This window comes from Kryptolebias marmoratus, linkage group LG6 (assembly GCF_001649575.2).
Source record: "Kryptolebias marmoratus isolate JLee-2015 linkage group LG6, ASM164957v2, whole genome shotgun sequence".
Taxonomy (NCBI): domain Eukaryota; kingdom Metazoa; phylum Chordata; class Actinopteri; order Cyprinodontiformes; family Rivulidae; genus Kryptolebias; species Kryptolebias marmoratus.
In genome coordinates this window covers 30,354,973-30,415,398 of record NC_051435.1, presented here as the reverse complement: position 1 = coordinate 30,415,398, position 60,426 = coordinate 30,354,973, and the positions used below count along the sequence as shown (strand labels likewise).

Here is a 60,426-nt window from a genome sequence, read left to right as displayed (position 1 = left end):
CCACAAGATTCCCCGAAGGACACGGTCGAACGCCTTCTCCAAGTCCACAAAACACATGTAGACTGGTTGGGCGAACTCCCATGCACCCTCAAGGACCCTGCTAAGGGTATAGAGCTGGTCCAGTGTTCCACGACCAGGACGAAAACCACAGTGTGGAATCATTCATGACAATAGTAAATATTTAGTTTAAATATTGCTGATAGCAGCCAAAAAGACAAAAACAAAGAACTGGGGGAAAGTGGAAACACCATTGAGGAGCCAGTGGACTGCAATAGTGGAAGACATATTTGTAATGGTTTGTAATGTAACAGGTTGAAACTACAAGAAGCACAAATGGACAAAAAATGCACAACCTATATGGAAACATAATAGATGTAAAAGGTTTTGTTCCCAGGCAATGTGTTAAATATGTTATGTGTTCTGTATTAAAGTAAACAATGAAAACTTAAAACAGAATAAGTAACAAAAAAAAATTGACAATAGAAAAACATATTACATCATGTAAGTTTACTTATATGATTTCACAAACCGCATGCTATGTGAGATGTCATGTCATCTTCTAGGCGTCCTCTGGGTTGCTTCAGGGTCGTAATATGTTCACACCAGATGGCGGTTGCATTTAAATTATATTGTTAATGACCAGGCAAAAGGATCAAATCTCAAATCAAAGATCGAAATTAAGCATTAAGACCTGCAGTGTGAACTAAGCCTTTCTGTCTTCTCTACAACTACAGTTACCTTCGGTTAAATAGCTTCTTGAGTTCATGTTAACAACATTTAGCTTGCTTTAGCATGTTTTGAACATTGTTTCATTATTTCTCATGATAGTAACTCAGTATAAAAGACTCAAGTACATAAAACTGTACCAAAAAACCCACATAACTAAACACTTGTACAGCCACAGGGTAGATGTAATCTTACCTTTGAAAAAATAAAACGTTTGCTACAAAGACAAGTGTACTTCAAATGCTGTCTTTGTAAGCTCTCCCCAGGTAGGGAAGCAGACTCTTCCATTGGATTTCCAGACAGATTTGTCCCTCTAGGGAACATGTCTCCACTGCCTCTAGAGTCCAGTGGCATCATGCTTTACACCACTGCATCCGATGCATTGCATTGCACTTGGTGATGTATGGCTTGGATACAGCTGCTCAGCCATGGAAACCCATTCCATGAAGTTCTCTATGCATTGTTCTTGAGCTAATCTGATTTTTTGAGCTAATCTGGTTTTACATGGCCTACCACTTCAAGGTTGAGTTGTTATCATTCCCAATCCACTGTTATAATACCACTAACAGTTGACTGTAAAATATTTAGTAGCGAGGAATTTTCATGACTGGACTTATTGCACAGGTTGCATTCTATCACAGTACCATGCTGGAATTCACTGAGCTCCTGAGAGGACCCATTCTTTCACTCAAGGATATGCACAGATAGACACTAGGTGGTGCTGCCCTTTTCCCTCTGAACCAAAAAAGTATCCTGAAACTTACTGTATACTTTTCTAACTCTCACTGCCAATTTACATGCACACACAAGAAAAATACCTTTGTCTTTGAAGTTATCTTTCAGTCAATACAAAAAACTGATTATTCAATTAAAACAGATGAGAACAGTTTAATGAATTTGAAACAGAAAAGCAGAAGCATATGTATAAATACTTTTTGACTACATCATAACTTCCTACATTTGCTGATGCCAAAGAAGGACACCTATATGTGTTAGTGGGTCCTGTCCTGTGGGAGACAGGGACATGAGCACCCAGGAGAAAAAGCAACAACAACTTAATACAAGGATGAATTTTTGGTGGATTTTATGAAAACTAATAAAACAAGAAAATGATTATAGATTGATTAAAAGCTGTAACACTGACTCAAAACCAGCCTTTGAGCTGAACTTTGAGTCCAATTTGAAACTTATTTGTCTTTACTTTTACAGTGTTCACTGTGTATTTGTCTTCACTGGCTTCACTCCTATCTGCAAACACGCACACACACACACACACACACACACAACACACACATTACACCATCTTCTCACTGTCTCTACACACAAATACACACACATACGCACACTTTCCACTGTTTCTGTCATCTCTCTCACTCCCCCCCTCCTCCTTCCCTCTTTCTCTATCTTAGTTAGTAGTTCTTACATCGGCCGTTTTAGCGGGCCTCTGGTACTATTTAGAAATTGGGTACTGTTTAGTTTAGCTTTATCTTCCTGTACACTTAGTTTAGTTATGTATATTTAGATTAGACATGATTGATGTTTTTTTTCTTTTTTTGTGTTTCATTGTGTTTATATTCCATTTAGATTATACATGATTCTTTTAGAATATACATGATTGATGTGTTTTCCTGTATTTAATGTTTAGATATGTTTAGTTTATCTGATTTAGATTATTTAACTATCTCAGCTCATGCTTAGATATGTCTGTTTTCGTGATTTTGTTTAGATTACCCTATTCTTCTTTTGTGTTTCATTCTGTATTGGACTCTGTTGTTGTTTCTGTTGTAAAGCGCTTTGGATCGCCTTGTTGCTGAAAAGTGCTATATAAATAAATCTCACTTCACTTCACTTCACTACATCATTCTTTACTTTGATCACAAAATAACATCTGCACCATATAACTGTTGTATATGTTGTAACTAACCTATCCTGACAAATCTACAAGATGTCACATTAAATGAGTCATCTTCAGAAACCTTAGTAACCAGTGACTGTTCTATAGTTTAAATTAACTATAACCAGAAAAAGTCTGATAAATGGTGATGGCGATATAAAACATAGCAGGAATATTTTTATATGAGATCGATATCAATTGACTGGCTCTGTTTAGACAAGGCAAGTGAAGTTTTAACTTTTGCTTCTGAGGTTTATGAGATAAAACCAAGGTTTTTTTTTGTTACCTGGATGGTTAGCCTGCCACAGGTCATAAGGGCAGCGCAGAGGAGGGAAGAGAAGTTGCACCATCGAGCACGCCTCTGAGGCCCGGTGTTCTGACGATCTGTGCTTCCTCGTCAGATTTTCCTACCGTAGCACGACTAAACAGCTATGTCAAACGGTCGGTGCTACCCGTCAAAAACTGCTACCGTCATGTTTACAAACCGAAAACTATAGCGGTCTGTGTTAATGTTAAATATCATCATCGGATAACATTCTTTGAAGTGGAAACTTAAAAGTTAGGCTTAGCATAGCATTGGAACAATTTATATCCACGATGAAAACCTTTCTAAAACCACAAAAATCACTTCCTTCATCTGAATATCCTACCCGTTTAAAATGAAAAGCTATCGCAGATGTATGCACTAATCCTTTTATTAGAATATCCTACCTTTATAAAATTTAGCAGTATTGTTCATGTTGTACTTAAATCCTTAATCGGCATATCCCACTTGTAAGCAGGGTAGCGCATTCCGTTGCATCAAAACCCTTCATTTTAATAATCTACCTTTATAAAATATAGCGGTAACATTTGTTGATGCACTTAATCCTTTCATCAGAATACCCAGCTTTAATAAAATACTTAGGTAGCACATCTTGTTGTACCAAATCCCTTTATTTGAGTTTCCTACCTTTTATGAAATGCAGCGGTAGCACATGTTGGTGTCCTAAAACCCTTCATCAGAATATCCTACCTGTTAAATATAAGTCTGTAGCACAAATAGATGCAAAACCGTTTATTAAAATATCCTGCCATTATGAAATTCAGAAGTAGAACACATAGATGCACCTAATCTCTTCATAACAATGCCCTACCTTAAAAACACAATAAGGTAGGGTATTCTGTTGCACCAAGTGTCTTCATTTGAGTATTCTACCTTCATAAAATATAGTGGTAGCACACGTCAGTGTCCTAAAACCCTTTATAAGAATATCTAACTTGAAGAAAGACAGAATGATACAGTATCAGACAAGCTTTTATTATACATACATGAAAATAGACATCTATAAATACAAGTTACTGCTTTGCACATGAATAATTAGTTTGGGACTCTTTTTGATATTTTCTTATTGTTGGCTTTGTTTTTAACCAGCTTATAAAGCACTTTGGTTAACCTTGTTGTTTTTAAATGTGCTATAGAAATAAAATTGATACTGACATTGACTTCACCAATATTCACTCAATTCTACCTGCCCACTTTGAAATTAGACCTTTATGCTGCTGCTTGATTGTAATTCTTCAGTATCACCGCCACATAATTAATTTACTTGATTCATAAACTTGAACAGTGGTTCGCAGGCAGCGCTGTTGTTAGCTGCTGGTTCCTTGCTGCTTATATTAAAGCTTACCTACTTTTCTCATCATCTGCACCTTTTTTATTCAACTAAACCAGTGGTGTCCAATCCTGGTCCTGAAAGGGCCACTATCCTGCATGTTTTAGATGTTTCTCAGCTGTGACACACCTGATGTGAAAGAATGAGTGAATTACAGGCTTCTGCAGAACTTTAAGACCTGCTGAAGAGCAGGGAAGCATCTAAAACATGCAGGATAGAATCGCTCTTCAAGACCAAGAAGGGAGACAAGGGCAACCCGTGGAAGAATCTCTGCCGTTTTCTGATCTAAGTAAATACTGGCAAGGTACTGAGGGCACACATCAACATAACCCTGCAGCAAGTTTATTAGTTTTTGCATGCATGCAACATTCTTGCAATTGTTTGCATTTTTTGCTTCAGTTATCTGTAACCAACTGGTTCTCTTCCCTCCATTTTAATTGTCAAAAAATCTTTCAAAAAGATGTTGGTTTTTGTTTGTTTTTCCAAACCTCTTCTTCTTTTTGAACCAGTTAGCTACCTCATTGTCAGTAGATTTATCTCTGAAGTTTTTACTGTCTCCTGCTTGTTCTAATTTTTCACATACCTGACTTCGATGGTAACTGCTCTTCTATCTTATCAGCATTTGTTCTGTTTTGGTAAAAAATGTCACAAAACCCTCTAATTACAATACTTTAATGGTTTCACTACATAAAAGTAAAGCTACTAAGGGTAAAGTAGAAATAATTTAATTAGCCAAATATCACAACTATTACATGATGCAAGGAGATAATTAGCAATATTGAATTCTTAAACATTAACAATTACAGCTTATTCTTCAAATGTCACTAAACATTAAAATATATTAGGATTTTCAAAGACCTTCTGCGATTAGAGAATTTGAATGATTTTCCTAAACCAGATGGCATGTTGGGCACTCAATTTTTGTTTTGCAAAACTTGTGGTGACCTCAGTAAGTTCAACTGACTACCAACTATAGTGTTCAAACCCAGACATACATTAATCTGCACCATCCAAACTCAGAAATGCAGTCAACTATAACACCCAGAACCATCCAAACCTAGACATTCTGCCAAAGATATAGCCTTATTCCAGGCAGACGGACACTATACTGTCCAAACCCAGACATGAAGACAACTATACCACTGAAACACGGACATTCAGCAAACTATACTCTCAAATCCATGCAGACAGCCAACTAGAATGGCAAAACCCAGTCATGCAGCAAACTGTACCGCTGAAAATAGACATACAACTACACTAGTTAAAACCAGGGTGACAAAAACTATATTGCCAAAATCGCAGCAAGCCAGCTATTCCATCCAACTACAAACATACAGTCAACTCTACTATCTAAATTCAGACATAGAGCTGACTGAAGCGTGCAAACCTATACATACAGCCAACTATGGTATACTGTCCAAACCCAGACAGACAGCCAATTATACCTTCTAAACCCAGATATATGGTCAATGGTTGGGAATGGTGTAGAAACAATTGTTGAATCAGAGATCAAGTGCAACAGAAAGGTGGTTCTTCCTGCTTTTAATTCTGATAACCAATTGGCAAATGCGTTCAACATGTTTTATCTTAGGTTTGACACTTGTGATTTTAGCAAGGAGATTTTAACTCTGAAAAACAAACTTCTCTGCTCTGGTTATATCCCCTTTGATGTTCTCTCTGTGGCTGAATCTTTTAAACATTCTAATGTTGGAAATAGCCTGGGTCCAGATAATATAAGTGGTCACCTGCTCTCCTCTTGTGCCTATCTTCTATCACATCTTCCAGATGCCATTAAACCAACAGAAGGTGCCAAGTGCTGGAAGCAGTCCATAGTGTTACCTGTGGCTAAGATTAGCCACCCTAAAGTTCTTAAAGATTTTAGACCTGTTGCACTGACTTCCCTTGTCATGAAATCTATTGAAAAATTGATAAAGAGAGATCTTCTTACTAAGACTGAACACCTACTTGACCCTTTACAGTTTGCCTAAAGGGCCAGTCGTGGAGTTGAGGATGCCACTGCCATGTTATTAAACTGCAGTTTTAAACACCTTGAAGGTAATAAAACCATGCTAAGCTAAATTAACCCCCTTTCCAAACAGTGGCAGCTCTCAATGAACAAACTGGCCATCATCTCCCATTGGACTAAACCTATTCATTTTGTGGTTTTTGGGAATCATTGTGAAGTGGATGAGTGTTTATTTCATCTCTCCAGCCTTCATTGATTCCTAGGTTTCTCTGGTTAGAAAGACACAACACTATGATAAACTAGTCAGAAAAATCAATATCAAGTAGGAGTACTTATAGCATAGCACTTTTAGTTTATCTAATTCTTTACATTCAGCTTAAAATCCTCCTACTCCATATATTCCTGACACATCAGTGTCAATGAGGGGTTCAGTTTTCTCAATCCTTTCCTCAAGACTTTAGCAGAGGGGCTACCAACATCAATATAAATGGCTCAAATTTTTACAGGAAGCTTGTAGAGATGTAGAAATCAGTTAAATGCATCTCTTCTTTGTCTTACTGCTGTTTTCCAATGCTTTGTTTAAAGGTACACTTGTGTTGATAACAAGACAGTCATTAGTCAAATGAAGGTAACATGCAAAGCATCAGAGGGTGGTATTACTGCTGTGCTCCTTGACAGAACAATCTACAAGCTACTGTTCGCAGGAACACTGAGATCCTCAGCAGGTCAGTATCACACAGCATCTGAAATATACATAAGCTAGACTATTGTTTTAATATTGTATTTGCTAAAACTATCAAACCAGCTGTACAAATTTTAACATGCTGACTCCAATCAGTTATTTTATTACATCTTTATTGTCTGCTCAAGAAAATGGCAGAACAATAATATTTTTGCACATCTGTAGACAGGTGCACGTGTTCATTTTGTTTATACCATTAGCAAAACATCTCCTGAATCCCTTTATGGGTTTAATGATACCAAGTAACCATCGGGTTGACATCTAAAACTAATTAACTTTTGAAGTCAACTCAATTCAAGATGTCATTGCACCAAAATAAAATCAGATTTGTCAAGTTCAGACTGTCAGATTTGGGACACTTTTGCCTTCAGTATGAATGTAGCCATACTATAAAATTCTAGCATGGAAGGTGGTGGGCAATATGCATACCTTAAATAAATGCTTGGCCTTTAATTACATTTAAGTCATTTAATTGCATTCAACATTTATATATTGTTTCAATCTTTTCAAGCAATTTCTACACCTATAAAATAAACTGATGACTTTGTAAAAACATGACAACAGAAAATCTGATAAATGTCTTGTGTGTTTATAAGGTGTTTTTTCTGTTTTCAGGACTTTTAGGTTGATGATCCTCAAAAAGATGAAAAACATATCCAGCAGTACCTCAGAATATGATTCATTTACATTTTACATGGTCACTGGTTTAGTGGATCAAACAGCTGGGTTTCCACTCAACTGCTGGACACTGTGGCTGATAGTCTCTGGGAAGTAGCATCTAATGGAAACAGAAGTTTTAACTCTGAACCTGGTGACGATGGAAAATCTGTGTGCCTTGGGCTTTTTTCTTTATCTGCTTCAGCATTTTGAGTTTTTGACATTTTTTCATCATGTGGTGCCTTTCTACCAAGCTGTGGCTGTGATGGGAAGAGTCTTGTTCCAGTGTCATGTGTGTGTGGATCGCTACCTAGCAGTGGTTCATCCACTGGTGTTCATCAGGTAACAGAAACATGAAACCAGGACAAACAGAATGAGAACATCAGCTCAAAGCTCAGGATTCTCTTCAGGGTGACAAATACATTACTGGTAAAAGTAAATAGATTTTTCAAGTCAAGACATGATAAGATTCAAGGCCTAGCATTCCTTGAAAGAATGCATATGCTGAAAATGCTCGGCCATATCTCAGCCTTCTCTTTGGGACCACCAACAGAAACTGATCTGCTGACCTGAGGGGAGGTGAGGGAATGTAGGGCTGGAGCAGGTCGGACAGATGCTGTGGGGCGACTGCATCATCCTGCAGACTGTCAGGATGTACAATAATTTGTCAAGGAAGTGAGCAGTTCAGCGACAGACAGACCCAGGAGACGACGATAACGGTAAGTGACTTTATTTACAGTGACAGGAGAGACAGGTGGGAACAGGGACCCAGATCTGGAAGAAAGGACGGCAGGCAAGTTTCGAAAAGACGCAGGTGTTGGTGCAGGCAGTTTGCTGGCTAGGTATTCTGAGGGAGATTTGGCTTACTGAGTGGAGGTGGAGGTTCAGCATGGAAGGAGATCGGTATATACAGGCGGAGGAGGTCCAGGTGGATGGGTTCCAGAAGGTAGAGGTGAGTGAGATTTTTCCACAGGCGCAGGGACAGCAAACAGACTGGTGACGCAGGATTCAGATCTGACTGGATACCAGGAAAAAGAGGTAACTCTGAAGAGGCACAAAAACAACAGCACATTAACAAAAGCTTTGAGACTAGGAGTCAAAACAGAGGCAGGGGCTGAGCAAACTTTACCACAGGGCAAATAATGCTCCAGCGCTGGTCTGATCTTCACCAAGGCCTTATGTACCAGTCTGGCTGATTAAGCAGATCCCCTGCAGGTGTGGAGGGAGTGACTCCGCCCACCAGGAAGTAAACTTTGCAGATCACCACACAGACATTGAAAAACAAATAAAAGAACTTAATTTTAAAGTTCTTTTATTTGTTTTTGAATGTCTGCATGGTCTGGTGATGGACAGACTAACAGATGAGGTCAGGCAGGAATCCCTGTGGACTATGATGTTTGCAGAGGACATTCTGATCTGTGGTGAGAACAGGGAACAGGTGGAAGAGAACTTGGAGAGGTGGAGGTATGCACTTGAAGACAGAATGAAAGCCAGCCTTAGTAAGACAGAGTACCTGTGTGTGAATGAGAGGGAGGCAGGTGGAACAATGAGGCTACAAGGAGGTCAGAGGACACAAAGGTTCAGGACTTCAAGTACTTAGGGTCAACTGTCCAGGAAAACAGGGAGTGTGGTAAAGAGGTGAAGAAGAGAGTCCAGGCTGGAAGGAGTGGATGGAGAAAAGTTTCAGGAGTGATTTGTAACAAAAAGGTGGCAGCAAAGGTCAAAGGAAAGGTTTACAAGACTGGTGAGAGCAGCTATGTTGTATGGTTTGGAGACAGTGGCACTGACAAAAAGACAGGAGACAGAACAGGAAGTGTCAGAGCTGAAGATGTTGAGGTTCTCCTTGGCAGTGACAAGGATGGACAGGATTAGGAATGAGGTCATCAGAGGAACAGCACAGGTTGAACGACTGAGAGATAATGTTAGAGAGGCAGCTGCCAAGAAAAAGACAAAGAGGAGATATATGGATGCAGTTAAAGAGGACATGGAGGTAACTGGAGTGAGGACAGAGGATACAGAAGACAGAGTTAGATGGAAGAAGATGACTTGTGGTGATCCCTGAAAGGGAACAGCCAAAAGAAAAAGAAAAAGAAGAAGAAGAAGAACATCAATCCAGAAACAAACTGGAAGCCAATGTAGCTAAAACAGGAGTGACGTGTTCTTGTTTTTTGATACCAGTTAAAAAATGGGCAGCAGCATTCTAAACCAGCTGGAACCAAGCAAGTGACAACTGGCTCAGCTCGACATAAAGTGCATTGCAGTAATGTAAATGAGTTGACATAAAAGCATAGACTTAAACTCTCAAAGTGATGCTGTGATAAAAAAACTGATTTGACCTGAGTGTCGAGCTTAAGGTCACTGTCCAGCTTCACACCCAGAATTGTCGCTGTGTGAGTTAGGTGTTGTGTTAAAAAACCCAGATCAGCACAGATTTTGGAAGCATCACTGGGCCCAAACAATACGACCTCAGTCTTTTGTTCAATGAGATGTAAAAAGTTTACTGACATCCATGCCATGATTTCTCCAATGCAGTACAGTAGTTGGTTCACAGAGTCGTGATTATCTTCTTTTAGCAGCATATAAATTTAGCTGTCATCGGCATAAAAGTGGATGGCAATATCATAAGGCTCAGCTGCTATCAAACCATATTTTAATTCAGTATCCAAATAATTGACTGAGTTAAAGCTATTTCTGTGTAGGCTTAGGTTGATAAGTTCTGGCAGCCATCTGGAATCTGCCTATTTTAAAAAGGTAATGAGTTGTAGCTCTCCAGCCAATAATTACTTCCTGAAAGTTTCTGAAAATTTGTCCAGTGATTTATAAGATATTTTACTAACAGACAAACAGAGTACTCTGTGTACGCCGGTTTCCTCCCACAGACCAAAAACATGCATGTTAGGTTAATTGGTAACTCTAAAATTGACCCTAGCTGTGAGTGAGAGTGTGAATGGTTTGTCTGTATGTGGCCCTGTGATGGACTTGCAACCTGTCCAGGGTGTCCCCCGCCTCTCGCACAGTGACTGCTGGAGATAGACTCCAGCTCCCTATGACCCGGAATGGAGAAGCGGGTAAAGAAAATGAATGGATGGATGGACAAACAGAGTATAATCCATCTTCTACCGCTTATCTGTGGTCAGGTCATAGAGGCAACAGGTACAGGAGAGATATCTAGACATCCCTTTCCCCAGCAACACTCTACAACTTGTCCTGGGGGATTTCAAAGTGTCCCCAGGCCATAGAGTATACATAATCCCTCCAGCAAGTTCTGAGTCTGGCCTGAGGTCTCTTCCCAGTGGGACATGCCCAGAAAACCTCCAAAGGGAGGCATTCTAATCAGATGCCCGAACCACCTCAACAGACTCCTTTTGATGTAAAGGTGAAGCGGCTCTAATCCAAGCTCCCCCCAAATGACGGAAATCCTTACCTTATCTCTACGGCTACGAAGGAAGCTCATTTCAGCCGCTTGTATCTGGGATCTCATTCTGTTGGTCATGATCAAAACCTTATGGCCATAGGTGAGGGTTGAAATGTAGATGGACCAGTGAATTGAGAGTTTTGCCTTTCAACTCATCTCTTTCTTTCCCACAACTGATTAAAGTAACACTGTTATTACTGCAGAAGAGGCCCTGATCTGTCAATCTATCTCCCAATCCATCCTACCATCACTTGTAAACAAGACTCCCAAATACTTGAACTCTTCCATGAGAGGCAGAGACTCATTCCTGACTCGAAAAGAGTATTCCACTCGTTTCCGGTTGAGAACCATAGCCTTGGGTTTATAGGAGCTGACTCTCATCCCAATCGCTTTGCAATCAGCTGAGAACCATCCCAGTGCCTCGGTCATGGCCTGAAGATGCCAGAAGAACCACATCACCTGGACTGCTGCTATCCCTGCAAATGTTGAAGCTGTGTATTTTCAGCTTCCCTATCTTATTTGGCCAAGACTTAAAATACCAACAGAGTTATGATTTCTTTACAGTAACAACCCTCCTCTCTGTGTACAGACTGTATATATTACGATCCTCAGTACAGCAGAGCAGATGGACTAGCTCTCCCATCTGTGTCTCTAATTGGCTCCTTGTGCTTAACTTTTAACCAATCGTTCTTCATAAGTCATGTGTCACCTGTTTCCCTATAATTGACCCATTCAGAAGCAGTGTAGAGGGAAGCATGACTTCCTGTTTATAACTGATGTCCTGTGGCTAATTTAGTGTATAAAATCTGTCTGTAGCTTCCAATTAGTGACACTGAGACTTGAGTACTGGCAGATTAATGAGAAGTGGCACAAAAGGGACAGTACACTAAGGATGAAAATTTAGAAGTACCGGTACTGAGAACCATGAGTACTGGCCCACTTCAAGCACTGTCCCACATGGCTCATATTCTAATTATTATTGCCACTAATTTTTCTGACTGTATTGTTTTCTTCTGATTGCGTAGGTGTTGGACTGACCAACTGCTTCAGACCAATGCACATTATCTTAGTTTACATCTGTGTGTTTGTTCTGCTCTTTCCCTCGCGGCTCACTGAACTCTTCTGCAGTGTGTCCATTCTAAGGATCCTTCAAAAGCCTGGTCCTAGAGACAAAGATGCTCAGCAGAGAAGGGAAGGAAACCAGCAGAAGAAGAGAGCTGCTAAGATCATTTGGATGATGTTGTTCATGCTAGTTCTAAATGCTCTTCCATTCATTGTTCTACCTTTGCTTAAAGAAGGCAGTAATCTACTTCTCTATGATGTAGCATTAACATTTTCCACCCTTGGGAGTTCTGTGCAGGCCATTTTTTTCCTCAGCAGGTTTGGAAGGTTGCCATGTAAGCTCTAACCCTGAGACGTATCTATAATGGTACCAGAAACTGGCTGTGTTGGAGAGAAGGTTTCAGACCCATCTCACTGTTTTCTGTATAACTTTACTTCCAGTCAAACAGCTGACAAGAAGGCATTATTTATATCAGTACAATATGCTTCTCTTTCTTTAGTTATAAATACACAGATCAGCCGTTCAGCCACAACATTAAGTTCACCCGACTAATATTGAACAAAACTGCCCTGACTTCACTAGATCTCTGAGAATCTGCTGTGGTATCAGGCTCCAAGTCATCTGTAGCAGATTACATGCTGAAAGTTAAGGGAGGAGGGCTTGGGGGGGACATAGGTAGTGAGTATTTTCTGGCTCCTAAGGCCCCAACTACAGTGGCCAACAAGTGCAAACGCACAGCTAACAGCTAAACGCACTCCAAACAGATGAATGATGCAAACTACAAAAAAAAAAAAAAAAAATGCTACAAAAACACCAAGTAAGAAAAGCTGCAAACTCCACAAAACAGAGGTGCACTAGATCATTAGGGGGACTCAAGGTTGAATGTTATATGTGGATTCAGCTTTGTCTTCCTGCTGTTTGACTCAGTACTGGTAGTGAAATGTCAATCAGCTCACCTCCGTTTGCTCCCTTCTCCTAAACACAGTGGTTTACTTGGGGACCATCAACAAATTAAAGACCCAATGACACTTGAAAAACAAAAATTAAATAGTACCCATGTCATGTAAACTTGTGGCCAAGAGTTAACATCGAACTGTTTCAATAGAGTGCAGAAAAAGGACACACCTAATTGTATCTGATTTCCCTTACAAAAAAATCCCACGAAATTCACATGTGATCACATGTGATTCCCATTTTCCACATGTGGTTCACATAATCCACAAAAAAATCACATATTTCCACATGTGATTCCCATTTTCCACATGTGGTTCACATAATCCACAAAAAAATCACATATTTCCACATGTGATTCCCATTTTCCACATGTGGAAATGTGGGAATCACATGTGATTTGCATGTGATTCTCATGTGATCACATGTGAAAGTCACGTGATTTTCATTGGATTTTTTTGTAAGGGTTTAAAGCAGTTTTATATATTTTTTATTAACATTTTTATGAAAAAAAAGTTTTTATCTACATAGCTTCCATGTCTTGAGAGCAGGTGATGAAAAATTTATGAATTGTTTCATTTGGTGGGTGTGTCTTATTACTCTAATCTAATAAAACAACTCAACAATAACTTTTCATCACCTGGTCTCAAGACATGGAAGGTATTGAGAAAAAATACATTTTTGCATTTGTTTTTTTTGTAGTTTGTATTTTTCAAGTGTTTGCAGCGCATTTTGCTATTTCGGGCATGTTTTACTGTGCGTGTACAGCTGTGGGCCTCCGTACCCAAAACTAACGTGGCAGCTCATGAAGCAGACATTTCAAACCAGTGTGTTGAGGTGTGGTTAGCTCACATGATCATTAATATTCAAAAGTCTTGAGTCATGTTTGAAGCAGTGCTTTGGCCCTTACACAAACCACCTGACTGGTTTGGTTTGTCATGTTAATAATTTTGCAGGAATGAACAAGTTTGTCACAAATTAGGTTATCCCCACTAAACTAGAGAAATTTCAATGGTTATTCCTATTTAGAGGCATTCGTTTCAATGTTTTCTTGCAGATTATGTTGGTTTAGTTGCTGTTAGTAGTCTTTAGATTGTGTACTTTGTACAAAATAAAATAAATAAAACAGTGTACATAGATCAATATGTATATAGATAGATAGATAGATAGATAGATAGATAGATAGATAGATAGATAGATAGATAGATAGATAGATAGATAGATAGATAGATAGATAGATAGATAGATAGAGTTGATGAAGGACAAACCTCTTTCAATTGCACTTCATCTTATTGACCAATAGGTGTCCTACTTGAGCATCATGTCATGGAAGCTTCCAGTAGTGAAGCACTGAAGCTTCAACAAAGACTTGATCAGTTATCGCTAGGTATAGGTTTGACACACTTGTTTTTTACATCCCTCCAACACTCACCAGGTTTAAGACCATTTCCCTGAAGTTTAAAAATCAGGCTACTTTTTAGCACTATATGGTCCCACTTCATTTCAGGCTACATCAGTTTTTCCATCGGTTTAGATATTCACTCCTCACCTGCATCAATGATCCTTGGTTACCCATGACCCTGTACCTAGTTTTTCTTTCTTAAATCAGTTTTAGTAATTCCTGAAGACAGAAAAGTTTGCTAAATACTTGGATTTAATACTGTAAATATAAATCAACATTTTAAATTTACATTGTTACTGATAATACAATACACTGACTTACTGTACATTAAAAAATGCCAATTAGTAAAAAGTCTTCTATCTAATAAAAACCCAGCAGATTGCATTGAATCTTCACTTTGATCCATTCCCCATTATGATCAAACACTGAGACGACAGTGGAAATGAACAACTCTCTTTTAACAGACAAAAAAAAAACCTCTAACAAAAACCAGAACCAGGCTAAAAGTGAACTTTCATCTGTTTCAACCAGCTGGGGTTTGAGAGGACGGGAAAGACACACAAACAAGCACAAAATGATTGTTTCAAGTGCAGTTTCTATGGGAAGAAAAACAAAGAAAAACACAGCTTAATGACAGCAATATTTGCATGTATAAATTTAGATAACAGAGCAAGTAAATACAGCAGCAGAGTGAGGAAAAAGTGGTCAGTTTTTCCTCCAGCAGTCTAAGTCTAAAGCAGCACAACTAAGGGATAGCTCAGGAAACCCAAGCCAACCATGACTATAGGATTTATCAAAAAAAGAAAAAAACTCTTAAACAGTCCTAAAAAGCACACATAGTGTCAGCCTCACTAACAGAAACTGGAAGTTGGTTCTACAAGAAAGAAGACTGATAATTATCATTGTCAGTAACTTGTGTTTTTATGTTTTTCTTCCCATAGAAACTACACTTGGATCAGTCCTTCTGTGTTTGTCTGTGTCCCTTTTCTGTCCTCTTAAACTCCAGCCAGGACCAGCAGCCATCTGCCACTAGTGCTGAGCCTGGTTCTGGTTCTGCTGGAGGTTTCTTCTTGTTAAAAGGGAGTTATTTCTTTCCAACCTCACCAACATGCTGCTAGAGGTTGTGACAAAGTAAAAATTTGACACAATTTGCTAGATACTTAGATACACAACATTTTACTAACTGACATTTTGTAATATACTGATTCTGACTGTATTGTATTATTATTGGACTGAACTGACTGTTTGTAATTTATGTTTTCTGTTTTAAAATAAAGAGACTCAAACCTTTTTTTAGGGGCAAGATTCTCTAAGTATGTTATTTACAAATTTGATTTATAAGAGAATGTTTTATTTTGAACTGAAAAATAAAATAATGAAACCAGTAATGTAAAAACAAATAGAAGAAAAATACAAAAAAACCCCGAAAAACAAATGTACTTATGAACAAAGTCCAAGATAGACGCAAAAAGCCTAAATAAGGGAGTTGCAGCTTATAAACGCTTATAAATAAGCTTATAACCTTTTTTCACAAATCATCCTTACTTTTTATAAACAAAAGAAATTTACAAAAATCAAAATGATCAGAGAATCAGAGAGAGAGGAGGAGGAGAAAGATGTGGCTTGTTTGAATGAGACATGCCTACAGAACAGAGTTGCACCTGTTGAGCAGGTTGGATTGGATCCATTTACCAGTTAAAGAGTAAGAAGGGAGTGGTCAAGAACAGATTGAACAAAGGAGCAAAGAATGCAGCAGCTGACGTTCAGACTGGTAAATTGGCTAATCTGAAGAGAGACAGAAAGGACACTAGGTAGTTTTAACATTTTGGACATATACTTCACATTTTTCCTGACAAAGACTGAAATAATCTGCGTTTCCTAACCTTTGGAGTCGTCGGAAAAAGGTAAGGACAGAAAGGCAATGGGATTATCTCAGTCAGTGAGTTGAATATATATATATATATATATATATGTGTGTGTGTGTGTGTGTGTGTGTGTGTGTGTGAGAGTCAACATCATCTCTTCCTCATATGGTCCACAGACTGCATGAGTTCAAACAAATGATAGTCTTAGATGTCTATAAATAATTGCTAAGTGCTGGAGAAATGATGGTCCTTTCTTGGTTCAGGTTTAGTCTAACTGCTAACATAATGGGAAGTTAGTTTAAAGGAGAGCAGCAGCTTTTTCATGTTTGTTCAAACAGGTTTAACCACACAGAATGCAACTCAAAACAAGGGATGTTGAACAGTGTTGTGTAATCCAGGGTTAGCTGGCGTGCAAAGTATGATACCAGCAGTTGTCATGATAGAAATCTGGAAAAAAAGCTTGAGACACAAACCAAATGGAAGTTATGTTTTTTTTTATTAGATTAATTTGAAGAAAATCTGACTAGTAACTGTAAAAGATAATCCTCACAGTAATGTATTTTAGTTAAGTAAAGAATTATTTCTTACATTTACTGTGGGAAACATCACTTTAACACTTGGAACAATCAAGTTAGAATACTATAGTAAAAACAAAGGGATAATCAGCCATGCAAAGTAGTCTCAACACAGGAAAACTGGACTTTCTTGATTCTTGAAGATGTCCCACCTCCTGAAGGTTTACCTCAGTTCAAACACACTGATAGGTGTTTGCATCTGTACACACTTGTAATTCACCTGATGGGAAAGTTTTACTTCTTTTTTATCTGATCAGGAGGAGGTCAATATGTTAGCTTTATAAGAATTTGGTGCCAACAGGTAACATTACACAGTAACCAAACAAAAGTTTATTTTGGTCTGTCCTGCTTCACTGACAGTCTTATTGCAGTCAGTCTCAATGATAAACATTTGTTCCAGTAAACTGGAATAAATGTTCGCACTATGCCACTCTCAAAGATTTTTTTTTGCTTTTAAGTTCAGCAATATTATATTTTCTTACTTACTATTTTATTGTTACACACACACACACACACACACACACACACACACACACACACACACAGATAGATAGATTTATCCTCCACAAAATAAGGTGATAGGAATATATTAAAAGAAGTGTAAAGGGATGCTCATCAGGACGCGTTCTTTCAAATTCTCTTAACAAATTTCTTTTTGTCTTCACTATTCTTTAAGTATAGAGCTATTCAACCATACCTGGATCTCCATTTAAGCAGCTCGAACCATCCAATGTTGTAGGGAACAAATCAACCTGTCTGTAAGTGGTGAATGAAGACATTTGACTGACCTGTAAAAAGACTTGTAATTCTGGGAAACCAAAAAGTCAAACCACCAGAACTCACCGTTTAACTTTTTTCAGTTCTGCTGGATAACAGTTCTTAGGTAGGAATATAACGCTCAGATTGCATCTGGTCCCTCAGGTTTGAGCCCAGTCCTCAGGTTAGATCACAACCTTCAGGTTGGATTCCAGTCCTTAGATTGGGTCCCAGCCCTCAGAGTGGATCCCATTTCATAGGATGAATCCTAGCCATCAGGTTGGATCCCTGTCTTCATGATTCATCCCAGTCATCAGCTTGAATCTTGGTCTTCTGATTAGATAACAATCCTCAAGTTGGATCCAGTCCTCCATTTGTATTGCAGTACACAGATTGGATCCCAGTCTTCAAAGTGGATCCCAACCCTCAGATTAGATCTCAATTCTCAGGATAGATTCCAGTCCTCAGGATCTCTTTCACCAAAGAGAAACTGGTGCTACTTGTAACACAATTGTTTAACTGGCTGTATTTTTAGATTAGAATGGGGGGAGGGGAAGAAAAATTGGGACATTGTCCCACACATTGGCTTCTTCCACTCTTCTACACCAGCTTGTTTCATGAAGATTATTCTAATAATTTTAATGGTAATTAATACATTCGGACAACATCATGCAAATCTGAAACATTATCTGGGTGACATCACAATGACATAAGCACATTTTTTCTCAGACATAACAAAGCTCCATCACGCAAACTAAGGATACTATACCTGCTCTGCAAAGTTGTTTAATATGCTAAAAGTTGTTTTTATTTCCTTTGTTAGAAAAAATATTTGTGTGTTTTGGGTATTCTACTCTTGTGTTGTAATTAGTAAAAGCTAGTATCAGTCTCTAATCTCTGGTCAACACTCCAATGAATGAATGAAATGAATCTTTACTGTCATTGCACCAGTAGTACTATTCATGACATAAAGAATACCAATAAAACAGACACAACAAAGACAATAAAAACGTCTGTTTAAAAGCCTGGAGATCAGTTAAAAGCTGTGTGATTTTAAGAAGTCAATTGGCTAATTTAATTCTAAAGCCATTCTCATTCAAAGAAAATAAATGACTGCTTATAGAGTTACACTTAAAAAGCTAAATTAAAAACAAAAAGTTGAATTGCAATGGAAAACATTAATTCTTAAATTTCCATTTTTATTTTCACAGACGGTATAAACACAAGACATTTCATGCTATAATTTGTCAGCTTTAACCCGGTTGTTTATATACATCCATTCCTGCATTTCAGGCTACAGCCCTGTCCAGTAAAGCCTGTTTCAGTTTCTGTTTCTTTCGCTTTGTAATCTTTCCTTTCCACTCCTAACACTTCAAAATATTCTGATGATAAGGATCCTGAGTAATGAGGAGATTAAGAAGTTTTTTTTTGTCTCATTCTTCCTGCAAATAAGTCTTAAGGTGTCCCATAATTTTAGTTTCTAAGTTATCTAACATTTTCTGTTTGGCACAGGTCAGGACTGCAGGCAGACCAGTCCAGAACATGTCTCCTTTTCTTTCTCAGCCTTTAGAATGTGAACAAAATAGTGGTTTTACGTTGTCTTGGTGAAAAATAATCAGATATCCCTGCAAAGCTGTGGCATTGAAGGCAGAAGATGTTGCCATAGAATCTCTGCGGGACTTTTCTGCATTAATGCTACAATCAGAACCCTGATCCAAGCTCAGATCGATACAGAACTAGGTTATTAGACTTGTTGCTGACAACAGTCTGGATGAACTTTTTCCTCTTTAGCCCATTTCTACCAACAAAGATCTGTCTGAGCACATATTTTAATAGTTCTAACGTTCTAACACCTAACTGACCTGTGGCCTGTTGCTATATTTAACATGATGGCATCATGGTCATCAGACTATATACTAACCAAACCTGAATATCCTGATCTTGCAAAGTTCCTCATTTGTGCTGTGTCATTGTGTGAATTAGTGTGGGTGTGTTGAAGTGTGAAAAGGAAACAATCAGATCAAATGTCATTCAACCTGAACACAGACTGCCAGCAGTGGTGGCTGCCTGGTTTTTACTGAGGAAGTTTCACAGATAGGATTTGTTTGAGGAAAGTCTTGAACTTAGGGTTGAAGAGAAAAATATTATTTTGTATGCCTTATTCATAATCTGAAGTATTTGAAATTATGCCACGCTAAAAATTGGACATATAGACTCAGATTTTATGTATCAAAACAAAAGATAATCTGGTACTTGCCATAAATAAAAATGAGATAAATACAAACTGAAATGTACACACATCGACCCATGGCAGCCATTACACAGTGTCTTTATTTATTCAACTACAACAAAACCAAAATGCTCTCTCCATCCTAACTGCTTTCATAGGATTTAGGAGGGTATGTAGCAGCAAGGGGCTGCTGATAAAACATATTGGTTAACTGATGATAACCAATATGAGATCCTCTATATGGTCATGTGGATGATGACCTTGCTATGCTCTCCACAATTTACAAGACCAATTAGAACATGGCTAGATCATTAGAAACCTGGAATATCTTCTTCAGGTGTGAAGGCAGTTATAGGCTCTTTCACAAACAGTTCTGCAAAATGGCCACAAAGACCAGTCTGTCTTTATGCTGTTTTGGACTGTTCATAAATCCCCACTGGAGCTAGCCATATCCCTAAGAGACATGAGATTTCAGAAATTAAACAAGCATCATGGAACCAAAAGAGGACTGGAACAGAACTCAGCTGTGTTCACATGGAGCACAACACATTTAATATGTGTGACAGATGTCTCCCTCATATCATTTTTAAAACATGACAAATTAACTCAGTTTAGTGTTGCTTTGTGGTCAACTATTTTTTTTAACTAAATGTAAAGTTGCTGTGCATCATCATAGATCTTCCCTTGATAATAAAACTGTTGGTTGTTTAATCCTGCAGCAGGCTGGTCCTACAGACCATATGTCATCACGTTATCACATTAATAAGCCGCAAAGCTGACTTACCTTTTCTCATGTTGACCATTTTCGACTCTGTTACTATCTTGCTTCGCGGCACAAATGTTGGCTTTTTTACGACTATTCTTTACTCATGTGAGCTGCATGGCATTGAACCAATAAAAAAAAGATAAATAAAAAGAACCTTTATTAATATCATTAAAATGAAGACTAAAATAGGATGCATTTTTTTATCAAAGTGGAAAAAAAAACCTATTGATCTGAGATGGAGCACAGGTCATTAGATTCCTGTTCATAAGTCCTGTGTTGTTGTAGAAATGCTAGTACAATGCTATCACAGGCATCACATCTGCACTAGGTTGTTTCCATGACTATGTCATGATCTGCAGAATATAGGAGGTTTCTGGGCCTCCATCATCACTTTCAGACCCTACTCCGGATATTTAAAATATGTAGAATTTCTGCTGCTGCATTTGCATCTCCCGTCCACATACAAGTGGGGATTTTTAAAAACCTTTTTGTGGTGTGTGTAGACAGAAACAGTAACATAGGAGCCTAGTTTTGTGCATGTGCCCTGGAATGTGCTGTGTACTGAAAACTTTAGCCGAGCTAAACATCTTATTTTCTCTGTATTTTTTATTACACTGATGTGAATGTTTTTGCCACCTAGTGGCACAGCATGGGTATTTCAACATTTATGTTAGAATGTGTGGGCCAAGAAAAAAAAGTAAACAAAGAAAAAAATACCTATTTAAAAACATATCTGGAGTAGCGTAGATGGTAGCCTCAGCCTTACCATGGAGGAGAAAATACCATCAGTAGCATGAGAGGATGCAGGTGGAGGAACCTCAACCTTATTCTTCTGCATCCAGCAGGCCTGACCATGATGAAAACAAGTACTTCTTGCATTTGAATAATAAAGACACATGAAGGATGACTGAGTGTAGTATTTATTGAACAGTGTGGATTGGTTGTTTCAGCTATATGGTAAGAGTGTTGCGTGAACTTATTGGTTACAGCAAGATGCAAGGCATGCAGCCATAGCTTGGCACGAGAGAGGGGGTACTGTAGTGTCAAGCCTTCTCCCTCAAATCCAACACCTAAGCTATAACAGGTTATAGGTACTCTATGTTAAAGGTAAGTTATAACATTTTTCAGAAAGAACCAAAACATTACCATTTTGCCAATAGACAATAAATTATATAAGAGTTAGGTTATCTTTGTGGCAGCACCTATTACAAGATCCTGAAGAGGGACCCAAGTAGCACCTACAAAAAGGTTACAAATTACCTGAAAAATCTTGGAAAAGACAAAGTAATTAATCAGCCATTCTACTACAAAATACCAGGGGATGTCACTCCATGTTTATATGGTCTTACCAAATTCATAAAGAAGAAACACCACTAAGACACATCAACAGCAGCATAAACTCATTGGCATATAATATTCCAAAACATGTTTTCAGCATTTTAGGTCCTCTGGAGGGAAACATTCCATGTCCCATCCCATCACATTCCAAAGATTTTGCAAACAAAGTCCAACACTTAAGGCTAGCTCCAGCATAAGCCCTTGTATCTTTTTATACACTTCACTTTTCACTTGTATCCACCAGAGACAGTGGAGACCATCACAAAACAATTTCAGCATAATGATGATCTAAGGGTAGTATCTCACTGGGATGAGGCTGTTTGAGGTGACCCCAAGTTCTGTGAAAGTTAGAAAATAAGTGGATTTTTTTTTGTGTGCACTACTTGCAAAACTGCATTTTTGAATTTGCACATTATTTTGTTTACCTCTGCTCTCACATCATTCTCCCTTCATCCCGCTTTGTACTCACTTAGGCAGCCAACCCCACATCTATGGTGCTGGAGTTCATGTTTGAAATTAAGATAGACAGATTTTCAATAAATAATAATGATCAATGATGTGGTTTTTAGATCTGAATGTTTTTGGTCCAAGGAGAAGTCTCACACAGGTGTCAAAATACATTTCTAGTAGTGTTGAAAAGGGATAGAGATGGCCAGTACACAATTAAGATAGGTTGGAGACCCCCACAATAACTCCAAATATATTGAAAAATGTTGCACAAATTTTCTAAACATGTTAAAAACCTAAGTGTCAAAACTGCACGCCTCTGCAACTCATGCAAGAAAACACAACCTCTGCGAATGTCATGTTCATGACTGCAAAGTTCACCAACTAGTCGCAGCCTAGTGAGATACTATCTTCAACAATAGCACCAATTTCACCCTGACAAGATCTGTACCCTGCTGGACCTCTGTCTTTCCATAGATTATTTCAAATATAATGACAGTTTTTACATACAAAAGAATTGTTGTGCTAAAATAACTCCAGTGTCACTGACTGTGGTCAATTTCTACATGAAAGAAGTGAAAAAGAGAGTACTGAACTACTACAAGGTAGCAACCTCAAACTATTGGTTCAGATATGTGGGAATTACCTGGGTCAAAATCCAAGCAAAGGAAGTAGAAGACCAACCCACACAGACCAGTAACTTGTGTTTGATTCTCACCACCAACTGGAACACAAACGTTCTGTCATTTGAACTTTACATCATTGGGCTGAGCATCTCCCCACAAGGACATACAGAAAGGAAAAGGAACACAAACATAAAAAACTCCCCAAACTTGTGACACCCTAATAAGCATTTGTCAAATCACCTCGAAAATCAGAAAAACACCCCACTAAGCAGAACAGGAAGGAAAAGAAGAATATCCCATATTTTGATGGAGTATCTGAGAATTTAAGTAGAATTTTGTCCAAAATCAACATCATCATCAACATTTCAAACCAAACCAGACACTCAGACAGAAGCTGGTTCAAAGACCCTAACAACCCTCAGTATGGGGTGGAAGGAGATGATTAATGATCTACGAGCTGAAATTATCATCAAACTTGAATCGTAACACAAGGTGACACAGTTTCAAACCAGGAATACAATTCTGTGCCATGCTGGAGGGGCTTACCCCCACTACACAAAAGGTAGTGATGGAGAAACCTAACCTTTCTGAACCACTGTATCAGTATGAAGCCATTGTTTTGAAATGGTTCGGTATTTCTGAAGTTAGGTTTGGCACCATCTGCTGGCCAACCTTCAACACTGCTGTTGCATGAAACACAGGCACTGTTATGTACTGTATTACAAAGGTTCTGTGTGCATCTTGTAAAATTTGACTGTATTTTCTTTTAAAGACATTATTAATAGTTACTTGCCATGGCTGTGCTAATGATAAATTTGGGGTCTAGAACCCGGTTACCCTTCACATCACCAGGCCAGACCCAATCTGTTCTTTAGATTATTTTATCTTTTCATATAGGACAGCTTATCTACACATTTCCTCAGGTCATTTTGAAGCATGATCAATGAAAAATGACAGGTTTTGGTTTTGTTTTAATGTGGGGAGAGATAGCATTCATCTTTGTTCTGATGCTTCTGCTAGGAGAGAAGGACGGGGTGCTCTGTTTTGAATTTTTGGGGCTGTTTGTTGATTTTGTTTCAAGGGGAATTGGGTTGGGACCTACCCCATATCTCAAGATCTTTGCAGGTTTTGTGTATAATGCAATGATGTATCTGAAACTTTTGGCCTTTTTTCTTGTTCTTCTCTAGTTTATTTTATCACATGTTCAAACTTTTCTCTATTTAAGACTCAGCAGAAGAAGTCACCACCTAATGGGAGTGGAGACACTGGGTTTACCATTTTGAATTGTAAGGGCCTAAATAATTCACTCAAATGCAGTAAAGTTTTGCACTATCTACGCCATCTTGATGCTCGTATAATGTACTTGCAGAAGACCCATTTAAGGTATGTAGGATGCACTAGATTGAAGAAAAGCTGGGTTGGACAGATGTATCTTCCATCTTTTTTCCAGCAAATCAAAAGGTTTTGCCATTCTTATACATAGAGAAATTCTCTTTGTTCATGGAAAAATAATATCTGATTATGCTGGCAGGTTTATGATTGTTCTGGGGCACATTTATGACATGAAATTGTTTCTTCTGAATGTAAATGCTCTCAGTTGGGACAATAACTTGTTTTAGATGGGTTTTCTCAATGGTGCTGGATTTGATTAATTATGATTATAGGAGGGGATTTTAGCTGTCGGGTGGACTCTTTCTTAACTCTTTCTTCTCCATTTCTGATCTTTAATCAAGGTCAGCCAACATGATTGAAGCCTTTATGAAAGAGTTTAATGTTGTATACTCTTAGCACTTTTTAAATCCAGATAAGAGACAATACTCACAATTCTCACACATTTACCATACCTACTCTTGCACAGAGTTGTTTGTTGTTGTTGATAGCAGGCTGTTTTTGTCAATTTCAGACTGTAAATATGATTGTATTGTATTGTAATCTATCTACATTTGGCTTCCTGATGTGACCTTGAAGGCCAAAGTCTTATCAATTCTCCCAGGAATTTATGTCAACAGAAGCTCGTTGCCCTCTTGCCTGTGAACCTCTGTGAACGTGATTCATGGACTTTTCTGCAAACACACACACACAAATGCATCACACCGCCTCCTACCGTCTGGAAACATAAACACACATTCTCATACTCATACTCTGCCTTGTGCTGAAAAGTGCTATATAAATAAATGTACCTACCTACCTACCTAATCTCAAACTATGCTTCAGTCTTAATTTATTTCAAGAAATTTGTGAATGGAAGACCACCATGGTGTTATGACACACATCTACTCCAACTTTGTCATTTTTTTCCTCTAAACAAATAGATTTTTTCTTCAAGGCTAACAAGACTCCAGAGGTTACAGCCTCCATATTTTGGGAAGTAAAGATGGCTTTTATAAGGGGGAGCTTATTTTTTATAGGGGCCAACAGAAACAAACTGAGAATAGCCAAACTGAGTCCACTGTATTTTTAGATTATTTGTACACAGCTTCAAAACAGCCAGATATGTGAAAAGAACAAAGGTCTTTGCAAACTAAATATGATTTTATAACATCACAGCTCACCACTGAACTTTTACTCAATTTAAAAGTCAAATTTAATGAACAAGGGGATAAAACATGTAAATTGTCATCAACTATGACAAATATCTACACACTGGCTGGTGCCCTAGGATGAAAGTGGTACAGGAGAAACACCAGTCTCATTGGAAATTATTAAAACTTTTATGGAACTTTTTAAGCAGTTGTAGTCATTTTGATTGCTCTCATGTTTCTGCAGACCTGATCTCCTTCCTCAGTGGCATTAACACTGTTGGTCTAAATGAGAATCTGGCCAAGGAACAGGACCACCCTGTCCTGGTAACAGAGCTTCAGATTGTAGTCAGATCTTTACAAGAAGACTGCTTTACCTTTTTTTTTTTTCAGGTCAGTTCAGACAGCTTCCCAACCAAATTCAGCAAAACCTTTTTAGACCAGCTGGTCCCATTACTTTACTGAGTCTTTCAATAAAGAGATACTCCCCCAAACTTTGAACCAGCTGTTTATCTCATTGCTCTTCAGAAAGGGTACAGACCTATTATTATTATTATTATTATTATTATTATTATTATTATTATTATTATTATTATTATTATTATATTATTATTATTATTATTATTATTATTATTATTATTATTATTATTATTATTATTATTATTATTATTATTATGTTGTTGTTGTTGTTGTTGTTCATATCATCTCATCGACTTGATGAAACTTGACTTCAAATGTTCATCAAGTTTTTAGCTAGGCACTTAGAAGCCATTTTGCCCTCAATTATATCGCTAGATCAAATTGGGTTTATCTGCACTAGGCACTCATTTCCTAATCTCTAGAAAGTTTTAATGTGCTTTACAACCTCTCCACAACTACTCTACCTGAGGCTTTAATTGGATGCAAAGAAAGCTAGCAATGTGGGATTATCTGTTTTCTATTTTGGAAAAGTGTGGATTTGGGGAAAAAATTATCTCATGGGTAAGGTTATTATAAACAGCCCCTTAGGCAGCTGTCAGAACAAATGGCCCAAACTGAATATTTTTACTTACATTGCTCTAGTAGGCAGGCATGCCTATTAAGTCCTATTTTATTGTCCTGTGTAATAGAGCTTTTGTCTAATCCCAATATATCCAGGAAACCTAGAAAAGGTGTAGAACTGAAGGTGGTCCTGTATGCAGATGATGTTCTGCTACTCCTGTCTGACCAGTCATGCTCTATCTCCACTGGCTTTTCAGTCCAAGATGCATTCAGTAAAATTTCTGAGTATAAATTTAATCTAATCGTTGCAGAAATTAGGTATTTGCTGAGGCAAAAGACTATCTGTTTTAATAATTGGCCATTGGAGATAATCAATTTGGGTTCTGTCTATCTTGGAGTGCACATAGCTGACACAGTAGTTAATCTTAAACTTTGTCTTTTTGTGTACACAAATTAAACACAATACAACACTTCTTATAAACCTGCCAGTACTCTGTGCCAGTGTCACCAACTGTATAGTACAGGGGATTTATATAAACTACATTACCTACAAGACATCGTTTGAGAACAGCGTTAGTGTACCAGCACATTTTTCCTCCCACTCAAGCATGATTACTGAGCAACTAATGTAAAAAACCTACATTTTAGGGTTCAATATGAAGAAAATGAATTCCTCATAAGAGAGCTGAGCAGAAACCTATGTCCACAAACTTGAATGAAATGAAGCAATATTGGAAAAAAGAGTGGGCCAAAATTCCTTCTTGAACATAGGAGAGACTGATAAAGTTATATGGAAAACACTACTGAGAGTTATCGATTCTAGTTCTGGGTCATGTAGTGGACTTGATTTTTCAGTCACTAATTCTTGGTAAATGATTATTTTTTTGTTAATTTAATGACTCAGTGTAATGGCTATTATGTGTTATTATCTATTTGAGGTTGTATATGTGTGGTTTTAAGACTTTAAAAAGCATATGATTCATTATTTTATGCTTGTATGTAAAACTTTAACATGAAACAGTGATTACTCTATTTTAACTTGAATGGATGACTTGTGTTATCCTAAAAGTGAAAACTTTAAGTTTTGACAGCCCCATGACTGAATCTGAAGTACCTAAATCAAACCATTTTGTATATTAAAACTAGTTGCCCGTAACAATTATTGTGTCGTATTTATTTTTTTGAATCCTCGGTTGTTTTCTTTTTGATCTAATTTGTCTTATTGAACACTACAGGGGGATGGCGCTGCCCGCTGCCTGTCTGTCTGAAGACCAGTTCACCTGCTCAATCTGTCTAGAAGTGTTCAACAACCCAGTCTCAACACCATGTGGTCACAGTTTCTGTCAGTCCTGCATCTGTTCCTATTGGGATGGAGGAGGAGGAGGACGGGGTGCAAAATCTTACCAGTGTCCCCTGTGCAAGGAGTCCTTCCAGAAGCGTCCAGAACTACACATCAACCGAACTCTGAAGGAAATTACCGAACAGTTCAAGCAGATGGCCAACTCTAGTTTGCCAACATCAGAAGGAGTCATGGGAAGGGAGCCTCCTAATGTACAACCTCTCCCAAATCTGTCTGCACCTCCAAGAAGGGGGGACATGCCGGAGAGTATTTTTGTTGAGATGGTAGCTCGTTTTCAGCAGCTAAACCCAACTGGAATGCCACATTTCAGTTCCACTGAATCCCAAAACTACTTCTTTCAGACTCAGAACAATGGAGGCCTTGACCCACCACCACCTTACTCCACTTCCAACAGGTACTGATACACAGTTCTTGCACTATTCCTCTAAAAGCCTCTAAAAGCCCAAAGACAGAAATGGAACATATTCAATCGTACCACAGATTAATTGTCCTAATGCCATCCCCCTTTGGTATCTACTTTCATCTCTGCCTCCACTGTAAATAAAACCTGCTACAGCCCAAAGAATCTTTAGAAACTAAAACAACAAGCTAAATTTTTTTAAAGAAAATACCAATAAAAGTAAACTTGGGGTTACAAATGACACAGGCAACAACACAGGACTTATGAACAGGAATCTAATGACTTGCGCTCTGTCTCAGATCAATAGGGTTTTTTTTTTACTTTGATAAAAAATGCATCCTATTTTAGTCTTCACTTTAATTATATTAATAAATGTTCTTTATTTTCATCATTTATTTTTTTATTGGTTTAATGCCATGCAGCTCACATGAGCAAAGAATAGTCGTAAAAAAGCCAACATGTAAAATTGAAGGTGCGTTTTTGGACTAACCTAACAGCTAGATATCAGTTCTGGCTGCTGTCCCCCTCTGAACATCTATAAACAGCTATCCACAAAACAAAGTAAGTATAAAACAGCTGTGTGTCACTGTGTCCTTTTGATTTGGTAACAATATATGTCTTTGCAGTCTGAGAATGAGCATGATAAGAACCAACTACACAGTATATTGAATCTAACAAACCCAACAATCTCAACAATGAAAAGTGGCCCAACATGTGGATGCAGGTTGTTGGTTGACTCCTAAACAGCTCAACTTAGTCACTTGGGAGTACTGGGGTTTGGTTATAAATATGTTCTCATAAGATCTACATTTAAATGATTATCTTAACACACACACTCCACCCCATATGTATGTTTCCTTCCTGTACAGTCTAGTAGCAAAACATGAAAGAGAATATACACAGTAAACGTGATTTCATCAACACATGATCTTCATTCACAACCAGTGGAATGATGTGCTTTACATCTTCCCCAGAAAGTGATTAAATTCACTGATAAATTTTAATAATAATGTTTGTACAGCACAAGAAAGAATAAAAATAAACATTCAAAGGAAAAATAATTTTCTGTGCATAGATGAAGTATTAGCAAAAGATAAAATACAATTTGAAAAAGAAAGGAAAAAAGACTAGAATATGCAATCTCAATTCAGACACAGTTGGGATGTGTAAAATGAAAATAAAAACAGAATGCAATGATTTGAAAATCACACAAACCCAGATTTTATTCACAATCGACCATGATAAAAATATCAAATGTTTAAACTAAAAGAAATTATACAATTCTTTTTTTTTAAAAAAAGGTAATTTTATAGCAGCATCACATCTCAGAAAAGTTGGGACAGGGCAACAAAAGGCTGTAAAACTAAGTAGTTTGAATAAGAAACAGTTGGAGGAACATTTTGCAGATAATGAGGTTAATTGGCTACAGGTCAGGAAGAGGACTGGGTGTAACAAGATCATTTTAGAGAGGCTGAATCTGCCAGAAGTAAATATGGGCAGAGGTTCACCAAGTTGTGGAAAACTGTCTGAAAATAGTGGATCAATTTCATAATAATGTTTCTTGACATATATTGAAATGACTTTGCATATTCCATCGTCTATATTTCATAATCTCATCAAGAGATTTCAAGAATCTGGAGAAAGCTTGTGTGCAAAACACAAGGCTGAAAGTCAATATTGAGGGGTCCACGGCAATAAAAACAGGTCTGATTTTGTTAGGAACATCATTGACAGGGCTCAGGAATACTTCCTGAAATCTTGTCTGGAACACAGTTTGCCATGCCTTCCACAAATGCTGGTTAAAGCTCTGTGATGCAAAGAAAAAGCCCAGTGTAAACACTGTATGTGGAAACCATCTTTAAAATACATTGAGACAAAGTGGAAAACTGTGCTATGTTCAGAGAAATATAAATTTAAATTCTTCTCGAAAACCACGCCCTTTGTACTAACAAGGAGAGGGACCATCAGGCCTGTTATCAGTAAACAGTTTAAAAGCCTGTCTCTCTGATGGTATGTGGGTACATTAGTGTCTATTGCATGGGCAGTTTACACATCAATGCTTAAAAATGTGCAGCTGTGTCTCAGTGGTTAGAGCAGTAGTCGTCCAATGAGAGAGTTCGATTTCACCAGTATGTCAAAGTGTCCCTGGGCAGGAAATTGAACCGCTCATTGATACTGATGTGTGCCCTATCAGTGTGTAAAAAGAGTTTAAAGCACTGATTAGACTCTATAAAATGATTTATTCAGATTATCTTTGTAGAGATTAAGTAGAGTGCTGTATAAATGTGTGTGGATAGGTAAATGAGGACACAGATTGTGTTGTGAAGTGCTTTGAGTGGCCAGGTTGGCTAGAAAGGTGCTATATAAGTACAGTTTAATTACTATTTATCAGTGTACTTGCAATGCAGAAAAGTAAAACATCATATATTCCCATTCATATGTTAGCAAAAGAATGCTATACCACATGCTGCATGCTTTACAACAGCATTGCTTTGAAGTAAAAGAGTCCAGGTGCTAAACGGGCCTGCCTGCAATCCAGAGCTCTCACCAACTGCAAACATTTGATGCATCATGAAACAAAAAATTCTGTAAATAAGATACAAGACTGTTAAACAGCTAGAACCCTACATCACACAAGAATGGGATAACATTCCCTTCCAAAAACACCAGCAGCTGCTCTTCTCAGTTCCTAGACATTTACAGACTGTTGTTAAAGAAGAGGGGATGTTTCACGGTGGGAAACAGGGCACTGGCCCAACTTTTTTCAGATGTTTTGCTGCCAACAAATTTAAAACTACACAATTTTTTTCCGTAAACATGAACAATTTCTTAATTTAAACATCTGATGTTTATTGTGTTCCGTTGTAAATAAAATATGGATTTATGAGTTTTGTAAATTATTTCATTCTGTTTTTATTTACATTTTACACAATGTCCCAAGTTTTTCAAAACTGGGATTGTACATAAGTGTAAAACCTTAGAAAACAACAAAAAAAAAAAACCAAATTAACCTGTGTATTAATTTTCTAAGTTTGCTAAATTTAGAAACAACCAAATCTAAGACAGTGTATAAATTCTAACATTTTGACCTTCATTCTCAGTTAGTGAAACCTTTTGTTTGACTGTCTGCTGTCAAACCCAGCATGAAATGCATTTACATGAGCAATAACTCAAATTTTATTTTTCATGTAGAAATAAAAAAACCCTTTTTCTCTGTTAATTGTTGATTTTGACTTGGTATTGTGATTGTTCATCTCTATTTGAAGTTATTATTTAAAGTGTGTTTACAAAATAAAATCTATTGATCACCAGTTATTGGTGGAAACAGAAATTATGTTTGGTTCTCTCAGGTTATTGGTAAAAAAAGGTTGATGAATCAGGTGTTGATGTAAAACAGGTGCTGATGGAGACAACATATTGATCATGTGTTGATGGAGACTGAGCATTGATGGAGATGAGGTGTTGATGAAGACCAGTTGTTGTTATAGACCATGTGTTGATGGAGACCACTTACTGATGGAAATCAGGTGATGATAAATCCCACTTGTTGACTGAGACCACATGTTAATAGAGATCAAGTGTTGATGGGAACCAGGCATTGATAAAGGTCAGGTATTGATAGTGATCAGGTGTTGATGGAAATCAAGTTATGATGGAGACCACATGTTGATGGAGACCACAATGTAATAGAGGTTACATGTGTCGATGGAAATCTAGTTTGGCAGATGGAAATTCTTGCCCATGGTCTTAAGCTAGATACTCTCGAAATATTCACAGAAATATTAGGTGCAAAAACTGAAGAGGTTCATTATTTTTCAATCAGTGAATAACACAAATGCTTGTGAACTGCACAGCTCAAAGCTCAGGAAAGAAGCACAATTCAGCTAAACTCTCATTTGGAATCAGCTAACAGCTTTCTGAAGATGTAAATAATAAATACATTTAGATTACATGGATTATTATTAAAGTACTTCTAAGTCCTTACAGTTTTAAATTTAAACATATAGAGATTGTTGAACAGTTCATTCACTTGAGATTTTTTTAAAACACATGCAAAAAAAGTAATTTTCAACAATTTGTCTGGGCACGTTTCAGTTCCATTCACTATCTGTTTGTTGTTCGATTATAGAAATTCTTCAAGACCACTGAACTAAAATGTAAACTGTAAATTGAAAAGGTTTAACGTAAATACTGGAAGTTAAAGATGACTTTTTGTAATAATTTATGATTGAGTACTTTGAACTTCTTTAACTCTTTGTATTTGTACAGTGTGGGAAGTCCAGCTGATGTCCCATCAAACCTCCCCCTGTGTCCCATCCATCTGAGAGGCCTGGAGTTCTTCTGCCGGACTGATAACATGTGTGTGTGCAGCGCCTGCACGGAGACAACTGAGCACCGAGGACACAACATTGTGTCTGCCAACAGAGAGTGGCAGATCAAGAAGGTCTCTGTGTTCCTCAGTTATCTCTTAGGCACCTGGTTTAATATTATCAGTTTTAAATATAATAAAACATTATGTTCTCTGAAGAACTAATTTAGAAGGATGTTTCTACTTTAACCTCTTTAAAAAATTAAGTAGTTTTTATAAACTATAACTCAGACGTGCACTTGTTTTTGCATATTGTCTGTGCAGATTAGTAGTATGCTATGATGAGGTAATCAATCACACTTTGAAAAATTACTTTTAATCTTCTCTAGTCCCAGGTAGGATTCACAGAGCTGGAGCTGAAGGATCTCATCACTGACAGAGAGAGGAAACTGGAAGAGATACAGAACTCCATTCTAGAGATAAGGGTGAGTTTTCAGGATTGTTGTTCAGATTGACTGTCATTTACGCCCTAACTCATGGTTCTTTTCTGCTTAGCATCCATCTGCTTGATAGTCTGTCTGCTTGATGTCTGTCTGCTCAACTGTCTGTTCAACCACCCATCTGCTGAACTGGCCGTCTACTTGACTGTTCATCTGCTTGACCGTCTGCCTGATGTATGTCTGCTTAACCATCCGTCCGATAGTCTGTCTGCTTGATCGTCGCCCTGCTTGACCAAATGTCTGCTTGACATCTGTCTACTCAGCAACCATTTGTTCGCTCAACTGTCCCTCTGCTTGACTGTTCATCCCCTGGAATGTCCGTGTGTTTGAACAACTGTTTGCTTATCTGCAGTCTGAGAGCAAAGTGTTCTGTTGGTAAAATATGGAGCAAAAGATTTTTATTATAAGATAGAGCTTGATTGTTGAAAGCCATTTTCTTGACAGCCAATGGGCTGTCAAAAAAGTGGACGAGTTACTCTGCATCATTCTATTTCTAACATTATTATATTAGGCAGGTGGAAAAAAAGTGTTTCATTAATGTTTTAACAATTTCTATTGCGATCTTACTGAGTCCTTAAAGTGTTTCTACAAACCCTCATAAAAAAGGAGAGGAGCTTAATATTCTCTAGATCTTTGCCTCAAATAAAATAATAATAATTTAAAAAAACAGGAGTTTCAGTTAAACATGTTATAACTTCACATTCTAGAGAGTTAGGAGATAATATAATTGTATTACAAAAAAAAACCCAATAAGATTTAATCCGACATCTAAAAAAAGCTTCAGATTAAATCATACAGGCCTGTTCTTAAAGCATTCAAAGAACAATTGAGATGAAGCACAAATGTTAAACTACAGTCTCTTGCTAAAATTATGTCATAGCTAAATCTATATAAGAGAATTCTAAACTAAAGAGGGTCTTTTCCTTTATCAATATAAATAATCCACACATACCTGATGAAAAAAATAAATAAAGAAACTTGATTTCTCTAAAACTAGAAAGAAAGAATAACTGAAGCATATCATTATGACATCCTTTTTAGCTGAAACCAAAATAAGAATTATTAAAAATAAAGAGTAAATCCATCCAATCAGTGATGTTTAATGCTTCCCACTGACACTTACCTGTTCCGGTAGGTTAATGTCATCGTGTTTTTTTAAGATGTTGTTGTGGTTTTAAAAATGTTGTTGTGTTTTGAATTTGTCATTGTGTTTTCTAATTTGTAGTAAAAGTGTCTAATTTGTAGTTAAGTTTTTTAGTTTCTTGTGTTTGTGTTTGTGTGGTTTACACTTCAGGGCCACCGTACTCTAGTGACAAGGTGCAATTACAGCAACAGAACAAACTCATTTACTGTGTAAACCTTAAAACAAAACCAATGGGTTGATTTATGGCTTCTGATAAGGATAGCAGCAGAGTATCATTTAAAATGTCCTACTGTAGAGCAGAAACTAGTCTATGAAGAACAAATGTTAAACTACAGTCTCTTGCTAAAATTATGTCATAGCTAAATCTATATAAGAGAATTCTAAACTAAAGAGGGTCTTTTCCTTTATCAATATAAATAATCCACACATACCTGATGAAAAAAATAAAATAAAGAAACTTGATTTCTCTAAAACTAGAAAGAAAGAATAACTGAAGCATATCATTATGACATCCTTTTTAGCTGAAACCAAAATAAGAATTATTAAAAATAAAGAGTAAATACAGAGCATAAAAATTTTATTTGATTTCTCTTGTAGATTGATTAAATGCTAGAAAAAAATTAGAACTGCAAGCAGTTATCAACGGGTTCCAAGCCCCTCCTAGCAAGTCAGCCACTTACTCCGCCCCTCTCCGCACACTCCACTCCAACATCCTGCCAGCTTGGCTTCACTGCGTCGCTAAGCAACCGGACAGAGTCAGATATTTTCAGGATGGTGCATAGTTCTTAAAGGTGTTCCAAAAGACGCAATGTTATAAGTTTTAGGAAATCTCTTATTCGTCTTAAAATTATTGCAATATTCTCAGATAGTCATGTCTGCATGTGGAATCATATTATTATGATTTCAAAGTTCTTAGTTTCAATGGTATTTCAGTAAAAAAAAACTAACTGCCATTTTATACCACACAGACCCAAATAAATAAATTATTATAAAATCCATTATTCATTAAAAAATACCAAAATACTCTCAGATGATCAAGTCTGCATCTGCAATAATATGCGTTTATCTCCAAGTCCCTAGATGAAATGCTTTTTCAATAGATAATTGTTGAGTGCCATTTTATGTCACACATGGCCAAGTAAATATTCATAGAAAATCCATAATACATAAACATAAACAAATTACCAAAATATTCTCAGATAGTAAAGTGTACATTTGGAATATAATTGTATTTCAATGTCCCTAGTTTCAATGCTGTTTCAGTAAAAAAAAAAAAAAAAAGTGTTAAGTATAATGTTATACCACAATGAGCCAAATAAATATTATAAAAAATCCATAACTCTTCAAAAAATTGCCAAAATATTGCCATGCCTACATGTGGAATAATATGCTTTTATTTCTATGTTCTTGGATCAAACGCATTCTCCATGAAAAATTGCTAACATCATTCTCATGACATTTACCTAAATCATTAAAAATTTAAACTTTTTTATAAAATTTCCCAAATATTCCCACATCACCGTGTGTATATGTGGAATAATGTTTGCACTTTATGAAATCTCCACACTCAACAGCTTTTGTACAACAAATTGTTAACCTTTGTCGTAGCAGTGCTGGTCATACTGAAATATATTCAGAAATTTGTTAAAAATCAATAATGCCTCAAGAAAATCTCAAAATATTTACAGATGACCATTATCATGTCCATTATTGGCCCAAATTTTCTAATCCACCATAGTCTAAAACTTGTTTCACAATAAAATAAAAACTGCCCATGTTGGTTAGCATATATAATTTTTTATTGATTAAACACAAGGGTGCGCTCAAATCTAAATGATATTTCTTGTACTTTGTAGTTAGGCTAGATCTGAACAGAGTGTCAAATTTCAAGTTGTTCAGCCAAACAGAGTCAGAGCTGCTACTGCTAGCATGATTTACGAACTCCATAAATAGTAATGGCACGCTTTAATATAGAACTGCGAATCTGGATAAGCAGTTTTAGGGTTTATGCAATGAACATCCTGTACGTCTTAGCACTCTAAATTTAACGAGTGACTTTTGTGATTTTTTCTAAAGGTTAAAGGCTAGACATACATTTGTGCACATAAGCCTCGCCCACTTTGACCTATCATTACCATATTGATAACTTAGTTTCAGGGGTGTATCCTGAAGATACCCACCAAGTTTCATGTAAATCCATTCAGCCATTTCGTCAGTATAAATTTTTCGTACTTATAGCGCACCCTAGTGTTGGATCTTACTGAAAGTGGAGAGAAACCCTTAATTTGGGCTTAGGCACCACTGTTATAAAAGCTATTGATAAATTTTAAACTGTTCTTAAGTTATGCTCCATTAACATTTGTTTTGCAGAAGACTTTTGTTACTTACGCCGTTTTCTACTAATTAGCATAACTGTACCATTTTTTTTTTTCAAAACTCACATAATAGAGCACGATTCACAGAATACAGAGGAATAGAGATATTGTGCGTACATCTAGTAGTTGTGGAGGAATTCACTAAAAGGCATTAAAAGGGCCACCTAGAGGTCAATTTTTTCTACCTTTCCCTGAAACATAGAGCACAATTCTGTATTTGATCTGTGATTTCTGTGAAGTTAATGTTTGATTTCACCAAGTTCAAAGCTCAAATGTGAGATAGCATATAAGGCACCCCCACTTCATAATAATATTCAAGACATCACCTCAAGATGCAGTCTTAAGTATTTGTACCAAGTTTAATGTAAATCTGTCATGCAGTTATTCAGATGTAAACTTTTTGAAATTATAGCGCCCCCTAGCTGTAAAACTGCATAAAATTTAAGACAAAGTGGCAACATCTTATCCACAATTAGGATCTAAATGCTTTTTCCATAATCTTGAAGTATGGTGGAGATATTTATAGTTAACTGTTGTGCTAGCTAGGGGTAAAATGTTTGGTATTGCGTCACTTGCACAAACTTCAAAATATTAAAAACGTTTTTCATATCGCTTTAGCAGATCTGCCCATAGATGTTATGTACCAAGTTTCTTGTTGATCCAGCTTATAATGTGGGAGAAGTATTCAAAACTAGGTTTTGCCTTTATTGCGCTCTAGAAAAAGTCTAGTTAGGAGGAAGTGGGTGTGGCCAATGTAAAAGAGATGCCGAATGACCCAAAAATGAATGTCCCATCAAATATTTTTGCTTTAGCGCCCCCTAGGTATCGGAGGATATGCTTTTTTTTGTCTGAGTAGCGGTAGGGTCTTTCTATCAGACTGCCTGGTTGGCTTTTCCCCAGGAGTTTCTGTTTTTTCTGGCCAACGCGTTTTAGGGGAGAAGAAGAAGAATGAGAAATCCGTACAAAAACAGTAGGGTTCCCTGCTCCTCTGGGAGCAGGCGAACAACCATGCCTTGCAATGGCCGTCCGCTCGCTCCCGTGGGCTTGGAACCTTAATAAACAATTGAGGTTTTAAAACAGATACATATGTATGTGTGCTTGGTAACTTTAACTAAAGTGGCACTGTGATGTCATGTATCTCAGTCTAAACAAAGGTAATTAACACATCAGACCCTTTAGTTATGCTTTGAAGTAGGCCTGGAGATTTTAACTGCCTTGTTAGAGAACAGGATTCACTTCTCAGTTTACACAACACTGTTTTTGAGTGAAGTAGTAGATTTTCTGCACTGGTTCAGCTGTTCACGTACATGAAAAAGCACTTGTTTCTTCTGAAATCAAAGCGTTTTGAATCCAGGTCTCAGGCGCCACAAAGCTGTTTTTCAGTGAAATTGTAACATTTATGTTGCAGTTAGCCCATTTGTGTACACAGCAACAGCAGTCAGATTATCTGACACTGAAACCTTTTGAACCCAGGTCTCAGAGTGGAACTTTTTAGATCCCCGCATTTGCATTTCAAAGGAAGCCGCAACGTGTAAAATCACATGCACAGTACAGACGGCTGCAGCCATTAACAATTTTGCCAAAGAACGAGTACATCATCAACAATAATAATGGTGGACAGCAGACTGCTGTTTGTGCTGCTCACCCTTTCCAACATGTACCAGCAACCCAGCCAAACTGTAAGTCCAAACAACAGTCTGTGTATTCACCATTTTGGGTGGAACTGTTTTCATGCTGGCGAGACTGGTGTCTTCTTGCATGCTTGTGTTGTTATGTTGGCTACTACCATGTAAAGGCATTAGGACGGACGAGACAAGACTGTTGTGTCATAGTTGAACCACCAACTTTATTTGGCTTGCTCTGTCTTACAACACAGTATATTACCAATGCAGGCAACTCAATACTGCCCTCTACCGGCCAGGAATGTATAACATACATCATAATGTGTAAGAACCAACTATTGGCCTGGCATGGAAACTACAGCCGGTTCAACAAGCACAGCAGCACCGTGTAAACATGCAACTCTTTTTTTCAATCAACATCTGAAAATCTTTAATGTTTCCAAGAGATCAGCCTTGCATAAACAGGCTAATGAACACAGCAATATTCATGTAAACACATTTTTTCCTTGTTGGTTCGCCACAATAAACACTAAAAAACCACAAACATTTCCAGAGATCGTTCTCGTGTACACAAGGTCTTAATGCCTTGAATGGGGACTGGATGTCTGTCTCTGGATTACTCCTTTTGAAAACAACCAACTGAACGACAAGACCCTTGACTCATGCTGATTTAAAAGAGTATTCTTATCTGTGAATTGTCCCAGGTGTAAGGAAGTAAAAGATACCAAAGGGTTCCTTAGATGCAGAGAGAGTGTAGCCAGGAAGGGGTAGGTGAAAAGTAAAGGAAGTGAAGGTTTTCTAGCTGAAGAGCGTTTTCCAAATGGGGAAGTGTTTTATCAACATTGGCACTATATCTGTGATCAAGTCTTGCTCAGAATCTGCTGTAGTATTAGTGGTGCTCAGAGAAACATGTGAGAGGCAGTCCCCTATGATGTTCTGACTTCCTGGTAGGTACTTCATGTCATACTAAAAACACATCAATCTGGCTGACCAGCATGCAATTCTCATGTCAAATCCATCATCTCATTAGTGCTTAGCACAGTGGTTAGGGTTTGGTGATCAGTGCTGAGCATGAATCTATGTCCCCACACAAATTATTTCCAGCTTTCATCTTTCAACTGCCCATACACAAACAAGAGCCTCTTTTTCTATATTGGAGTATTTTCTCTCAGCTGGAGACAGAGTGCAGGAACCAAAAGCAACAATGCATTCCACTTTGTCTGAGTGCAGCTGTGTCAAAACAGCTCCAAATCCATAATCTTAATGTTGGCAGTTTCAGTTTTTGTTGTTTTGTTTTGTTTTTTTATGGCAAGAGCTGGGTGGTTCAGGAGCATTTTTTGAGATCATTAAACTTTTAGTTGCTGCATCAGACCATTTCAGTTCAGTCTGAGTATTTGCTTTATTACAGCAACTGTGGATCCTCTATTTTATTGAACATGGCTCTCTCTGTGTTTATCTACTCTCCGTCTTTTTCTTCTTCTTTTCTTTCCTACGTTGGCACAGCAGTCCACTCTAGTATGGTGGCCCTGAAGTGCAAACCTTTATCAACAAATCACTAAACACAACTACAAATTTATAAACACAACAACAAATTAAAACCAGAATGACATATTAAAAAAAAACAATTACATTAATCTACCAGAAGAGGTAGGTACCAGTGGAAAACATGAGACATTGCTGATTGGACGACAGCATGTTTGGCTTTTGAATCTGAAAGCATGAAACCTGAAAACATGTCCAGTATCACCCCGTATGTATGTCCGGACTCAAAATATTCTTGGATAGTGGCAGCTACATTTGAGTCACCGGTATTAGTCGTGTTTTCAGAAACATGCTACAGGCAGAATAACTTTTGGTTCAAAAGCCAAACATCCATCATCCAATCAGCTTTGTTTAATGTTTCCCACTGACACCTACCTGTTCCGGTAGGTTAATGTCATTGTGTTTTTTTAAGATGTTGTTGTGGTTTTAAAAATGTTGTTGTGTTTTATATTTGTCATTGTGTTTTCTAATTTGTAGTAAAAGTGTCTAATTTGTAGTTAAGTTTTTTAGTTTGTTTTGTTCGTGTTTGTGTGGTTTACACTTCAGGGCCACCGTACTCTAGTGACAAGATGCAATTACAGCAACAGAACAAACTCATTTACTGTGTAAACCTTAAAACAAAACCAATGGGTTGATTTATGGCTTCTAAAAAGGATAGCAGCAGAGTATCATTTAAAATGTCCTACTGTAGAGCAGAAACTAGTCTGTTGTGTGTTTGCAGAGTTTATGGATCTTTATCCTATTGCTTCTCATGCATTTTATATTTCATCTTGTGAAATTCCCTTTTTGCAAGTGTACGTTTGTATGACAGTGACCTGCAAGAAAGTGGAGCCAATTAGTGAGCTTTGTGATCAACAATACTAAAGGTGGAATTTTTTGCTCTGGTAAAACATGCTGTAACTGAATTACTGTCCCATGCTACGCATTACTTGGCATACACAGATGCTTTAACAAACATCACTAAATATTCAACAAAGTTCAATCAAAATTTATGAACAATTTTTGTGATATTTAAGTAAGATTTTCATTTGTTATTTTAATGCTTAATAAAGTTTACTTGAGTCATAAAAAGACTAACCAAGAAAACAGATGGCAAATTTTAACCAGCCTTTTTTAAATACAACTTCAGCTCTTTTATTATTTTTTCTTTAACAGGCTGCAGCTGAGAGAGAAACAGACAAAGCTGTTTGTGCTTTTTCCAAGCTGATCTCCAGTCTGGAGCACTGCCAAGGCAAAGTCTTAGAGGTAAAAAATAAAATTAAATAAAATAATATATATATATGAGATGACTCAAAAACTAAACGCCAAAATGTTTTTTNGGGGGTAAAAAGAAAAAAGTCCAGCTGTTTGCAGAATAGACAATTCTTGATGTTTTTGCTCTTCCCACCAGGGAATAGAAATGAGTCATCGAGCAGCAGAGAGCAGAGCTCAAAGTTTGTTGAGAGAGCTGGAGGAGGAGATAGCTGCCCTAAAGAAGAAGAGCTCCACACTGAACCAGCTGGCTGAATCTGAGGACTACGTAATCTTTCTCAAGGTATAAATTATTAGAACAGTTAAACACAGTGATTAAGGTGACACAAAAATATAGAAATGATAGATCTGCAGCTCACTTCCATCGAATAATTTATCTACCTCAAGTTTAAGTATAAATTCTATTGAACAACTTTTTTTTTGTTAGTCAGCACAGTAGAAGTCAGTGGTCACTGTTGACACTGGAACAGCATTTTCTGACTATATACAATTTTTTTTTTTTTCAGTTCAGCCTCGTGTCCACACAATAACTGCATTTTAGGAGCCCCTATATGTTATTTTTTTCAAACCCAGGTTTCAGAGAGAGAAAATCTTTAAAGGGCACTATTGCATTCTCGCGTGGACAGTCCAAAAACAGACTTTTGATACGTATGTTTGTGTTGCAGATGCCAGTTGTTCAACAACAGCCAAACTAATTTATATTCGTTACCCTCTCCCACCCATCCACCCCAGGTTGGGCAATTTTTCACCTTCTAACAACAAAAAACAAAAGCACCTGTAATGATGCTGACTTTGAGACAATTCAAATTAAATAAGTCATGTAAACTGGAATTCTCAACGTAAAAAGTGAGATTTTGATTGGCATCATTTGTTTTTTCAGTCCCACTGCAGAGACGCATTAGATTTCTTCAAATCTGATAATCATCCTGCTGAGGGTTCGTCAAACCATGTTTTCATCCAACATGTGTTTTGTGGACTTGGAGAAGGCATTTGACCGTGTCCTTTGAGGAGTCCTGTGGGGGGTACTCTGGGAGTATGGGGTACCAGACCCTTTGATACGGGCTGTTAAGTCCCTGCACAACCAGTGCCAGAGCTTGGCCCTCATTGCTGGCAGTACGTCAGGCTCATTTCTGGTGAGAGATGGACTCCGCCAAGGTTGCCCTTCGTCACCAATTCTGTTTATGATCTTTATGGACAGAATTTCTAGGCGCAGCCAAGGTGTTGAGGGGATCCGTTTTGGTAGCATTAGGATCGCATCTCTGCTTTTTGCAGATGATGTGGTCCTATTGGCTTCATCGGATGGAGCACTTCACAGCCGAGTGTGAAGCAGCTGGGGTGAGGATCAGTGCCTCCAAATCCGAGGCCATGGTCTTGAGCCAGAAAAGGATAGAGTGCCTTCTCCGGGTTGAGGAAGAGGTCTTGCTTCAATTGGAGGAAGTAATCTTGTTCACAAATGAGGAATAATGGAGCAGGAGATCGACAGGCAAATTGGTGCAGCATCAGCAGTGAAGTGGGCGCTGTACTGGTCTGTTATGGTGAAAATAGAGCTGAGCCAAAAGGCGAAGTTCTCGATTTACCGGTCAATCTTTATTACTACCTTCACCTATGGTCACGAGCTTTGGGTAGTGACTGAAAGAATGAGATCACAGATACAAGCGGCCAAAATGAGTTTTCTCCACAGGGTGTTTGTGTTCTCCCTTAGAGACAGGGTGTGAAGGGACTATGTTTCTTGGCTGGCCTGGAAACGCCTTGGGATTCCCTCAGGGAGCTGGCCCAAGTGGCTGGGGAGAGGGAAGTCTGGGCCTCTCTGCTTAGGCTGCTGCCCCTGCAACCTGACTCCGGATGAGCGGAAGATAATTGATAGATGGAATAGCTTATTTGACTCTTTGGTCAGAATGGAATTGATTCTTCAAAGCAAATCAAGGCAACGTGACATAATACTAAACTATTATAATATCACCCTCCTAACATCCAGTAACTCCAGTATATCTTCATGTGTCCTGTAACATCTAGACTGGACTGTTTTAGTGGTGCATGATGGTCAGACAGTAAATGGAGGAGGTTTCATCATTTTTACATAAAGTTACTGACTGTTTTGTTTTTGCAGATGTTCCCCACCGTGTCTACACTCCCACAGGTTAAAGACTGGTCCAGTGTCTCAGTGTCATCTCAGCTGAGCTCAGGGGCAATCCTCAGGAGTGTCAATCATATGATGGAACACCTTCAGGAAGAGATGCAAAAACTGACAGAAGTCTGTAGGTTCAAATTCAAACAGAAACATTGATGAACTTTTAATCTGCGAAACCTTTTACAATTACAGGCCTAACATTCCTTAAAGGAATAGTTATCACCTGCTACCTTTTATACCAGAGTTTTAAACTCAGATTATTTTATGATGAGAAATGATAAGGTTATAACTGTTTTGGTTAAACCTTGTACATGACAGTATACACAGTCTTGCGCAAAATTGTGAGATCTCACATCTCTGTTATTGCTTGGAGTATGCATTGTGAATAATTAACTACTGCCAAATTTTAAATTCACTGAGGTGAGAACCTTGTATATGCCCATATGTGCAATCTTATGCAATATTGAGATCTTGTGAGATGTGTTAGCAATACGTTGAATGAAACTAACTCCCTCATTTTAGAGTAGATTGAAGTTGATACCAGTTCGACAAGCAGCAAATGAAATGACCTTTTCCTCTGTTCCATTGGATTTTAGGTATAGACAATAAGTAACAGTCCTGGGAACGAAATGTATATCCTCCAGTCAATTTACAATTTATGTAGAGGAGGAGATAGGAAGGCAAATAATAGCAAATAACACACAGTTATGTGTTATAGTTTAAAATCAGTAATAAAATTAAGAGCTCCATGGTAAACAGAGTCAAGTGACTGTAAACTCTGAAAAGATCCATGCATGTACATCACAATAATCATCACCATAATTTAGAACTGACATAAAAGTAGAAGCAATAAGTCACTGTTTTGCATTGAAAGAAAGGCAGGATCTGATTCTAAAGTAAAAATCTAGTTTTAACTTTAGTCCTGTAACTAGATATATGTAGCTCAAAGGGGAGAGCAGCATCACGTATAAAACCCAAGTACCTAGACTAAGAAACCTGTGTTACAAGAGTACCTTAAAATGTAATTAGATGCCTTTACCTTTGAGTTAGAGAACATCATCAGCTTTGTTTTGTCTGAGTTTACAAAAACTTTTAGGCTAATTAAATTGCTCTGGACAAAGTTAAAGGCTGATTGTAATAGACAGAGTGCATTGCTCAGCATTGAACTAGCACAATAAATAACAGTGTCATCAGTGTACAAATGAAATGTTACCTGTGCAACATTATAATCCATACAGTTATAAATAATAAAAAGTAGTGGACCCAAAAATAATACTTGAGGTATCCCTTTAATTATTTTCAGGGAGGTGGAGGTTAGACCAGGGGTGGAAATTAGCACCCGCCACTGGCCAAATGCGGGTAAATATTTGAAGTGGTGGGTGAATTTGATCAACACTCACGCCACTGTAGCGGGTTGGCAATTTGAACAGAAAAGGTGTTATTTGTCCTCTTGACATATAGGGGGCAGCAATGTGCTCGAGTTGCTGCTAAATGCAAGAAGGAGAAAAGTTTAGCAGACACTCTTTACCAGTTGGTGGCGGTATTGATTCCTTCAGTTGTTTACCAACCACCAATAAAAATCAAAAAGAAGAAGAAGAAACAATTCGAGGAGTAGCATTAGCAATGTAGCAGAACATTTCGGGAGTTAAGCAGGTGGCAGACAATAAAAATGTTTTTCAAGAGTAGTCGAGGGAAGAACCGAAAGTTAAACAACGTTTTTTTTAAAAAACTAAATCAATGACGTCATGACGTCGGTCAGTGTGCGTTCATGCCTACGGCCGGTGTTCTGACGATCTGTGCTTCCTCGTCAGATTTTCCTAACGTAGCACGGCTAAACAGCTATCTCTAACGGTCGGTGCTACCTGTCAAAAACTGCTACCGTCATGTTTACAAACCGAAAACTACAGCAGTTCGTGTTAATGTTAAATATCATCGGATACTGAAGTGGAAGCTTAGGAGTTATGCTTAGCATAGCATTGGAACAATTTATATCCACGACGAAAACCTTTCTAAAACCACAAAAATCACTTCCTGCATCAGAATATCCTACCTGTTAAATATAAGCAGGTAGCACAAATAGATCTATGCATTAAAAGCAGCAAGTGTCTGAAAAACATTACAACTTACATACAAAAACTTACAAAAGCACAAAAAAATACTTCAAAAACACTCCACAGAAATCAATTTCACTTGTCTAATATTTTTATGTACAGATATGCATCTTTTAATGGTTTAAAATAAAAAAATCCAGTTATTTCCATGCAGTGTCCAGAAAGAGGAGTTGTTCAGCTTGTAGGGCACCACAACTGCTTCCACCCACCTCCATCATCATCATCATATGAAATAACTTTTTGTCACAACAAAAAATAGTGGCTGGTAAAATATTTGAGTGGCCGGTAAAAAATTTTGTCAAAATTTTTAATTTCCACCCCTGGATTAGACCTTCAACTCTTTGTCAAGTAACAGACCTCAGCATGTTAAGCACTTGGAGTATATGTTGGGGATCACTCTCAGCTACTACCAAACTAAACTATAGCTTAATATGTGTAAAACTGACTGAGTTATAGCCATTTTCGTGTAGATTAAGGTCAGTTAGCTATGGCAACGTTCTTGTATGGTGTTAACTCCAAAAGTTAATTAGTTGGATATACATCCATTACTTTCTGAGAGGTTCATTAAAATTTGTTTATTGATTCAAAAGATATTTTGCTAACAATACAGACAAACACACACGGGGAAAAGCATTATTATACTGCCTAAGGAGAATTCTGCTAAAGTACATTTGGTCCATTTGATTATTGCTCACTGCTCAAGGCAAAGGCAAAGAAAATAATGTAATTTTATTCCAGAAACTTCAGAATGTCTTTTCTTTTGAGTTTTAATGATTTGTTTTGTTTCTGACAGGCCAACGATCCTCACCAGCTCAGCCTGTTCCACGGCCCAAACCAAGTAAGACCTCAGTCAGCTAATTGACGATGTTTAACAGAATGAAAAGATAAAATAGATTCCTTTATAAATCTCATTATGTCTTTCCAGAAGTTAAAAGAGTTCAGGAATATGCAGGTAAGGTATTAAAAACATCTGTTTGTGTCTTGGAGTGGGGAGGGTGATGACCCAACCATCAATCTGTCTTAACTTTGCCAGCTGACATCACCTTGGATCCCAGCACTGCCCACCCACGCCTCCTCATCTCCCCCAATGGGAAGCAGGTACACTGCAGTGAGCGCCATCAGCTGGTACCAGACAACCCAGAGCGCTTTGACCGGGTGGTCTGTGTGTTGGCCCACCAGGGCTTCAGTACAGGACGCCATTACTGGGAGGTGGGTGAGACACTGCTTGAAGACATGGGCATAGTTGTTTTTTTCTCTATGATTGTTGAAGCTCATAAAAGGCACAGGGCTCCATGGTGTCATACACTGCCTGGCCAAAAGAAAAGTTGCCACCTGGATTTAACTAAGCAAATAGGTTTGAGCCTCCTGTTGGCTAATTACTGCATGGGTGATTATGTTTTAGCTGGCAACAAGTTATTTAACCCCAACTGGTGCAATGAGTTGCTTCTCATTTCTTAAACAACAACAACAAGACACATCCTGTGGTCATGGAAAAGATGTCAGTCTGTTTGAGAAGGGTCAAATCATTGGCATCAAGCAGAGAAAACATCTAAGGAGACTGCAGAAACGACTAAAATTGGGTTAAGAACTGTCCAACACATTATTAAAAACTGGAAGAATAGTGGGGACCCATCGTCTTCGAGGAAGAAATGTGGCTGAAAAAAATCCTGAATGATCGTGATCGGTGATCACTTAAACGTTTGGTGAAAACAAATCAAAGAAAAACAACAGTAGAACTCCGGGCTACGTTTAATAGTGAAAGTAAGAGCATTTCCACACACAATGCAAAGGGAACTCAAGGGATTGGGACTGAACAGCTGTGTAGCCTTAAGAAAACCACTAATCAGTGAGGCTAACTGGAAAAAACGGCTTCAATTTGCTAGGGAGCATAAAGATTAAACTCTGGAGCAATGGAAGAAGGTCATGTGGTCTGATGAGTCCAGATTTATCCTGTTCCAGAGTGATGGGCTCATCAGGGTAAGAAGAGAGGCAGGTGAAGTGTTGCCTACTGTCCAAGCCTGTGGGGGCAGTGCTATGATCTGGGGTTGCTGCAGTTGGTCAGGTCCAGGTTCAGCAACAGGATGAGCTCAAATAATGAGGTCAAAGGTCAGCTGACTACCTGAATATACTGAATGACCAGGTTATTCCATCAATGGATCTTTTCTTCCCTGATGGCACGGGCATATTCCAAGATGACAATGGCAGGATTCATCGGGCTCAAATTGTGAAAGAGTGGTTCAGGGAGCGAGAGACATCATTTTCACACATGGATTGGCCCCACAGAGTCCAGACCTTAACCCCATTGAGAATCTTTGGGATGTGCTGGAGAAGGCTTTGTGCAGCGGTCAGACTCTACCATCATAAATGTGAAAAACTAATGCAACACTGGATGGACATAAATCTTGTGACATTGCAGAATCTGACTGAAACAATGCCACAGTGAATGTGTGCCGTAATCAAAGCTAAAGGCGGTCCAACGAAATATTAGAGTGTGTAACCTTTATTATTTTGGTGGCAACTTTCTTTTTTGACCAGGCAGTGTAATGTGTACATGTTTAATGTTAGTATGTACAGATCTGAATATACCCTTTGATTTAATCATTTGGGCTTGTGAAATTAAAATCATTCAATTCTTGAAGGAATACATATTGCCTGCTATTTTTCATGTCAGAGTTTTAGACTAAGATAATCTCATATTCATAAATGACAGAGCTGTAGCTGTTTTGGTGAAACATTATCCACAGTGGTAAATGGACTGTACTTATATAGCGCCTCTCTAGCCAACTAGGCCACTCAAAGCACTTTACAACACAATAGATCAACACACACATTCATAAAAAAATAAATTATTCTATAGTTTCTAATCAGTGCTTTAGATCACTTTCATACACTGATGGGGCACATTAGAGGCAAATAGGGGTTCAGTGTCTTGCCCAGAGACACTTCGACATGTGACTGCTGCCAGGAATCGAACCTACAACCTACAACTTGCTCAGTGGAGGACAAATGCTCTTACCACTGATCCACAGACACCCCTCATCTCATGAAATATTGCAAGATGACTCTCAGCTATTACCACATCAAACTTTAGCTCAGTATTTGTAAATCGCTATAGCCACTTGTGTTAATAAATGTCCAATAGCTGTGTTGGCTGTCTTGAATTTTATTGACTCCGAACGTTAATCACCTCTAGTTATACACTCAATGATTAGTTCCTGAAAGCTTCACTAAAATCTGCTCAGTTGTTCATGAGATATTTTGCTAACAGACAAACCAGATGATGTCAACAGTTAATGCTAAAGTTTTAAGCAAAAAATGTTGTGCAATGTGTAGTGTTTACAGTATGTATTTTGATTGACTCTCAGCTACTAACACACCACATTTTAGCTCAGTATCTGTAAAACTGACTGAAATATAGCCCTTTTAGGGATTTCTAAGATCACTGAGATGTTGTGACCATCTTCAGTTGGATTGATCAGTTGTAGATGTGAATCTAGTGGTCATGAGATCTTCTGCTAACAGACAGACATAGTTGATTTCAATAGTTAATAGCAAAGTTTTAAACATAGATCTTGTGTAATCAGTTAGCACTCAAAGTATAAGTTGTGAACCAGTCTTGGCTACTACCACACCATATTTTAGCTCAATATCTGTAAAATTCACTGAGGTATACCTATCTTTGTGTTTTCTAATATTGTTTAGCTGTGGTGGCCAACTTGAATCACATTAATTCCAAAATATAATTACGTGTAGATATCAACCCAATGGTTACTTTCTTTTTTGTTTTTTTAAATCCGTTGAGTGGTTTACTTTGCGTTACAGATAAACAGACACACATATCCGCAGACAGAAATGAGCAAAAATATTTTTGCTCTGCCTTCAGCAGAGAGAGAAAATAAATGCAGTCTTTATCAATGACTGATAGACTTCAGTTGAATCTCTCAGTGATATTTTTCTGTAGCACTTCCACAGTAAACCCAACTCATGCTGGGTACACATCTTTTCCAAGCATTCAGAAGATATTCAGAAATATAGCTGCATTGGCATGAAGGGGTCCTTGACACTATTTCTCCATGTCAGTTCAGCAGCTGCTTTTAGAAATGACAACAAAGAAGAAGAAACTTCAGGTCGAAATAGTATAAAGTTGTTTGGCCCCAGAATAAACTAATGCATTTAAAGTATACATTTATTTTTAATCTGAGAAGAAAAAAATTGAAATTATTGATACTGATGCAGAGAACACAAATGGAGACAAATGGAGGCAGGCAGGCAGGCGTATAAAAGCAGTAAATAAACATATTTTTCATTGAACAAAATGCTGGGGCAACCACCAGAGAGGCAACCAAACAACAGGCAACCAAATTCCTGGGCAACAAAACAGTAGTGCAACCAAAGACCATTACAACAGAAAAATGTAAAGCAGATTTGTGCGCTATATAGATGGATTTAGGATTTCCACATGAGGTTCATTTGTTGATGTTTACACAAATGATCATGTAGAAGTTTTTTTTTTTGTTTTTTTTTATCAGACAGACTCAGAAAGTGTTAACACTCTAGGGATGTCCTGATCAACAAGTTTTGTCGACAATACCGATCTGGTCATTTAAAAATAAGGATTGATCCCAAGTCTCAATTTGATACTTGCATCATTTGACTTTTTTTTTAATTAAACATGCTACTCACGTTTTTTTTCTAACAAGGGTAAATCTGCCAGATGATGGCAAGCTTTTTTTTTCATTTCTTACATCTTGGAAGCCCTGTGTCAGTTATGATGTGTTGAGAGGGTAAGACAGTGGCTCCAACAACTCCAAAAGGCAACAAAAACCTATTTTTTCACCACAGCAATGAGACAGTCTTTTGGAGAAATGAATTAAGCCATCCATTATGTAATCCTTTGGCTTTTGAAATATAAACATTAACAAAATGAGGCAATGAACAGAGTTTCTGTCACTCATTTAAAAAAAACAACCTGCTGACACAACACACTTGGAGACACCAAAAAGAGTCATTGTTCTGAAGTTTAATATTAGCATGAGCTTATGGTTGGGCAGCCTGTTGTTGCTGCTGTCCAATGGTCCACTGGTGTTCATCAACTTACTGCCGACCAGCAGCCAATTATTTAATTGCTACCCTTTTCTATTTTAAATTACTTCCATCCCGAACATATGCTGGCATCTAATTCATACCATATTATAGTACACTATGGAAAGATAACTTCATTAAGGTGTGATGTATTTATATTGCCCACTGCCATGAAAGGTGGGCCGTCATGTGTAAACATATGTGGGTTAGGGTTAGGGTAGTGTGTCTGTCTGTCTGTAGCTGCCACAGCTAATCAAATTTAACGAACACAAAAAATGGCTATAACTCTGTAAATCTTTACAGATACTTAGGTAAAGTTTGGTGTGGCAGTAGCTGAGAGTCATTCACAACACATACTCTGTGCACTAACAGATTTCATATCTTTGTTTAAAACTTTGGCAAACAAGTCCAAATACATTCCTACAATGAATGCTAGTTTTTATTTTAAAAATATTGGACAGCAGTCTGTGTTCAAAAAATAAACCAGTGTACAGATTGCACACTGATATAGGGACCAACACAGGAGGAGGTCATCAACTTATTTCAGACAAAGTGTTGTTGCAATGAAGTAACCTGTTTGTCTCCATCCTTGTCAGGTGGATGTTGGAGGAAAGACTGACTGGGATCTGGGAGTGGCCAGCCGGTCCGTTAATCGAAAGGGTAAAATCAATGTAAGCCCCGCTCATGGCTACTGGTTCCTAAGTCTGCGGGATCGGACTGACTACGCCTTCCGAACAGATCCCTCAACCAGCCTTACAGTCAACAGCAGACCCTCTCGGATTGGGATCTATGTGGACTGTGATAAAGGCCTGGTGTCATTCTACAATGTGGAGGCCAAACAGCTCATTTTTACATTCACAGATAGTTTTCGAGACACCATCCACCCATTCTTCAGCCCCTGTACTAATAAATCAGGACAGAACGAGGCTCCGTTAACCATTTGCCCAGTTGCAGTGATAGAATGAAATGAGTCATTTACACAAAACATAAAAAGGGTTTCATGTGTGTCATGGATGTAGCTGATCTTAGCTTTACATGGGAATTAGGGTTAACCCCTAACGCTTAACCTTGATCCCTAATCCGTAACCTTATTATGTCAGTAACAGAAAACATTTCTGTTGGAACATTAATAATCATAGGATTTATCTCTATTAAATATTTTAGGATTATTCCAAATTCCATAATGTTCCGTGGACAATTAAACAGTTTGTTGCACAGAAAAAAATTAAAACTCTAAACAGTAGAATTAGACAAGTAGATGTGTGGGAAGGGAGCAGAAAAGGTTTTTATTTTTAATGTTGACTTAACGAGTAATTAGTGAATTTGTCACTAGTGAATATATTACATGTGTGCTGCTGCCATTTTGACAAGGTCTCCCTTGAAAAAGAGATTTTTTGATTTTCGAGATCTACCTGGTTAAAGAAAGGTTAATAAATACATGAATATTTTAGGGGTGTCCTGTTTAATAATTTTTTTGTCTTAGATATCGATCAGAGTAATTTAAAAATAAGACTCAGCTGATACCAATTTTCAATCCAATACTTGCATTTCTTTGCATTTTTTACAATAGAGACTTGCAGATTACAGACCATATTTACATCAAAGTTATTAAAATCAATAACATCTTTTCTTTTATGTCCCAGTAGCTCTACTTTGCAGTAAAGACAATTAGTTGTTTGTATTTCCTAACACAGAATAACATGTCAGGTGACAGTCTGGGAGCCTGCTGCTTGCTGCTGTTGCTATCCATCAGTGTATGGCGTTCCAACAAGCATGGACAGCAGGTCAACAGTGGAGTATAGCAGCTACTCTCATTGATCTGACACGCTTAATATAATTTTAATGTTTCTTTCTTTTAAATCTCCTCCCTCAGCCTGACTCACACACAATTTAAGTGTTAGTTCCACATTGGGACCACTATTTATACATTTGTCAGCTGATGTTTGAGGACAACAGTTGGAGTCTTAATGATTTTGGAGCAGTAGGTCTGGCCTCATATTTAGTCTAAAGTTTTATTTTCTACAAGCATTAATGAGACATGCTCAAGTGATTGTTCTAAAAAGTTTCATGTGCACGGCTCCTAATTCTCAGCTGTAGATTAAGAGCTTTTCAGAGCCTCACTGGTCTCTGCTTTTATGTCTGCTCTGAAATATTTGGAGTATTAAAACTTTCTGGGTGAAATGGATAACACAGATAAACAGGATAAATTTTTGAGAGGGTGGTGTATAGATAAAAAAAATGTTTTGTTTTGATGTGTCTGATTCTCTTTATGCATGTGTACTGGATGATGAGCAACAGTAAATATTAAAATATGCTGTAGGACAACTAAAAACTTGCTTGCTTCCTGTCTCTCCTGTTTAAAAAGACTTCATATTTTTCAAATGTCTTTGCTAATAAATAAATCTTAAACTGAGAGTTAAAAAGATATCTGAGTGTTGTTGTTTTAATCCCATCTGCTGTGTTAGTCTTTAGTTGTTGGGGGTCAGGTTCAGCGAGTACCACAACGAATTCTAGGTGAGTACACTTGTGTAGTAACGTGCATTGTTCGGTTGAGAAACCAGTGACAAACTAGAGAAATTGCATTTTCTACAAAACTGAACTGGGAATGCTGAGTTCTGAATGACTGACAAAATTTGCTGAAGAAGCTAAAATTGAGCTGAAAGCTAAATGTTGCAACTAACTAAAAGTAGCAAAAAGCTAGCTAAGAGCTAACAATAGCAAACACAAGCTGAATGCAATCAAAATCTAAAAGTAGCAAATTGCTAATTACAAAAAAGTAAAATTCTAGCCAGAGGTATTAAGCGGTTAGCTCAGGGGTTGGCAACAAGCGGCTCTTTAGTGCTGCCCTAGTGGCTCCCTGGAGCATTTTTCAAAACTGTTTGAAAATGGAAAAAGATGGGGGTGGGAAATATATTTTTGTTTTAATATAGTTCAACCTGGAGAGACTCACGACAAAGAGAAGCTGCAATTAAATGGTTTCATTTGACATGAATGACATAAGATATTTGGCGCTTGGACCTCGGCGGAAGACGTGAGTGCCGACAATAGCTATGCGCTTCGAGGAGAAGCTCAGGTTGAGCATTAGAGGCGTCTTCCCCGGGCCGGACACTGGTGGTGGAGGTCGAAGAGGGGAAGGAAGCTTGAGGGAGCTGGGAAACTGGAGGTGAAGGGGTGGAGGTGGGCTGAAGATCGGCCGGCGAACGGATGGGGCCATGATGGAAGTCCTTTCAAACGAAGGCTTGCTCGCTGATTGGATACACTGGAGGCGCGGTCTGATGCTGATAGGCTGAAGAGAAGGTGCTCAACGCAGCGATTAGATGCAGGTGGGGCTGAAGCAGGTCTTCCAGTCTGAATTTACACCTAGGCTTCATTTTCTGTAGGAGGACAAACATTCGTAACATTTTCCAATGCTGTAAAAATGTGTAGAATAAATATTAAAGCTGTGTCCGAATTCAGGGTCTGCATCCTTCGAAGGACGGATTTGTCGGCTGATTATGTCATTGCGTAGCAACAAGGCCTGTCCCAATTCGACGTCTCCTTCAAATGCGTCCTTCTTTTCCCCAGATTTAAAGGATGGGTCCGGTGTATCCTTCACGGATCACCATATCCCATAATTCATTGCGGGTCAAAACCGGGCATTCAAGCAAAGTGGCAATGACTGTGGAGAGCGGCAAATTATTTTGCTATATTACACTTTAAATGACACAACATGATTTTTACAACATTTTTACGCGAGAATGTGGCTTTGAAAGTCTCAAATATCATTAATACATCACCTAATTGCAATATTGTTCTGACATTTTCTGACATGTCTGCTCCCGCTGTATTAGCAGCCAGCTCCCCCTGCCAGCTGTCAGCTGGCTGAGCGCTCCAGGTTCGGTATACCGGGGGAGTACGCCTGACTCCTGGCACATTGTTATAAAAACTCCTGCTAGCTTTCCCCAATGAGTGGAAGATAAACACCGATATTACGTAATATCTAGTTGTAAAATGTCTGGTTTACTAAAGTATTTCATTTATTCCTGAGCAAATCGGTTTGATTGATTAAAGTTAAGACTTCAAACATAATAGGTTTATTTAACTGTAATGGCTTATCTGAGATCTGGAGAGTATTATATTTGAAAATGAATAATTTTAAATTTTTAAATGAATGCTCATTATGTGTAAACTTAGTCATTTTGATAATAGGCTAATATAGACACCTAAAGCCTGTGTTGCCTTCATTATAAGCCTTATATAAGCCTTTTAATCTTTTTGTGGCTCCAGACAGATTTGCTTTTTGTTTTTTTTGGTCCAAAATGGCTCTTTCAACATTTTGGGTTGCTGACCCCTGGGTTAGCTAAAATCTAAAAGTATCAAAAGGCTAGATAGATGCAAAAAGTAACTAAAGACTAGATAATAACTAAAAGTAGCTGAAGTTAGCCATATTTATCAGAATACTAGCTTTTAACTAAAATTAGAAATAACAAAATTAGCATTACCAGTAGGAGAACTAGCATTAGCAGTAGGAGTATTAGCAGAAGTATGCCGAAGCATATTTAAAAGAGAATAATGTTTTTGATGGAATTGAGATCTCAGTGTATTTCTATGAGGAAATATTTGCAAATAAAATTAAAAATGCTAAATAGTATAAAAGTTTAAAAAATCAAGTCACAGTATTTATTACCTACACGAGCAGAACATTTTGAAATATGAATGACTTTGTTCCAAGTACGTAGAAGTAGTTAGATGCCAAAAAACAGCATACAGGAAAACAAATGCTATTATGCAAAAGTGTAGAAATTTAATATTAGCCAATGTAGCATTCTTTCATAGTAGCCTGCTTTACATTGTTTTTGAGAAACAACTGTATTATGAGCCTGAAAAACAATATAAAATGGACTTTCATTTGGTTAGCCGTGAGTCTAATGTGGATAAAGACTTATGCCAATTTCTCTATTTTATGTACCCTATGATTAATGTCACCGCTGATGAAGTACTAACTATTGGTAACTATTTGACAGAACTTCATTTCAAAAATGACCTGACTATCCCTTTAAAGATTGTACTTACCATTCCAAACTTACTATTTCAAAATAAATCTCACAGATACTCTTAAAATAGGAAACTGGTTCTAAAATACTTTAGAAATTTAAATGGGTAATCAAACGAAATAAGTTGTTTGTAGGATTTTTACTCTTCAAACATTTTACAACATTTTTGGGGGGCTTTATGCAAGACCTGGTAAATACACCCTGACGTAAAACCTTTGAAATTTATGTAGTTGTACTAATTTTTTTACTGTAATGATAGATTTCTGTTGTCATTGCCAACCACCGCAGGTGGAGAAATGTTTTCGCATGAGCCAGTGTCTTCATGTGTTTGATTGTCTGTGCACTTAGCAAAATATCTTATGAACCAGTGGACAGGTTTGAATGAAACTCTCAGAAAGTAATCACTGGATGTACAACCTCAATTTCAATGAAGTTTGGACTTTGTGTAAAACATAAATAAAAACAGAATACAATGATTACCCACACTCTTTTACTATGAATCCATTCTGTTGGAACACGAGCAGAATGTGGCATGGCCTTGTCTTGCTGAAATAAGCAGCAATGTCCCTGAAAAAGGCAGCAAATGTTGCTTCAAAACCTATATGTACCTTTCAGCATTAATGTTGCCTTCACAGATGTTCCAGTTACTCATGCCATGGGAACTAATACACCCCCATACCATCAGAGATGCTGGCTTTAGAGGTTTGCTCTGATAACAATCTGGACACTTCATTTCCTCTTTGTCCCAGAGGACACAATGTCCATGATTTCTAAAAACAATTTGAAATGTGGACTCATCAAAACACAGGACACTTTTGTTCTTAAACTGTTGGACTATTTGCTTACGCAGTTGTTCACAAAGTGGTGAACATCACCCCATCCTTGTTTGTGAATGGATGAGTCTTCTGTGGATGCTCCCTTTATACCCATTCATGAGACTCACCTGTTTCCAATTAACCTGTTCATCTGTGGAATACTTGAGGTGTTTTTTGAACATCCCTCAACTTTCCAAGTCTTTCATTGCCCCTGTCCCAAATTTTTTTGAATGTGTTGGAGGCATCAAATTCAAAAATGAGTGAATATATGCAAAACACAAAAAAGTTTATCTGTTTGAACATTAAATATCTTGTCTTTGTAGTGTATTCAATTAAATATAGATTGAAAAGTATTTGCAAATCATCTTATTCTGTTTTTATTTATATTTTACACAATGTCCCAACTTCACTGGAATTAGGGTTGTAGATCTACAACTGATTAACTTTTGGAGTCAATCCTGTTTAAGATAGCCTCCACAAGCAATCTTAGCAAACACAAAAATGGCCAAGCTAATTTTACAGATATTGAGGCACAATTTGTGTGGTTGTTGCTAAAAGCAATCACCCTGATATACTATGGCTGCTAACATATCTCACAAGATCTCAATTTTTCATGAGACTCAGCATCTACAAACTTTCATCAAAAAGGCTGTAAAGGAATCTGACATGTAATATTTAAAAAGTGTGTGCAGAATTGCATAAATATGATGAACCATATCATTTGATTGTGTCCACATAAGGGGTTAGCTTTATTTAGAAACACACAAACAGGAAAAAAAATGAAGTACCAAAGGCAACACACAGCTACAGTCAGACAACAAAGTTACTGCACAAGTTAGTACTACAATATTTCCACAAAAACATCTTTATTATGGATCAGATATGTTCAAAGTCACTTAAATCCCCTTTCTTCCCCATTCTGATGCTGATGGATGGCTGCTTTTGTAAGAGTCTTTATTCTGACTTGACTCTTTGTCTGATAGTAGTAGACATTTCTGAGCTGAAATGGTTTTTGAAATTAACAGGATTTTTTTTTTCCAGCTTCCCTCCCACAGACCTAAAACAGGTATGGCTGTGGATCAGTGGTTAGAGTATTAGTCCTCCAATGAGAGAGTTGGAGGTTTGATTCCTGGCAGCAGTGACATGTGAAAGTGTCCCTGGGCAAGACACTGAACCCCTCACTGCCTCTGATGTGTGAATGGAATTTAAATCACTGATTAGACTCTATGGAATGATTTATTCAGATTAACTTTGTAAAGACGTAGTAGAGTGCTGCGTGGATGGGTAAATGAGGGCACAGATTGTGTTGTAAAACACTTTGAATAGCCTGGTTGGCTAAAAAGGTGCTATATAAGTACAGTCCATTTATTATTTAGATACATGTTAAGTAACTCGAAATTGTCCCTAGGTATCATTGAAAGTGTGAATAGTTATTTGTCTCTATGTGGCCCTGTGATGGACTTGTGTACCCTGCCTCTCACACAGTAACTGCTGGAGATAGACATTAGCTCCCCATGACCCAAAAAGGAGAAGTAGGAAAATAAAATGGATGGATGATGATTGAGCTCTCAGAAGTAGTGATGGCAAAAATGGTCTAAATTAGTGGATTAAATTCAGAATACTGTTCTTCAATGTAAAATTGAGTAAGCATTTAATATCCCATCATCTACAGTTCATAATATCATCAAAAGATTTCAAGAATCTAGAGAAATCTGACAAGGCAAATGGCGCAAGATGGTGCCACTGTGTCGTAAGTCGTCTACCGCTTTCCATTATTCTTCTGTTTCTGCTGTTGTTCCTGTGCATCTTGCATGATGTTAACTCATTACTGGCCTACAAACGTCAATCCCTTCTGGAACTTTGTCTATCTTCTATAAAATTTCTTCACTGCCATAAAGAAAGGCATGATTTTTTACGTCCACTCTTGGTGGAAGTACCAGCTTACCACCACACCCACCTCCCTGGAGAAGGCGCCAAAGATGATGTGGAAAGTGCGGCGGGCGGCTGGTGAAACTGAGGTCCAGTTTAGCCCAGTCTCCTGGGTCTTTCCTGAAACAGTTTGGATCAGTTCCTAATCTCTGAGTATCTATGCGTTCCTTGGAGCCCATTGATTCTTGGGTGGTACTTGTTGTCGGGTCAGGTGTTTTTTCCCCGACATCCCACCCCTCTTCATCTGTGCTGGCGAGGTGCCAACCTTGGGAATTTGCGGCAGCTCTCTCGGACATCACCTGCTTCTCTCACTAGGGCCACTTTGGATCCGGTACTTATCAGGATAGGTCTGGTCAACGTAAGATCTGTGGTGAACAAAACTTTCATCCTTAAGAATTTTTTTCACATCCAATGATTTGGACTTCCTCTGTGTGATTGAAACATGAATTCAGTGTTTTTTCAAAACTACTACCCCACTGCTACTCATATATAAATACCCCAAGGTCCTTGAGTCATGGAGGAGGTTTGGCAACCATTTATAAATCAAGTTTTGACTGTAAGCAGCTGTCCCTCCCGACTGTTTTCTCCAGCTTTGAACTGAGCCTTTTAAATTGGGTCACTTTCCTCCATTGCTAGGCGTGGTCATCCATCGCCCTCCAAAGTACAAAATAGATTTTCTAAGGGATTTTTATGACTTTTTGAGTGAAATTACTCCAAAATATGAGCAAGTTTTAATTGTTGGGGATTCTAATATTCATATGTGTTGCTCTGGGAAGCCTTTAGTGAAGGACTTCTTAGATTTATTGGACGCCTTTGGCCTTGTTCAGTCTGTGGATGGCCCAACCCATGAACGTATGCACACACTGGACTTGGTATAATCATATGGATTATCAATTCAAAATGTGGAAATTTGTGATGTAGTGTTTTAAGACCACATGTCTGCTTTATTTGATTTTATTCCTTTTATTCAATTATTCAATTTATTTCATTAAATCCCACGCTCCTGCTAGGAGCTGTTATGTTTTTAACCCTTCTACCACAGCTCATTCCTCTGCTATTTTTTAATCATTTAAACTTGCAGCCCTCTTTGTCTTCCAGCACTGAGGAGCTCGCCTTATATTTTAACTCTTTGTGCCATACTGTTCTGAATTCTGTGGCATCAATTGAAACCAGGCGATCGAAGCTCAGATAAGACCCTTGGTCAGGTGACCAGTCTGCACAATTGAACGGGAGTGCAGGAGAAATGAGCGAAAGTGGAAAAAGGACTGCTTTTGTTGGGTTTCACACACAGGGAATTCTGGAGTAGTCATAGAAAAACTGACTTGACATGGTGAACATGGGGCTGCATGCCTTAGGAGTAGATCAGGGAATCATCAAGACAGACACACAAATTTATTTATTATAAAGTCCATTGAGGAAGATGCAAGAGGAAGAGTTGAGACAGGCAAAAAAACAGGTCACTTGGCATGAAAACATAGGCTTTGATCAGAGAAAGTGAGGCAAATGTCAGTTGAGAATCAGGTTCTTGGTCAAAACTTGGTACATGGACATGAGCTTGGGAGAAATGATAGATAGCTAAAGACAATCTGGCAGAGCACATGACACAAAGGGGAGTATTTAAAGCTGAGCCTTCATGTAAAGGCAATCAGCTAATTAACTGCAGAGCTGCAGGAGATTGCGGAAAACAAGACCATGACATATTCAAAGTTTCTGAGATTTGCAAATCATTACATTTTGCTTGTATTTACATTTTACACAATATACCAACTTTTTCTGAAATGTGGTTGTGTGTAAAGTCAACAGTTTTTATTTTTTGGCACTAGGGATGTGCCATATTGTCTCGTTTACGGTAATACCGGTAGATTTTTTGACACTGGTGAAAAAATTAATATTGCGATATATGATGCCATAATTTAACAGAGCCTGACCTGTGCAGCGCGAGGCGCTATGTGATCCACACTTCTTACCAGTTGGTGGCAGTAATGCTTCCTATAGTTGCCAACTGCCATTAAAACAAAGAAGAAGAAGAAGAAGTGTGAGGTCAATGACTTATATGGATAGACATGACATCATGTGACTTTGGATGAGCTAAAAACGCCGCCATCTTACGATAGTAATACAGCTCCGCTTTTGCGCTTATCTATACAGGAATGTCTTCTTTTTATGCTGCATTTTTCTGCACAAATCTTCACGGAAAATGTCCGGACAGCGTTACATTTAATCGGTAAGTGTTTTTCTTTTAATAACAAGG

The 60,426-nt window shown here is 37.8% G+C and overlaps 1 protein-coding gene across 2 annotated transcripts; it reads left to right on the top strand.

Moving 5' to 3' along the window:
* Nucleotides 1–16,189: 16,189 nt before the first annotated feature.
* On the top strand, nucleotides 16,190–52,823 carry LOC108247506 (E3 ubiquitin-protein ligase TRIM21-like). 2 transcript variants are annotated; one of them, XM_017435674.3, is made up of 11 exons: nucleotides 16,190–16,375; nucleotides 27,810–28,328; nucleotides 32,604–32,778; nucleotides 33,033–33,128; nucleotides 40,982–41,071; nucleotides 41,217–41,360; nucleotides 43,185–43,332; nucleotides 46,110–46,154; nucleotides 46,242–46,268; nucleotides 46,350–46,525; nucleotides 50,995–51,363. In XM_017435674.3, the coding sequence occupies exons 2-11, from the start codon at nucleotides 27,814–27,816 to the stop codon at nucleotides 51,361–51,363; spliced, it is 1,785 nt and encodes a 594-aa protein (XP_017291163.1). In that variant the 5' UTR covers nucleotides 16,190–16,375; nucleotides 27,810–27,813. The 2 variants fall into 2 exon arrangements, with proteins under 2 accessions (XP_017291163.1, XP_037832224.1); XM_037976296.1 differs by lacking the exon at nucleotides 16,190–16,375 and having other exon boundaries at nucleotides 27,814–28,328; nucleotides 50,995–52,823.
* Nucleotides 52,824–60,426: the final 7,603 nt, after the last annotated feature.

What these genes read in the sequence shown, in the direction of transcription:
- LOC108247506 (XM_037976296.1), top strand. Translation starts at nt 27,814, where the DNA reads ATGGCGCTGCCCGCTGCCTGTCTGTCTGAAGACCAGTTCACCTGCTCA. An exon ending in ACTCCATTCTAGAGATAAGG is followed by an intron (nt 33,129 to 40,981) that starts GTGAGTTTTCAG and finishes TTTCTTTAACAG; the next exon opens with GCTGCAGCTGAGAGAGAAAC. An exon ending in GCCAAGGCAAAGTCTTAGAG is followed by an intron (nt 41,072 to 41,216) that starts GTAAAAAATAAA and finishes TCTTCCCACCAG; the next exon opens with GGAATAGAAATGAGTCATCG.